Genomic DNA, 72089 nt, shown 5'->3' with positions numbered 1-72089 from the left:
GCTCTTTTTCTGTTGCTGAATAATTTTTTTTCATGTTCGTTTAATGTTCTACTAGAAAATTAAATTGAATGACCATTTTGTTGCAACACTGCTCTTATAGCTTTTGAGCTAGCATCTGTTATAAGCTTAAGTACCGGAGCTTCTGTTATAATTAACTTAAGTTTTTCGAAAGCATTCCTAAAATTTAGATCGCAAATATTTTACTTAACAGTAAAGCTTAGACGTACAGGTTTTTACGGGGACCATCAAACATTTATTGAAACCTCATAATTTCAAATTTTGATCCATATAAATATGGTCGATAATATGCAGTAGCCCAAACAATCGCTAGAAGCTCTTTTTCTGCTGCTGAATAATGTTAATGTTCTACTAATAATTTTAACATCTTTCTTTAAATACCTAATAATCGGATATGCTACACGGGAATAGTTCCTTATTAATTTTGCGATAATATCCAGTCACTCCTAAAAAGGACTTAATTCCTTTAATAGTATGGCGAAGCTAAATATTTTGGATCGTCGCTACTTTCGCATTCGGATTCGGTTTGACGCCTTCAGATGTTAAAACGTGACCTAGGTATAACGATTTTTTAAAGAAAATTTTACATTTATTTATTTGAATTTTGAGGTCAGCTTTTCTAAATGTATTTAAACCCTTTTTAATGTTAGAAATATGTTCTTGCAGACTTGTGGAAAATATCAATATGTCATCTAAATAAACAAGACAAATTTTATTTACAAATTTTCGCTAAACTGCTTTGATGAACCTTTGAAAGGTGGCAGGAGCGTTTTTTTTTAAGCCAAATGTCATTCTAAGATATTAGTAGGGGGTAGAAAAAGCTGTTTTCGGAAGGGGTTGTAAAGCCAATCTTCTTCCTTGAGAAGTATCTGGTGAAACTCTTTAGCCAGTTCTATAGTGGTAAAATATTGGGCTCGTCCTAACATATCTAATATGTTTTCAATATTAGCGATAGGAAACTTATCTTCTACTGTGATTTCATTTAACTTTCGGCAATCTTCTACAATTCGCCATTTTCCCCCCGAATTTGTTTAGTTACAATCCATAAGGGACTGTTGTATGGTGAATTGCTTTCTTTTATGATGCCCTGTCTTAATTTTATTTATAAATTCTCGCAAAACTGCGTTGATGAACCTTTGAGAGGTGGCAGGGGAGTTTTTAAGCCAAATGGCATTCTAAGATATTCGTAGTGCTCATAAGGGGTGAAAAAACTGTTTTTGACCGATCTTCTTCCTTGAGAAGTATCTGGTGAAACCGTTTGGCGAGTTCTATAGTGGTAAAATATTGGGCTCGTCCTAACTTATCTAATATGTCTTCAGTATTAGGGATAGGAAACATATCTTCTACTGTGATATCAGTTAACTTTCGGTAATCTTTTACACTTCGTCATTTTTGTTCCCCCGAATGATAAATTTTTTAAGGTAAAAGCCATAAGGGACTGTTGTATGGTGAATTGCTTTCTTTTATGATGCCCTGTCTTAATTTTATTTATAAATTCTCACAAAACTGCGTTGATGAACCTTTGAAAGGTGGCAGGAGCGTTTTTCTAAACCAAATGGCATTCTAAGATATTCGTAGCGCTCATAAGGGCGAAAAAAGCTGTTTTGGACAGATCTTCTTCCATGAGAAGTATCTGGTGAAACCCTTTGGCTCATTCTATAGTGGTAAAATATTGGGCTCGTACTAACTTATCTAATATGTTTTTAATATTAGCGATAGGAAACATATCTTATACTGTGATTTCATTTAACTTTCGGCTGTGTTTGTTAAAATTTGACCCTCTGTAAATATTAAATCATTACAGTAGATATCAGATATAAGAAACTCAAAAAAAGCCGGAGATTTCTTTCTTATATGCGTTTTTTTCTTATATAGAATTATCGGATATAAGAAAGTACATGCTCGGTGTTCTTGATAATCTTTCTTATATGCGATTTTTTCTTATATGAGATGTACTTATATCCGATATCTACTGTATATGTTTCCAATAAACGTTCAAGTTGCAAAGACTCCTCCTTATTTAAACCATTATATAGTTGATCTAATATTTTACTTTCGATTTCTGTTATTTCTAATTGATGAATCTTGTGATCCTTCCTTCGAAAAGGCGACGTCTGTTACGATATATATGTAGAATATACCCAAAGTGGTGAAGGGTATCATATGGTCGGCCCAGTTCGGCTTTACTACTTTCTTTACTGGTTTACTTATGCGTCTTATTTTAAGCTTATCACCTAACACAAGTCTGTATTATAAATAAGGCTCTACGACGAAAGTATTTCATTTCAATTTCAAACAAAAATGGTTAAGCATTTGTTCGGAGCCCTAAGTTCTATCTGTCTAGCAGTTTTTATAACAGAAGCTATCGTCTACGACAAACGGATTAATGTGAAAGGTTTTGGTGCAATTTTTATTGAAAAACAACAAAAGGTAAAGGGGAATGGTTTTCCCAAAAAAAGCAAATATTCGAACTTCCGTCTAAATCCAATAATACCATATAATAACTTACAGTACAATTGGTTTGGGGCCAGGGATGAATGTGCAAGAAGGAATATGACATTAGTAGTCATCGATACAGCGAAAAAGAATGGAATTATTGGCAACGTATTACGTGAAAAATTTGGTAAGTAATTCATTTCCTAAATACTTTTTCAAGGTCCATATAGAGGCGTGGATTTTTTTTTTAATATTTTTCGATGTCCATAAGTAGACCAGTATTTTTAAAAATATTTCTTCGAAGTCAATTTTTCTATATTTAATCTATATTAAAAAAATAAATTTTGTTGTCCACAGAAAAAGGTCCCGATTTTTGGTTGGATGGCAACAATCTTGGACTGGAGGGTAAATTTAGATGGTCTTCAACTGGCAAGCCTTTTGAGTTCTTCAATTGGGCGGTTGGTCAACCGGACAAATATGAAATCAACGAACATTGTGTCCATTATCAAGAGGATTTTAAATGGAACGATGCAGAGTGCACAAGGAAAATGGGATTCATTTGCGAAGAAAATAGTTTTTGGCGCTATGCTCGACACGACATGGAAGCGAAGAAAATTGCCATCGATAAATTATTTGCGAAGCATTAGTTGTACGATTGTAATTAATCTAAAAATAAAAATGATTAGAAATTAATTAACTTATATATACTCTACTGCATGAGTTGATCCTGTTGGGATCTTAATAGGTATGCCATGACTTTGTAAATCGTAAGTAAAGAGGTATTTTAATCCGTGAAAAATATGAAATAACAAATTATAGATTCTCAGATTGGAAAATTCAGCTAAGATCCTTAGCATAACGATAATGGGGCGGTTCGTGAATGATTTTTATTTTTCAAAGAGTTTAAAACCGTAATTATAGCAACTTCGGTACGATATACATTCAAAAAGTTCTGTTCAATTTTTTTTACAATCTATAACCTCGTTATCATAAAATAATGTCATTAAACCCCACAATCCTCAAATACTATAAATAAAGAATAGTCCATCCGAAATTTCCTAAGTTCTTGGTCCGTTTCAGGATTTCTCATTGCCTCCGCTCTATGTTAAAAGAAATAAGCTTCTAACCACTCAATACTTTTTTTACCCACCAACACACTTACCTTTTTTACCACAAACCTTATTCTTCTCAGAAGTTGTTTATCCACAATCTTCAAAAACTACAGGAATACAAACATCTGATTGATTTTGGTGATTTTTGAAGTATTGCTATCAAATTTTTGCATATTTACTATATTTGCGTTCCTGAACTTTTCAAATTATTTTGTACACTGAGAGCGATTTTGAAGTGTTTCCCTTTTACTGCTGTAAAAGCATCATCTCAAAATAATTATCAATAAATTATTTGTTCTGTTATCAATAAATTATTTGTAGTTCGGTTGCGTCATTGGTTTTTCCTGTTCGAACAATGCGCTTTTTGCCTCTAATCGGTGTTTCAATCTAGCGTGACACATCTTCATTTGTTGACTTATCAGATTGTTATTAAATTTCTTCACTATTTTCCTCAATATGCAAATCTCTCGAATCTTCATGAGTCAAACTTATATCTACTAAATTCTTTTCTGCCATTTCTCCATAGAAATCAATCGATTAATCTTACGTCTCGACTTATATTACATGGCGTTTACTTAGAGACCACATTCGATAAGCTTTCGATGCTTCAGAATATTCAACTCTAATACATTCTTCTGAACGAGAATCGAATTTTCCATTTGACTTATCCTTAATTAACACATATCATCGTAGCCCGAAAGGTTTGATTGAAGGAGTCTTTCCTGTCCGAAATTTTATTGGCAACTCAACTTTAGTAGATGTAGAAGAACGTCGATTGCGTATGTAGCATGCAGTGTTGATTGCTTCCGCCTAAAATACATTTGGAACCCCTGCTTGCTTCATCATAATTTTAGACATTTTTTAAAGTGTTCTTTCTTTCTACTACCTCATTCTGTTTGCGGAGTGTGGGTGCAGTTAGCCACCTTTTAATGCTCATTTCTTCCAAATACTGATTAAATTCTATATTTATGTACTCGGTTCCATTGTCCGTTTTCTAAAATTTAATCTTCTTTCCAGTAAATAGTTCAGCTGATTTCTTATACTCCGTTAACACGTTAAATACAATCGATTTCTTTTGCAAAAAAATGTACCTCGCAATGTCTTGAATAATCGTCAATGAATGTGACAAATTTATTTTGCATTTGAATGGGAATTCACTCGCATCGGACCACATATGTCACTGTGAACCACCTCCGGCAGTTCCGTTGCTACTTATGTGTTCATAAATGTTTATGTGTCCTAAACATTTATGCCACATATCCACATCATTCAACTTCAGTCGAATTCGCTGATTGAACCGATTGTCGCAAAAAATATAGATTACCTCTACTATCCGCTTTACATGCAACTTTTATTCCATCCAAAATTCTAGCTTCATTTTTATCGAAAATTACCTTGTCGGTTAACTTACGGATACGGATAACAAATTTGTTCTCAAATTTTCGATATGCATAACGTCTCTCACAATAAAGCTTTGCTCCGTTGTGCATCCGGCCGTCCTTATTCGTATGTCCCCTATACCCGTAATGTTGCTTAACTCAACATTTGCTAGACATAAATTTTTGTCGATCTTCTTGTTTTGCTCAATAATTTCTTTATTCGCTGACATGTGTGACGAGCATCATCGAGTTTTTTGATGATGCTCGTCACACATTTACGTGATCTCGAGCAAAATCAACATCCTTCATGCGAGCTGGAGCAACTCATTTTAATAAAGTTGCCTTCCTGGCAGGACCCTTTGATCTCTTGGTGTTCTGTATTCGGATATTAACCCCAATTTTGAAGGCGTAATTGTTAACAGTAAATCAGCACATACCTTCTGGCCCATGATCCTCTATTTCGATGCAGCTTCACCTTCTGGACATCTTGTTGAACTATCCACATAAATCATTCTTGATCAAAATTGTTTAAAATTTCCTATAATTTTTTTCTAATCATATTGGATTGATTATAGCGTACCTTTTAAAGGGGGCAGTAAAGCTTGCTGGGCCGGTTTTCTACTGGGACCATAAAAAATTTTTGGAACCTCATTCAACACCACCAAAATCCTTCTCCTAACCTTGAAACGGATATCCGCCTTAACTCGTGCATAGATCGATGCATCATTCATGATGTCATTCACGATTTATGTTCGACGGACGAACTTAAAATAAAAAATTTCTGTATCGATCTAAATCTCCTTCATTATGTTAGGCAATACACCTTCTCTCATGACTTGGCTTCAAGCAAATTGAATTGAAATTGAGGAGTGCGGGTTTGCCGAAAACAAATTCCTTTTCTAATGGATCTTTTGACATCACATTCGACGCGCCTTTTTCGCGACCCTATACACTTTTATTGATCCTTAAAAAACATCAAGCTATGAAAAAGGATATCAAGACATGAACTATTTACATACAGACTTATCAATCTTCTTTTTTTATTGCCTGGCCCACAAATTCCCCTGCAACGTGGGATGTGTTAGGACGCTACTCAGTCACAATTCAAATAATGTATTTATGTATGTGCGATAATTTTCGAAACATATTAACGTCTGCTGTAACGTTTCCAACATTTGTTGAGCAATTAAAATCAATCATTTAAACAATAAACAAATATTATCAAATAAAACGTACAAATTGATTCAGATGTTAGTATGATTAATAGAAATTTATTTTTAATTAATAATTACTAGGTGACCCGGCTAACCTTATTTAAATTGCATCAACAATGGGTTGAAAAAAAAATAACACAATCATTGACGACATATTTAAGAAAATAACGTGAGATTTTATGTCCACTTTTTGCAATAATAGTATCAATAATATTTTTCACGTGATTGTAAACCTTAATTTACTGGTAACACATTATGTAACACAAGATTGTTACAATAGGGTCACATTTAATGCCGAATCAAGTACCAAAATAATTTTTAAAACCGAAATATAAAGTCATATATGTATGGGTGGAATTTATCCATTGGTAGAACTTATTCAAATAACAAAATTAATTCAGCTGAGCACGGCTAGGGCTTGAACATCGGTCCTCGGAGCAACACAAATGTTGTCAGACCACTTAACGTTCTGAACCATCAACACACTTCCAAAACGGTTGCGCAAAAACATGTGTAAACCATGAAAGCAATTGTAGATGTGTGGATTAATTATCCATCTCTAAAACAAAAATCTGCTTTGAAAAGGATTGTTCCTAGAATGGAGGCAAATGTCGAACTTTGACAAATTTGAATTTAATTCGCATATGCAAGTTTCGCATCAGGGCGGAATAAATAGAAGTTATCAACATACGACCTTTGTAAAGCCACATAGAAGGCTATGTTCTGATATTGCTCAACATAAGAACCGCCGGAAACTTCTAAATCGTGATGAAATGTTATTGTGTAATCGCATTTGGAATATCCTGACATTTTTGAGCGAATTGATTTGCAATTAGTAGGAAATAGTTGAATAAATTACCGCTAAAAGTTAAATATGTCCATACTTTTGTGTAGCCCCGGAGTGTCGCCCACACATCAGATGTCGAACAGATAATTGTTCAAAAAATATTACACATTTTTTTTACAAATTTGAAAATGAGATATATTTTCCAACAGCTTGAAAATAAGACAAAACGTCGAGTATCTGATGTAAATACTAATAATGCGATTCATGGCATAACTATACAAGGAAGGCAGTCTCATTTCAGAAATTGATAATGGCAACCCTTGTTAATTTCATATATCAATTTCAATAAAATGAAAAAAAGAAGAATGCATGTCCAATGATTGGAACCTCAGCATCGTGTGTCCCGTGCACAAAAAAGGTGACAAAACGAAATGTGCCAACTATAGAGGAAGAAGTCTCCTTCAAATCGCATATAAAGTGCTATCCAGCGTACTGTGTGAACGACTGAAGCCAATCGTCAATGAAATTATTGGACCATACCAATGTGGCTTCAGACCTGGCAAATCCACCATTGACAAGATTTTCACTCTGCACCAAATCCTGGAAAAAACCCACGAAAAACACATCGACACATTCCACCTATTCATCGACTATAAAGCCGCATTCGACAGGCCTATCCATTAAGAGGTGTTTAAAGCCATGTCTGCGTTTGGCATTCCTGCAAAATTAATTCGGCTATGCAGCATAACTTTAACAGGCACAACATCAGCAGTTAAAGTCGGAAAGGACCTCTCGGAGCCCATTAATACCGAACAAGGATTCAGACCAGGTGATAGTTTGTCGTGTGACCTTCCTGCTGGAAAAGGTCATACTAGAGGCAAAAGTAAACAGAAATGACACTCTGTACACCAAACAACACATGTTACTCGCCTACGCCGATGACATCGAACACTGAGAACTGTAACAGCCACCTTTGAACAAATTGAGAAGGAGTCTGCAAAGTGGGTCTGGCGAGAAGACGAAGCTGATGGTATCAACGCGCAAGACGTCCAGTAGATTCGGACAAACTGTGGAGGTAGTTAAACATTTTATATACATTGCTGCCGCCATAAATAAAACCAAAGAAGCTTGTCGATTTTGCAAATGATTATAAAAACAAGACAAATAAGTTCTGGGAAAAAGTTATTTTCTCGGACGAATCGAAATTTAACATATTTGGGTCGGATGAACGCTCTTTGGTGTGTCGGAATAAAAGGCGAAGAACTCAATCCAAAGAATACTCGGAAATCAGTAAAGCACGGAGGGGGTGGAGTAATGGTATGGGGATGCATGTCAGCAACTGGTGTTGGCAATTTGGTATTCATTGAGGAAATAATGAATAAAACAGTTTACATAAATATTTTCAAAAAAAATTTAATTCAAAGTGCTGAAAAAACTCAACATTCGTGATAATTATTACTTCCAAAAGGACAATGATCCAAAACACACTGCTATTGACGTTAAGAATTGGATCGTATACACATGCTGATAACACCTCCACAAAGCCCCGATTTAAATCCGATTAAGCACCTATGGTATCGGATAATCGAATCCGAAATCATAAAATTTCCAGTAAGGAACAACTCAAAGAAATACTTCTAACAGAATGGGGTAAAATATCGTGGGACTACACTAAAAACTTGTATACTCAATGCCCGAACAATTGAATGAATGCCCCAGATATAGTATGAGATATATGCCATGTGTTGTTTTAATAAGTTAAAAAAAATTGACTAACCGTTTTTGAGTACTTTTAGTCTCCTTATCCTCGGTCCATATTTTGGCATAGTCCAATTTTAGGTACTTTGAATTTCAAGGAGACTTATACCTTCTTTACGAGCATCTGCTCGTAAATATTTCAAAAAATTGCAGTATTGAACGAAAATGTATCAATTACGTTTTTGTTGTTTCAATACTGTTGTAGTTTTTACTTATTCGTCATATTTTAAGCTTATCACCTAACACAAGTCTGTATTATAAATACGGCTCTACGGCGAAAGTATTTCATTTCACTTTTAAAATTCAAACAAAAATGTTCAGGCTTTTTTTCACAGCTCTAAGTTCTATCTGCTTAGCAGTTTTTATAACTGAAGCCAGCGTCTACGACAAAAGGATTAAAGTGCCTAATTTTGGTGTAATTTTTATTGAAGAAGAACAAAAGGTAAAGGGGGATGGTTTTCTGAAAAAAAACCAACCAAATATTCAAAATTCCGTCTAAATCCAATAATACCATATAATTACTTTCAGTACAATTGGTTTGAGGCCTTGGATGAATGTGCAATAATGAATATGACACTAATAACCATCGATACACCGGAAAGGAATGAAATTATTGGCAAAGAATTACGTGCAAAATTTGGTATGTAATTAATTTTGCTATATTTAAACTATATTAAAAACTAAATCTTATTGTCCACAGCAAAATCTCCCAATTTCTGGTTGGGTGGCAACGATCTTGGAGTGGAGGGTAAATTTACCTGGTCTTCAACGGGCAAACGTTTTGAATTCTCAAATTGGTCGAATCATCAACCGGATAATTATAAAAGCTACGAACATTGTGTCCATTTTTATTGGAAAACGGATTTAGAATGGAACGATGCTCTGTGTGCAACAAAAATGGGGTTCATTTGCGAAGAAAATCGTTTTTTGCGCTCTGCTCGACACGACATGCAAGTGAAGAAAAATGTCATTGATGAATTATTTGCATTGTAGAATACGAAGCACATGCGAAGTATTAACATATATTATTTTTACGATTGTAATTAATCAAAAAAATATAAAATATCGGAAATAATGTTAGAAATAGATGCACTTTTATAAACCCTACTGCATGAGTTGATCCTGTTGGGATCTTTTTAAATATGCCATGACATTGTGAATCGTGTGTTAAGAGGTATTTTATTACGTGAAAAAGAAATATGAAATAATAAATTATAGATTCTCAGATTGGAAAATTCAGCTAAGATCTTCAGCAGAATGATAATGGGGGTTTAATATGCACCAGGAACATTGAAATCGAAATTACAGCAACTTCACTTTTACCCACTACATAGAATAAGGTTATTAAACCGCAATCCCCAAATACTGTAAAGAAAGAATACCCCATCCGGATTTTCCCAAGTTATTGCTGAATTGCAGGATTTCTCATTGCCCGGCTTTCTACGGAGACCATCAAGCATTTATTGGAACCTAGTTAACATATTCCATTTCGACTAAGGGATCTAGTCTTGGGAAATCTCGTTCAGTTCAGTGATCAAACGAACTAGATCATTTTTTAAAAGTGAACTAGGTCGTTCAACTTTTTCAGTTGCTTACATCGCATCGTTCAAATGGTTACTCAGTTCAATTGGCATGGTAGGGCATTCCAATTAAGTTCTGGCAGTTCAAGCAACCGTAAAGAATTATGACCTTTCGCAATCATTCGAAGGATTTTCCTATCTATTTTCTCCACTTTGTTAATGGGTGGTGGTCGATGGCAAAACTCCGTTATATTCGGCAGTAGACTTGTTTGCTCTGCAGTTGTTGCTCCGGACACCTTTGACTCTTTTGTGTGGTTTCCAGTTCCACGGTTGTCTACGGGGGTGCTTTGCTTTTTACTGACCCTCCAGCTACACGTGAAAACACTACTGCATCATTTGATCTTTTAAGCACCGCATTCCATGAAATCGGAAAACAATACATTACACGTACCTTTTCATTCCATTTAACAGATTTTATATGAAATTGTTCTTATTTGACGCCGTTCAGTTGGTCAAAATCACTGAGCCTGTGAACTACACTGAAGGTGTGGAAGAAAATACAATGTCGTTCAGTGACCGACGGCGTTCTTTGAGCAAAATCGTTCAGTGAGCAGCGTCGTTCAGAGACCGACTGCGTTTGGTAAGCAAAATCGTTCAGTGAACGGCAATAATAAAAACTGAACAATGTCGATCAGTGGACTGACTCGTTCAATTGATCCACTATTATTTCCCCCAACTCCATTTTATGGATTAAGGAGCCTTTAGACTATAACATTTATCGTGAGAAAGTTCATTATCGTTTACTTTTAAAATGTCCATACATACATGACTTCTATTTTTAGAATATAAAATATATTTATTTGCACAGTCTTATCTACGTCCTTCTGCTATTTTGTACTGAAGTTCTTTGTTATTTTCATTCAAATCGAATGTTCTTCAGCTGGTTTAACGCACAAAGAAAAATTGCGATATCACAAAGATAACACAAATTCTAAAATAAAAAAAAATATATTGGTCAAATATTCAGTTCAATTTTTAAACATTTTTTTTCTATTTAAAAGTCCAACATTCGTTGAAAAATTAGCTCAGTTTTCTTTGTAAATTGATTGTAAACAGAATGAAAATCGCTACTGTAATCGTTTTTACTTTCTGCACGATGGCAGGACTCCTGTCTCCAGCTAATGCCGATCTAACGCTGCAACGTGGAATTCAGGGCGGTGAATTTTATATTGAAATTAATCAGAAGGTAGGATTTCATTTCGAGTGTACAGCTCGGATTTAAGTGTCTGTTCTGTAGGTCATATGTCGGCGATAATCTCACTTCCCACTTCTCTTCCCCATTTATCTTCTCTTTCTTTAGTACAATTGGTTTCAAGCATCCCACGAATGTGCCCGCAAAGGCTTGAGACTCGTTGAAATACCAGACGCCGTCAAGAATGCCGAATTAATCAGTGCACTGAGGACATATATTGGTATGTAAAACGAGACTTGGTCACACCATTTTCGAATTAAATTTTTTTCATTTTCACACTATTTCAATTCAGGAAATGCCAAAGATTTTTGGATAGGAGCAAATGATGAATATAATACAGCCAACGATTTGCAACGTCCTTTCTATTGGTCGTCGTCGGGCGAGCGTGTAACATTTTCAAATTGGGCGATAAATCAACCGGACAATTTGGAAAACAATGAACACTGTGTACAGTTATGGTCAATAGCAGTAAATTTCGAATGGAACGATATTGCTTGTACTAACGAAATGGGTTTTATATGTGAAAAATCGAATTAAATGTTCATAGGCATTAATATGGCGAATTTGTGTAATAATATTTAATAAAATTAATTCATATTTGCGCACACTAAAACTTCGTTATTTTTTCGGCTTCCCGAAAAACTTGAGAGGTGATGGATTGTCTGACACTATGGTTGAAATAGCGATCTATGTAAGGATAGGGAGTTGACTGAAGCAACTTTTGTAAAGATGATCTTATTATTCAGATTAGGGATACGTCGAGCGCAAAGGTCGACTTTTAGACATTTCGATTTTTGGCTTTGACTATACAGTCGTCTTTTCGATTTATTGATTTTCGACATTTAATTTTTTTAAATTAATTGTTGTTTTAGAATGTGTAATTTTTGAGCAATTTGGGCTGTGAGATAATAAATCAAGTTTTTATAAAGAAGATTTCCTTAAAGATCAAAAGCCGACTTCGACTTTCAGACTTTTCAATACAAAAAGTCGATTGGTCGATTTACTTATCCCTACTTCAGATCATTCAGGAACCACATCAAATACATCAGCCCTGTAATCGTTGTGGATATTAGTGAAACATACCCTCCATGGCACAATAAAAAGGTAGTTCATTTAGCGCAGCTGATGACTCGATTAACTGTCAAAGTGCGTAATTTCTACTTGAATTCGATGTGCAATTTTGCCAACCATGTGAAATATTATAAGGAAAGTTTTGACAGATGGTCGAGGCAAAAACAAAGGTTTTTGTTTTGATACATCACCTAATTATTGCATTATGATACCCTCTAAGAAAAACGGCACGAAAAGGAATCGCTGGCTCGTCTACAAAAGACTTCCTTCAGTTCGTCTATGAAAGACACCTTTCAAATCGTCCATGAAGGAGAAGTCGGTCTGGTGTACAGCTCTTCCAATTTGAAAGACAATCTTTTGAAATGTTGTCTTCTACTTGATCTTTCTATCGAATTCTGGCCTTAACCTTCTGCGTGGACCATCTATTGGCTCACTTTTATATGCCTTTTAAGCTGCGACATCCTCATCCATTCTCACAACATGACCTAGACACCTTTGTCGCTGCAGCTTTATACGTCTGACTATGTCGATGTCTGCGCATAGATGGTACAACTCATGGTTCATTCGACGGCGATATTCACTGTCAATGCAGATCGGACGTCTTGCGCGTTGATACCATCAGCTTGGTCTTCCCGCCGTTTGCTGTCAGACCCAATTTGGAAGACTCCCTCTCAACTCGTTCAAAGGTGACTATTACCGCTCGCAATGTTCGACCCATTAACATGTGTTGTTTGTTGTACATAGTGTAATTTCTGTTCACATTTACATCTCATATGACATCTTCTAGCAGGATGTTAAAAAGATCACACGACAAAATGTCACTTTGTCTGAATCCTCGTTCGGTATTGAAGGGCTCCAAAAAGCTCTTTCCGACATTAACTGCTGACCTTGTGGCTGTTAATGTTATCTTGCGGCTATACGACTACATTAATTTTGCAGGAATGCCGAACACAGACATGGCTGGTATGTAATCATTCTTCTGCTGATTTAGAAATCTGTTATTTTTAAAATTTTCCACTCCAAGTCCAACATTGCGTGAATAATTGCAACATATCCTGAATTGTTTTTGTATACAACAGAAAACAATTCGATATTGTTTGTTTGTTTTTTTTATCAAGATAAGAAAAAAATATTTGATTTAATTTTACCGTAGGAGGCAAATGCCTTTAAAAGGCAAATGACCGTCATAAAATTATGTCAGTTGTCTGGGTGAATCGATCCTAAACAGAATGAAAATCACAACTATAATCGTCCTGACATTTTGCATAATGGCAGTAACTTTGCCATCAGCTGAGGCTGATCCAAGGCTGCAACGAGGATTGCAAGGTAGTGAATTTTACATCGAAGTAGATCAGAAGGTAGGTTTTGATTTCAAGCTGTTTATCCGTGAGATATTTCATGTTGGTGATCCAACCCGGAATATAATTTTTTTCCTAGGGGTATACTAATTTTCTCAACTCTCTCCCCCGCTTTCTTTAGTACAATTGGTTTCAAGCATCCTACGAATGTGTTCGTAAAGGTTTGAGACTTCTTGAAATACCAGATAATGTTAAGAATGCCAAAGTGCTGAGTGTACTAAGAATCTATGCTGGTATGTAGAGCCTTGGTTCGACTATATTTGAATAAAATAACATTTGACAATATTTTTTTTTAATTTAGGAAATGCCAATAATTTTTGGTTAGGAGCTATTGATGAATATAATACAGCTAAAGATTTTCGACGTCCTTTCTATTGGTCTTCGTCTGGTGAGCGTGTAACATTTATAAATTGGGCGAAAGGTGAACCGAACAATCTTCACAACAATGAACACTGTGTAGAGTTATGGGCAAGAACAAAAAAAACTAGAATGGAACGATATTTCTTGTACTAAGAAAATGGGATTTATATGTGAAAAATTAAATTAAATGTTCATAAGCATTAATATGACCAATTTTTTTCAAACTTATTAATTATATTTAATAAAATAAATTCCTGGTGAAGTTAACAACTTCGTTATTTTTTCGACATCTTGAAAAAATGTGATGATTATTTTAAATTTAAATAAATAATTTAGTTTATTAATGTGAAAATGATCCAACACCTCCCACGGTAATAGAAAAACTGCAACATTGGAACCTTTTAGTACGTTTACATCTAACCGGAATTCGTTAACCCAGTGGGTTTCAGCTATCAATTCCTTTGCATATATGTCAAATAAATCCTCATAAAGTAGTTTAAACCGGTAAAAAGTTCTAATGTATATGCCGTTTTAGCCCGGGTGAAAGGGAAATTAGTTCTTAAGTTACCCAAAGGAAATGGATGCCTGTGGCGGAAAATAATAAATGTATTTGAAACCCTTTTCCGAATTAAATGTATTGTCTAAGGAGCAATGCAATTCTCCGGTGCTGAAGGAAATTATTATCCATTAGAAAAAGGTAACTTTATTCGACACTTCACACTTGTCAATTTATCATGAGGTAGTCGTCTTGGGCAATCTCGTTCAATTCTGCGATCGAACGAACTAGATCTTTTTTTTTTCAAAAGTGAACTAGGTCGTTCACCTCGTTCAGTTGCCTATATCGTTCGAATGGTTACTCAGTTCAATTGGCATGACAGCGCATTCCAATTAAGTTCTGGCAGTTCAAGCAATCGTAAAGAATAATGACATTTCACAATCATTCAAAGGCCGATGCCATAACTCCGTTATGGCAGCACGGTTGTCTATGAGCTTTGCTCCTAAATGTCGCTTCGTATTATTTACTGAACCTGCAGCTATACAGTGAGTAGCAAAAGTCATGGTACCCCATACAAATCAAAAAATATTCAGTAATTCCTCAAAAAGTAATTCACAAAATTTCAAATATATATTTTTATTTCATGTATTCAATCCTATACTACAACAAATTAAAGTAATATTTCATTTTTTTTTTTTATTAACACAAAATCGACATAGTGCCAAGTCCATATTTTTGCACAGCATAAGTCTTGGTACCCAAGGAGAAAAATAATGAATTATTTAATATTACTTAATTTTTACAATTAAATTGACTTGCCTAATATTTGGTCGGATATCCCTTGAGTTTTAAAACTTCATTCAATAGTTCGGGCATTGAGTATATAAGTTTTTTAGTATAGTCCGACGATATTTTAACCCCATTCTGTCAGAAGTATTTATTTGAGTTGGTCCTTACTGGAAATTGTATGATTTCGGATAAGTTTATCTAGATGATGCTCAATGGGATTTAAATCGGGGCTTTGCGGAGGTGTTATCAGCATCCAATTCTTAACGTCAATAGCAGTGTGTTTTGGATCATTGTCCTGTTGGAAGTAATAATTATAACGAATATTGAGTTTTTCAGCACTTTGATTCAAATTTGTTTCAAATTTGTGCACTGTTTTATTCATTATTTCCTCAATGAATACCAAATTGCCAACACCAGTTGCTGACATGCATCCCCATACCATTACTACCACCCCCTCCGTGCTTTACTGTTTTCCGAGTATTCTTTGGATTGTGCTCTTCGCCTTTTTTCCGCCACACCAAAGAGCGTCCATCCTATCCAAATTGTTATGATTCGATTCGTCCGAGAAAATAACCTTTTCCCAGAACTCATTTAACTTGTTTTTTTAATCATTTGCAAAATCGGATCTCTTCTTTCTGTTTGTTCTGTTAGGAAGTGTTTTTTTCCGGCAGTGCAAGCATTGAATCCACACTTCTTGATGCACCTACGTACCATGTCTGCTGAAACTGCTTTCCCAAATGATTCTTTTAAGTCTGCAGCGATTTTAGGAGCGCTGGTAAATGGATATTTAATTTTTCGTTCTTCTCTGATGTTGAGCTTACTGGGACGGCCCGATCGCGGTTTTTTTATGTTATTTTATATGTTATTTTTTGTATCGATTAACCACTTTTTGGACATAGGATTTTTCCATTTCATGGTTATTAATTATTTTTTTTTTCGCTCTTCGATAGTTAGTTCTTTTCTTGGCATTTAAAAAAATACTTGCTTTCGCACTGTTGCACTAAGCAAATGCTTTTGGAAATTTGGAAAGTATCGTTAGTGTTTTAAAAGAGAATTTGACAAAACTCTAAATAGTTGCCACCTATTTTACTAAACGACTTTATCCCATAAATGATGTGTAATATCAGCTCTGACCAGGGGTACCATGACTTATGTTGTGCAAAAATTTGGAGTTGACACGATCTCGATTTTTTTATGGTTTGTTGGAACAAATAAATGAAATATTACTTTCTTGTTTTTAAAAAATTGTTTTAAATTTTGTTAATTATTTTTTTAGTAATTACTGAATATTTTTTTTATTTGATGACCTTTTAAGCACCTCATTCCATGTAATGGGACAACAAGGTACGTTTAATACCTTCATTCAATTTAACCGATTTTGTATGTGAAATTGTTCTTTTTTCGCGCCGTTCAGTTGGTCAAAGTCAGTACACGATTAAACTACACTGAAGATATAGAAGAAAATACAATATCGTTCAGTGACCCAAGGCGTTCATTGAGCAACGTCGTTCAGAGACCGACTGCGTTTGATAAACCAAATCGTTCAGTGAACGACAATAATAAAAACTGAACTATGTCGTTCATTCGCTCTGTAGACTGACTCGTTCAATTGCATTTCCTTCATCCCCGGAAACTCTGATTGTTCCCTTAGAAAATGCATTAGATTCGGAAAAAAAATTTCAATTCCTTTGGAAATGTTACGAACTAATTCACCTTATAACGGTGCCAGTGTTGCAGTTTGTATATACCATAATTTAAGATATTTTAGCCGAATATAATCCTTTCAAAATAATTGTCTAGTATTTTCTAAAAGTTCTAATATAAAAAAATGAATTAAAAATTGTAGAATATATTGAACATTTATTTTCATTTTTCACATATAAATCCCATTAAATTAGTACAAGAATTATCATTCCATTCGAAATTTTTTGTTTTATGCCATAAATGTAAACAGTGTTCATTGTAATTAACATTATCGGGTTGACCTTTTTCCCAATTAGTATATATTGCACGCTTACCAGACGACGACCAGTAATATGCATGTTGGGAACTTCTGTCCATATTATATTCATCATTAGCTCCTAACCAAAAATCTTTGGAATTTCCTATAATGAAATATTGTCTGAATATTATATTAACAAAAAAAAAATGGAACTGAGGCAATACATACCAACGTAGATTTTCAGTACACTTAATACTTCAGCATTCTTGATGGCGTCTGTTATTTCAACGAGTCTCAACCCATTACGAGCACATTCGTGAGAGGCTTGGAACCAATTATACTAAGAAATATACAAAATGATAGAAAGTTATTATTCCAATAGAAATAAATCTGTTAGGATGGCTTCCTACAGTACACACACTTAGGACAATTTTTCGATTCAAATAAAATCGTACCTTTTGATCTACTTCAATGTAAAATTCAGCACCATGTAATCCACGCTGTCGCGTTAGAACAGCCCCTGCTTGTGGCAAAAGTCCTGCCACTGCGCTGAATGTAAGAACGATTACAGTAGCGATTTTCATTCTGTTCACGATTAGTTTACAACGAAAACTGAGTTGGTTTTGCAACAGATGTTTGTCTTTTAAATACAAACGATTTTTTGTTAATACACACCACATACAAAAACTGAATTAAAAATGTGCGTTATCTGTTCAAAAAACATAGATATCGCAAATATTTTTTGCGTGTTGAAACAATTTAGGGAATGTTCCAATGATTAACGCAACATCATCGAACAATGCGTATTAGATTAAAAAGACAAGAAACTCCATTCTCAATTAGAAAATGATATACATTATCTTCAAGTCGTTTTCGCATTCGTATTACCGAAGTATACAGTGGTACATATTACGATGCGGTTCGGGAACTTCTTAGTCTATCAATGAAAGAGAATAGTTAGTTTTTCAAAAATATTATTTTTTTGCCTTGTAAGTTCAAGTCGAGCTTAATGATCTAAGTTTTGCAATGAAAAGGAAAGCCATGAGAAGAACCTACGTACCCACCATTATGCGACGCGCTTTGCCGTTGGTTAAGCGGCTCATCAGGCATATTGGGCTATGTGTGGCTTTACAAAGGTCGTATGTTGATAACTTGTATTTATTCCGCCCTGAAGCGAAACATGCATATGCGAATTAAATTCAAATTTGTCAAAGTTCGACATTTGTTTTCATTCTAGGAACAGTCCTTTTCAAAGCAGATTTTTGTTGTAGCGATGAATAATTTAATCCCCACACCTACAATTGCGTCCTTGGTATGCAGATGTTTTTTGCGCAACCGTTTTTGGAGGGTATTGATGGTTCAGAACGTTATGTGGTCTGACAACATTTGTGTTACTCTGAGGACCGAAGTTCGAGCCCTAGCCGTGCTCAGCTGAATTAATTTGTGTTATTTGAATTTTGCCTTGTAAGGGCAGTGATCATTTGAAAGTAATCTTTAAGTGAGTTATTTCGAGTCGAGCTTAATGATCTAAGTTTTGCAATGAAAAGGAAAGCCAGGAGAAGAACCTACGTACCCACCATTATGCGACGCCCTTTGCCATTGGTTAAGCGGCTCATCATGCATATTGGGCTATGTGGCTTTACAAAAATATTTTTATTTTTCAATCATGGGCATCTCAAATGATCGTGTCCATTTAAACTTGCATGAAGAATTACAGATTAGAGTTGGGCGATCTAGTTCACTTAGCGGATCGATCTTTCTCGTTCCTTTTGCAAAAAGGAACTAGTTCCTTAATGTAGTTCCTTTGCTCCACACAGTTCCTTTGCTCCATATAATTCCGACTCCTACATAGTCAAAGGAACTATATTGTTTTTTTCCATATAGTTCTTTTGATCCATATAGTACCTCTGCTCCATATAATTCCCGTACTCCATACAGCTCCTTTGCTCCATATAGTTCCGACTCCTACATAGTTCTTTTGAATCTCCCTTTCATCGTTCTTTTTTTCGTTTTTTTCCATATATAGTTCCTTTGATCCATATAGTTCCTTTACTCAATACAATTCCTTTGCTCTTTATAATTCCTTTGTTCCATATAGTTCCTTTGCTCCATACAGTTCATTTGCTCTTTATAATTCCTTTGCTCCATATAGTTTCGTTGCTCTTTATAGTTCCTTTGCTCCATATAGTTCCCTTGCTCTTTATAGTTCCTTTGCTCCTATAGTTCCTTTGCTCTTTATAGTTCTTTTGCTCCATATAGTTCCGTTGCTCTTTATAGTTCCTTTGCTCCTATAGTTCATTTGCTCCATATAGTTCCTTTGCTCCTTTGCTCCATATAGTTCCGACTCCTACATAGTTCCTTTGAATCTCTCTCTTTCATCGTTCTTTTTGTTTTTTTTTTGCTCACAAAAAACGAGATCAGAAAAAAGAAAGGGAAAAAAGGAAAAGAAAAAAGAACGAGATCAGAAAAAGGAACTATATTAATTAGAGAGCTGGAACTAGTTCCGATCGTTCCTTTCTCGGAATAGTTCCAATGAACTAGTTCGTTCCGGAACTACCCAACTCTATTACAGATGAATAAACATTCTGCATGATGGATGCTGCATTTGTTAAGTGGATCAAAAACGCATAAGAAAGAACATTTCTCAAAATTGTTTGGATCGTTTTAAGCGAAATAAAATAGATTTTATGCGTCGTTTCATAACTGTTGAGACAAAAGAACACCCCAAACAATGGACTGAAGCTGGAGGAAGTGTCCCAAAGAAGGCAAAAACAATTCAATCGGCCGGTAAGGTTATGACAACGATTTTTTTGGAACTTCGAAGGTGTTTTATTAATTGAAAATCTGCATAACGGAAAAACAATAAATTCAGAGTACTATTGCCAACTAACTATTCTCTTTCATTGATAGGCTAAGAAGTTTCCGAACCGCCCTGGTAATATGTACCACTGTATACTTCGGTAGTAAGAATGCGAAAACGACTTAAAGATAATGGACATCATTTTCTAATTGGGAATAGAGTTATTTTTCGTTTTAATCTCAGAGGCTTTGTTCGATGATGTTGCGTTAATCTTTGAAACATTTCCTGATTTGTTCCAACACGCAAAGAATATTTGCGATATCTATGTTTTTTGAAAAGATAACGCACTTTTTTAATTCAGTTTTTTTTATGTAGTGTGTATTGGCAAAAAAAACTCAATCGTTTGTATTTAAAAGACAAACGTCCGTTGCAAAACCAACTCAGTTTTCGTTGTAAACTAATCGTGAACAGAATGAAAATCGCTACTGTACTCGTACTTACTTTCTACACCGTGGCAGTACTTTTGCCACAAGGCGGGGCTGTTCTAACTCGACAGCGTGGATCGAATGGTGCTGAATTTTACATTGAAGTAGATCAGAAGGTACGATTTTATTTGAATCGAAAACGCTTCCTGGGCGTCCAATTGTCCCAAGCATGTGTGTGTCCTGTAGAGCACTAAGCAATCCCAATAGGACATATTTATTTCTACTGGAATAATAATATTTTTGTTTATATTCTTAGTACAATTGGTTCCAAGCCTCCCATGAATGTGCTCGTAAAGGTTTGAGACTCGTTGAAATTGCAGATGCCATCAAGAATTCTGAAGTATTAAGTGCACTAAAATTCTACGTTGGTACGTATGGCCTCAGTTCCATTTTTTTGTTAATATAATATTCTGACAATATTTCTTTGTAGGTAATTCCAAAAATTTTTGGTTAGGAGCTAATGATGAATATAATATGGACAGAAGTTCTCAACATGCATATTACTGGTCGTCGTCTGGTAAGCGTGCAATATATACTAATTGGGAAAAAGGTCAACCGGACAATCTTAATTACAATGAACACTGTGTACATTTATGGCATAAAACAAAAAATTTCGAATGGAATGATAATTCTTGCACTAATTTAATGGGATTTATATGTGAATAAATGAAATTAAATGTTCAATGTATTCTACAATTTTTAATTCATTTTTTTATATTAGAACTTTTAGAAAATACTAGACAATTATTTTGAAAGGAATATTTAAAGCTAAAAAATGATTCTAAAATTATGGCAAAAAACTACAAAACTGGAACCTTATACCGGTGAAAGGGAAATTAGTTCGTAACATTTCCAAAGGAATTGAAAATTGTTCCGAATCTAATGTATTTTCAAAGGGCACAATCAAAGTCTCCGGGGATGAAGGAAATGCAAATGTGATAGTCTTGTGCTGATCGTGAACGACCTAGTTCAATTGAACGAGTCAGTCCACTGAACGAGTGAACGATATAGTTCAGTTTTTATTATTGTCGTTCACTGAATAATTTTGTTTACCAAATGCAGTCGGCCTCTAAAAAGTGGTGCAAATAGATAGGAAAATCCTTTGAGTGATTGTGAAAGGTCATCATTCTTTATGGTTGGTTGAACTGTCAGAACTTTACTGGAATGCGCTGCCATGCCAATTGGACTGAGTAACCACTGCAACATTGGCGTCTTATTCCGATGAAAGGGAAATTAGTTCTTAAGTTATGCTAAGGAAATGGATGTGGAGGAAAATAATAAATATATTTGAAACTTTTTTCCGAATTAAATGTGTTTTCTAGGGAGCAATAAAATTCTCCGGGGTTAAAGGAAATTATTATGCATTAGAAATGTCACACTTGTCAATTTATCATGAGATCGTCGTCTTGGGCAATCTCGTTCAGTTCAGTGATCGAACGAACCAGATCATTTTTTTTTTCAAAAGTGAATTAGGTCGTTCACCTCGTTCAGTTGTATATATCGTTCAAACGGTTACTTAGTTCAATTGGCATAGCAGCGCATCCAAATTAAGTTCTGGCAGTTCAAACAATTGTAAAGAATGATGACATTTCACAACCATTCGAAAGACTTTCCTATCTATGTTCTCTCTATGTATGTTATTGGGTGGTGGTCGATGCCATAATTCCGTTATATTCGGTGGCACACATGGTTGCGCTGCAGTTGTTGTTCCGGACACCTTTGCCTCTTTTCTGTGGTTTCCAGATCCACGGTTGTCTACGTCGGTGTTATACTCCAGAGAACGGCAAAAATAAAAACTGAACTATGTCGCTCACTCGTCCAGTGGACTGACCCGTTCAATTGAACTACGTCGCTTTCGAACGACACAAGATCAATTCTAAACAATTATACTGAAGAAGGCTGGGCGCAGTTAGGAATATTACCATTTCAATAGAAATTTATCTTATCTACGTCCTACTGCAACTGTTGTACTGGAGTTCTTTGTTATTTAACGCACAAAGAAAAATTTCGATATCACAATGATAACACGAAATCTAAAATAAAAAAAATATATTGGCCAAATATTCAATTCAATTTTTAAACTTTATTTCTATTTAAAAGCCCAACATTCGTTGAAAAATTAGCTCAGTTTCCTTTGTAAATTGATCGTAAACGGAATGAAAATCGCTACTGTTATCATTCTTACATTCTGCACGGTAGCAGGACTTTTGTCTCCAGCTAAAGCCGATCTAACGCTGCAACGTGGAATTCAGGGAGGTGAATTTTATATTGAAATTAATCAGAAGGTAGGATTTCGAGTGTACAACTCGGAATTATGTGTCTGTTCTGTAGGTTATATGTGGGCGATAATCTTACTTCCCACTTTTCTTCCCTTTCTTTATTACAATTGGTTTCAAGCATCCCACGAATGTGCTCGCAAAGGCTTAAGACTCGTTGAAATACCAGACGCTGTCAAGAATGCCGAATTATTGAGTGCACTGAGGACATATGTTGGTATGTAGAGCGAGCCTTGGTCCTACCATTTTTATTAAATTAATCTTTTTTACAATATTTCACCTCAGGAAATGCCAAAGATTTTTGGATAGGAGCAAATGATGAATATAATACAGCCAAGGATTTGCAACGTCCTTTCTATTGGTCGTCATCTGGTGAGCGCGTAACATTTACAAATTGGGCGAAAGGCGAACCGAACAATCATCAAAACAATGAACACTGTGTACACTTATGGTCAAAAGGAAGCAACTTCGAATGGAACGATTTTTCTTGTACTAGTAAAAAGGGATTTATATGTGAAAAATCACATTAAATATGCATAAGCAAATATATGACCAATTTCTTCCATAATTTGTAATTACTTGTTTACTTAATTAGCTAGCTTATGACAGAACGGTTATTCCATAAGTTAAGCTTAAAAAAGATTACCAGGCGCGTCGGTCTTGTGCGCATCTCATCCAATTTTTAAAGACTATTTTCCGAGATGTTGTCTTCTACTTGATCTTTTCATCGGATTCTTGGCTATACCCTTTTGCGTGAACCATCACTTGGCTCGTTTTTATATGCCTTTGGAGCTGGCGCATCTTCATCCATTTTCACAACATGACCTAACCAACGTAGTCGCTGCAGCTCGATCCGTCTGATTCATTCGACGCCGATATTCACCATTGACACAGATCGATTCATAGATCTTCCGCAGAATTTTTCTGTCAAACACTTCTAAAGCTGCCTCATCTGCTTGCGCAAGTACCTATGCTTCAGATCCATACAACACGGATAATATTAACGTCTTGTAGAGTCTGAGTTTGATCTGGCGAAAGGTGACCTTGCTTTTGAGTTGCTTACTCAGACCATAGTAGCATCTGTTGTCCAACTCCGGATTTTACAGCTAATGGTATTAGTTTTATTTATGGCGGTACCGAGCTATACATATATTTAACTACCTCGAAGCTGTAGTTCTCAAGTTCCACAGTTGGTCCGAGTCTACTGGACGTCTTGCGCGTTGATACCATCAGCTTGGTCTTCTCGCCGTTTGCTGTCAGACCCAATTTGGCAGACTCCTTCTTAATTCCTTCTAAGGTTGCTGTCACCGCTCGCAATGTTCGACCCATTATGTCGATGTCGTCGGCGTACGCGATTAACATGTGTTGTTTGGTGCACATAGTGTCATTTCTGTTCACATTTACATCTCGTATGACCTCTTCCAGCAGGATGTTAAAAAGGTCACACGACAAAATGTCACTTTGTCTGAATCCTCGTTCGGTATTGAAGGGCTCCGGGAAGTTTTTTCCGAATTTTACTGCTGACCCTATGCCAATTAAGGTTATCTTGCAGACATGGCTTTAAATACCTCTTTTAAGTAGTAGTAGTATAGCGATATTTAAATTAAACGTGTTGGGTACGCAAGAATACTGGTATGTAATCATTCTTCTGCTGATTTGGAAATAAGTTATTTTTAAAATGTTCCCCTCCAAGTCCAACAAAGCATTACATGAATAATTGCAACATATCTTGAATTGTTTTAGCATATAAAGAAAACATTTCAATATTGTTTGTTTTTTACCAAGATAAGAAAAAAATATTTGATTTAATTTTACCGCAGGAGGCAAGCAAGTACAGTTAAAAGGCTAATGTCCGATACAAAATTAACTCAGTTTTCTTTGAAAATCAATCGGAAACAGAATGAAAATCGCTACTGTAATCGTTTTGACATTCTGCATAATGACAATATCTTTGCCACCTGCTGGAGCTGTTCTAAGACTGCAGCCTGGATTTCAAGGTAGTGAATTTTACATCGAAGTAGATCAGAAGGTAGGTTTACTTTTTGAGGAGGACATATTTCTATGGTAATAATAATTTTCTCAATTCTACCCCCGCTTTCTTTAGTACAATTGGTTTCGTGCATCTCACGAATGTGCTCGTAAAGGTTTGAGACTCGTTGAAATACCAGACGGTGTCAAATATGCAGAATTATTGAGTGTCATAAAATTCTACGTTGGTAATTAAAACCTTCAGTCGCTTAGTACATTAAATAATCGATCAATATTCCAATTTAGGAAATCCCAAGAGCTTTTGGTTAGGAGCTAATGACGGATATAATACAACCAAAGATTTCAAACGTCCCTTTTACTGGTCATCGTCGGGTAAGCGTGCAACATTTCTATATTGGGAGAATGACGAACCGAACAATTTGAATAACAATGAACACTGTGTACACATATTGACATATGCAAAAAATGTCGGATGGAATGATATGCCATGTACTGCGAATATAGGATTTATATGTGAAAAAATTATTAATTGAGTATGAATTAATATAATATTGTTTTAAAAAAATTATCATGAAAAAATTATCCAATTCTAGTTACTCGTTAGATTTTGCTACTACCTTTTGCCTTAAGTACGTATTCAAAACACTTTGAACAGTATTTTGTGTTACATAAGATTTTATCGTTGGAGGGTTTTAAGATAAGAGTCGGAGTCACTGCAGCTCAATACCTCTGACTATGTCGATGTCCGAGAATAGATGGTATAGCTCATGGTTCATCCGAAGGCAATATTCACCGTAGACACAGATCGGAATTTTTCTCTCAAACACTCCAAGAGCTGTCTCATCTGCTTGCTCTCAAGTACCCATACAACAGCAGGGGTAATATCAGCGTCTTGTAAAGTGTGAGTTTGGTCTGGCGGGAGGTGGCCTTGTTTCTAAACTGCTACCATAGTAGCATCTGTTGGCCATCACAATCCTTCTCCGAATTTCAAAACTGATGTCATTCGTTTTATTTATGGCGGTACCAATGAATATAAAATCTTTAACTTCCTCGAAGCCGTTCCACAGTTTTTCCGAGTCTACTGAACGCCTTGTGCGTTGATACCATCAGCTTGGTCTTCTCGCCGTTTACTGCCAGACCCACTTTGGCAGATTCCTTCTCAATTTGTTCAAAGGTAGCTGTTACTACTCGCAATTTTCGACCCATTCTGTCGATGTCGCGGGCGTAGGCGAGTACCATATGCCGTTTGGTGTACATAGTGCCATTTATGTTCACATTTGCATCTCGTATGACCTTTTCCAACATGATGTTGAACAGGTCACACGATAAAATGTCACCTTGTCTGAATCCTCGTTCGGTATTGAATGGCTCCGAGAGGTGCTTTCCTACTTTAACAGCTGACATTGTGCCACTTAAAGTTATCCTGCTTGGCCGAGTATAAATAGTTTACTGATAGTTATTTTGTGTTTGAGATTAGACTAAACAAGAGTAGTACCAAAGGATCATTAATTTACCATAAAATCAGTGCCTTACAACCACTCAACAAGAACGGTCAGGAGCCACGTGTCTTAATTTCTTGCACATACGAGCTGCGGCTGTCTGTATATTTTATAGTACGAAATACTCAAAGACGTATATAAAGGTAGTGAACAAGACATAACGATGGGGTACAATTTACTTTAATTCAAATGGAATTAAAAAAAAATTAATCACTTAGTTTCAGTCGAAATTTTATACCGGAAATGTGGAATAGATCACCGAATAAGCATGACTGTTTTGCTTATGATCGATCAATATTTTGCCTAGAACCTAGAATTTTGTTTTAAAATGGGAAAAATTTGCATTTTATGGAGAAAATATTTTCTCGGGAAAAACATAATCCGGAGAAGTTGTCGATATGTTTTAGGGGACTGGTTGACCTTTGAATTGATATCAATTATATTGAAGTATATAGTCGTATATATGGCAGTTATTCTAGCATATTTTCAGGGATAATGAAAATTAGTAAGGCTATGCAGGAAAACTTTAATTGGCAAAATGTCAGCAGCTAAAGTCGGAAAGGACCTATCGTAGCCCCTTAATATCGAACGAAGATTCAGACAAGGTGACAGCCTCTCATGTGACCTTTTTGGCATCATGCTGGAAAAGGTCATACGAGTGAACAGAAATATCACTCTGTACACCAAAAAAAAAAAACATGTTACTCGCCTACGTCGTTGACATAGACATAATGGGTCGAACATTGCGAGCGGTAACATTCACCTTTGAACAAATTGAGGAGTCTACCAAAGTGGGTCTGCCAGTAAATGGCGAGAAGACCATGCTGATGGTATCAACGAGCTGCGGCTGTCGGTATATTTTATAGTACGAAATACTCGAAGACGTATATAAAGGTAATGAAAAAGATCTAAGGATGTGGTATAATTTACTTGAATTCGAATAGAGTTACATTTCAAATTAATCACTAAGTTTCAGTTGTAATTTTATACCAGAAATGATCGCTCAACATTTTGCCTACAACCTAGAATTTTGTGCTAAAATGGCAGATTTTGGATTTTATGGGGAAAATAATTTTTTAAATATTTTTCTGGAAAACATAATCCGCAGAAGTTGGTGAAGTTGGTACTAAAGGAATGGTTGACCTTTAAATTGATAGCAGTTATATTGATGTATGTAGTCGTATATATGGGAGTTTTTCTAGCATATTTTCAGGAGTATACAAAGACTAATAATATTTAGTATTACCAGTATACAACTAGATGTCGTAAACGCGACATTTTTTCAGATTATAGACTTATCATACATACTCTTCTTTTCGGGGAAAGTAATTTCCCTTTTTATTTTAAATTGACCGTGTATCGAAACAGTTGGATGCTATGGACAAGATAGCAAAAAACATGTATTTGCCGCCGTCGTGAATATTTTCCTCTCCACCCGTCGGGAAATTCGTAAGGTGACTATGTTATTGCATTATCTTGTAGGAGTGTTTTCATACTGGAAAACTAGCTTAGGAGCATGGACGTATCGAAAATAAATAAATATTTTGGAAGAATAAAGGAAAACAATGTTTGGCATTACAAAAAGGTAAAAGAATCAAGAATGAAGGGTAGATGCAGATGTAAAAAAAAATGGGACCATGAAATGTGCGGAGATTAATAACGATGAAAGAAGAAATATTTTTAAAGAAATGGGAACAAAAAATGGTGTTGTGTAAACACTTTAATTGAAAGAATTCCAATTAAAAGACCGTGAAATAGAAAATTAATATCAGACTCAAAAAGAAGTCTAACTTTAAAATATTACCTTAAGGTACATGGCAAAAATATGCGAGTGTGCAAAAACTATTTTGTAAACACATTGGATGTTGGTGCTAAGGCTGTGTGTAATTGGTTGAATAAGCCATCAAGTTAAAGGAAAAATACTTCAAAGAAATACTCAAATGAAAGACAATGTCTTAATTCATAGTAACAATTGAGCAAAAAATTTTGGAAATTGCTTATACACAAATATAGAAAAATATGTCCCAGACAACTGCTTCTTCCTGGTTGTGAGTTTATGCGATATCCTTACTCACCTCCTCTATCATCTTGTCGGCCTCTTCTCTCTTCTGGCTCTCCAAGACGGTTATATTTATCTGATTATCATGTTCAGACTCTAAAGGCTGGGTCGAGATTGCTCTTCCCCTGTGGTTCCTCAACTCTGAATCGGTGTTGCCCAATGGCTGAGTTCTTGTAGCTGTACCTTCGACTACAAATGCCAAGCCACCCACATTTGTAGAAAAGACGATCGCAGAATGACGACGGGGAGTGGCTCGTGGGCAGATCAACGACACCCCCGGTACTAAGTTATTTAGGCTCTTCGTCATATTGAAATCCATATTGCAGCGTTAGCTGGCGATACATTTCGCCAACGTGCATTACTGCTGCGATTTCTATTCTGTGTACAATGGATTTACAATAAAAAATTGAATATTTTGAACTCACTCGATTATTTGGATTCTCTTCTGGCGTTAACTATCAAAATGCCAATACATGTATCTTCTATTTTTCGCCTAATTCATTTAATACACTCAGTGTTATCTACGTTATTTCTGATAATCTAAAAAGATAACACGAAATCTAAAATAATAAAATTATAACCGTCATATATTCAATACAAATTTCAAATATTATTTTTTTATTTAAAAGACAAATATTCGTCGCAAAACTGGTTCAGTTTCCTTTGTATACCGATCGTATAAAGAATGAAAGTGGCTACTGCAATATTTCTTACTTTCTGCACGGTGGCAGTCCTTTTGTCACCAACTAAGCCGATCTAACGCTGCAACGTGGATTTCAAGGTGGTGAATATTACATTGAAATCGATCAGAAGGTAGGATTTCACTTGGAAGTGTTGGTCCTGTAGGGCGTATGGCGGCGATATCCCTACTTCTCTTCACGATATTCTATTGAAATAAAAATTTTCTCTATTATCGGTACTTTCTTTAGTATAATTGGTTTCAAGCATCCCACGAATGTGCCCGTCGAGGTTTGAGACTTGTTGAAATACCAGACGCCAGAAAGAATGCCGATTTATTGAGTGCACTAAGAAATTACGTTGGTATGTAGAAGCCTACTTCAGAGCAATATTTTGTTTTGAAATATAATACTCTCACAATATGTATTTCATTTTAGGAAATCCTAAAAATTTTTGGATAGGAGCAAATGATGAATATAATACTGCCAAAGATTTCCATCGTCCTTTCTACTGGTCGTCGTCTGGTGAGCGTGTAACATTTACAAATTGGGAAAACAATCAACCGGATAATCATCAAAGCAATGAACACTGTGTACAGTTATGGTCAATAACAAAAAATTACGAATGGAATGATGCACTTTGTACTAGCGAAAATGGATTTATATGTGAAAATCCAATTAAATGTTCGTATTAATGGTCAATTTGTTTAATAATTATTTTAATTATATTTAATAAAATAAATTTATATTTGGGCAAAGTAAAAGTTAATTATTGTATTGTTACAACTTATCGGAAATACTACATAATTATTTTGAAGGTATCATTGAAAGCTTAAAAAGGATTCCAAAATTATCGTAACCACCATAATTGAAAAACTGCAACATTGACGCCGAATGCCGGAAATTAGTTAATGAGTTAACTAGTCTTGGGCAATCTCGTTCAGTTGAGTGATCGAACAAACTAGAACATTCTTTAAAAGTGAACTAGGTCGTTCACCTCCTTCAGTTGGTTATATCATTCAAATGGTTACTCAGTTCAATTGGCATGACAGCGTATTCCAATTAAGTTCTGGCACAATCATTCATTTGTGCCCCAGACAACTGCTTCTTCCTGGTTGTGAGTTTATGCGATATCCTTACTCACCTCCTCTACCATCTTGTCGGCATCTTCTCTCTTCCGGGTCTTCCAGGCGCTTATGTTTGTCTGATTATCATGTTCAGACTCAAAATTCGAAGTTGAGTCCCCGTCCTGTCTCTGAAGGCTGGGTCGAGATTTCTCTTTCCCTGTGGTTCCTCAACTCTGAATCGTTGTTGCCCGATGGCTGAGTGTTTGTAGCTGGAGGAAAGGTCAGGCTTATCCTTTTGAGCCTCTGTCAGCATGTCGCACTTTTTGTTCATCCGGTTCATTCTGGCCAACTTCCGCCTTTGTACCCCAGACAACTGCTTCTTTCTGGTTGTGAGATTATGCGATATCCTTACTCACCTCTTCAACCATCTTGTCGGCCTCTTCTCTCTTCCGGCTCTCCAAGACTGTTATATTTGTCTGATTATAATGTTCAGAATCAAAATTCGAAGTTGAATCCCCGCCTGTCTCTGAAGGCTGGGTCGAAGGACTTTCTTATCTATTTTCTCGTTATATTCGGCAGCACCCTTGTTTGCGCTGCAAACAAGGACATCTTTGCCTCTTTTCTGTGGTTTCCAGCTCAATGGGTATCTATGGGGGTGCTTTGCTTTTAAATGTCGCTTTATATTATTTACTGACCCTCCAGCTATACGTAAAACACTACTGCAGCATTTGATCTCTTAAGCACCGCATTCCATGAAATGTGACAACAATATATTACACGTACCTTCATTCAATTTAACAGATTTTATATGAAATTGTTATTTGGTTGGTCAACAACACTGAAGGTGTAGAAAAAAATACAAAGTCGTTCAGTGAGCAACGCCGTTCAGAGAGCGAGTGCGTTTGGTAAACGTAATCGTTCAGTGCACGACAATAATAAAAACTGAACTATGTCGTTCACTCGTGACGAACTATCTCGTTCAGTGTACTGACTCGTTCAATTGAACTAGGTAGTACACGAACGACACAAAACTATTTTTCAGGATTTTTCGAATAGCGTCAGGTCAGATGGCCTTACGAAATGGTTCTTTTATGCGTTCAGCAATTTGCGATTTCAAAAGTATGCGATTATAAGTCGACATCTGACAAACTATGTCGTTAAATCAATGTTTTTCTTTTCAGTTGAATGTCTGACCACATACACATATCATGTTTTAGGAGCAGATTATGGTTTATATATTGGGAAGATATTTAAAGAGACTCGAGCAGTTACAAATATTGTAAGGCCGTTTTCCTCGTTTTGCTGAAAATAACGCTGCTGAAAGTGAAAGTGCTGCCGAAGACCCGAATGCGTCAATTCATCGCCGTTTCAGGAATATTGGCTGTCTTACACATTATGGTGTATTTTGCATTTAGATCAGCCACAAAGAACCGTTTTTACACTCGTTTGCATGCTGCAGATTTAGATCTACCCTACATCATTACCAACGTTGTAGATACGTAGAATTGGTGCAACAGGTGGTTGACGGAAATTTTTCGAAAAAAAAAAACATTCTTCAGGGGTTAAGCACATTTTTTAATCGAGGGGTATGTTAATAACCAAAATTGCCATATTTGGGGTTCTGAGAATCTTCAAGCAAACGAAGAGCGGTCAGTATATCCAGATAAAGTCACAGTTCGGTGCGCTTTTTGTTTGGAAGTTGTGATCGAACTATACTCCTTCGAAAACGACGATGGATTGTCACTGTCAACTCGGAGTGTTATGGTCGTCTTTTTTATCTGCTATTTAGGAATACGACATGGAGAATATATGGTTTCAACAACAGGACGGTGACATATGCCCCTTGCGACAATAGCAGACAGTGGTCCAAAACGCCAAACTAGCTGGAAAAAAGTCGTAACTTCTCTTCGGAAGCAGCAATTTTCATAACCGGAGACTTTGTTTGTCTAGTAACTTTCGATACTTGAGAATTAACGCATTCCTTCGACCAAACATTAATTTCCTTACATATCATTCGGCGGGTAGCTCTAACACCTTCCGATTTTTGCATTAAAATCTCCTAGCAGAATTTTAATATCATGGCCAGGGCAGCAGTCTTCTATTCTCCTATTAACCAAAAATCTGCACCCAAATGCATGTCTCGTTTTATATCAGCTATAATAAAGGACGTAATCATCTGATTTACTTACGTCACTCCCTTCCATAGAATTTCCTGTAAGCAATAATATCGGCTTTACACTTCTTGAATACATCCACCAAAGCGAAAACTGTGCCAGTTCTGTACAACGTGCGCACATTCATAGTATTGGGATTTTCCGAATGTGAGCAACTAACACGGCGGCTCAACCCAATTTTTTATAGTTCTTATTGGTGAACTCGCGGCGCATATCAGCTCCCTATTTCAAACGGATGATGAAAGTAGCTACCCCAGTTGACACGGCGGGGACGTCAGTGTCCACAATTGAATTGAAAGAGGGGCCAAGATACTCCTGGGCTTTGCATTTTTTAAGGCAATCAGAGCCGTTGCTTGGTATCTATCATCCCCTACACCGTCCTCCGTAGGGTAGAGTAATAATTTGGCCCTTAGAACGATATATGTGATGATTATGCCATTTTTGTCCTGTGTACTTTTATGAAAAGTACACCAACTCACTTTACTTGCTTGTATTTTTGAGGTGTGCATCGAAGACCTTGAAGTGGTCTGTAAATTACTTTCTTCCTTGTAGGATAATAAATTTACTGATGTCTACTTTTAAGGATGGAATGACGATCAGATGTAAATTCTCTACAGATGTCAACTACTGATACATGATTATCAAAAAATTCCATTGTCGTTATTCCAAGGCTGCGGGAAAAAATATCCATTCAAACATCAGATTGACGAATGTCCAGCATATGGTCTTGATTGTTGTCCTGTATGAATTTTATGTGAAGTCCATCACCTCACTTTACTTGTCCATATATTTGGGGGTTTTCATCAAACACCTTGAAGTGGTCTGTATATTGCTTTCTTTCGTCTAGGATAATATTTGATTTGAATTTTGCCTACCGGTCATAAGCTCAGGATTTATGTGCGCTACAATAGTCCACAGGTGATACATGTTTACCAAATAATACCACTGCCATTTTGCCATGACTGAAGAAAGGCAATTTCAGATTGATAGATGTCCTGCATAGGGTGGGCTAATATCTTGGTTGTTATCCTGTATGAAATTTATCAATATACTTGCCCTTATTTTTGGGAATCTGCATCGAAGATCTTGAAGTGGTCTGTAAGAAATATTCTTTCCTGTAGGTTAATAAATTTACTGATGTCTGCTTTATCGGTCATTTTCTTGTAATTATTCGAAATATTCGTATGTATCTCTAACGCTTTAAAACCCTCTCAGAACACCGCTAATTCCTGACCCACCTCCAGATTTTATTTAGTGTTTATCTTCGTATTTATTTGTAAATTGTTTTATAATACTGTATTCAACGCCCAGTCACACGTGTTTCACAACGGGTCACTCTAGGGCCAATAATGCTAGTTTGTAAGGCTTACTGACTACCTTCTTAGCTCAGTTCAACTCAAAACGTCTAGTAAATCACTGCACCTTTAGCGACGGCATATCGATTGACATTATTTTCCCATTTATAAGTATATAATATAAATTATAATTATGACAATTTATTGGCATATATTATATATTTTTGCAATTATTTTGCTATATGCAAATTGTAAGTTTTGAATTTTAAGTAAGAAAAATTCCACAAACAAATTTAATAAGCAATTTCTATTGGTATAGTTGGCACAAGGGTCGAGGGCTATTCTCGAACACATCGTAACGTTATATATCCACAAGATAATTGGGATAATTGTTATGTCGACAATGAATCCCATGTTGCGGGATTGTGTAAAAATGTCAACGATTGTCCGGTGGTTCTAAAAAAGTGGCAGGAGGATAAAATATATCCAAAAACATGTTATTTTATAAAAACGGAACAATTTGTATGCTGTCCCATATCAATGGATGATGACAGGAATGTGAACTCAACCACGTCCACCACTACTACAACGGAAAGTACTAACTTAAAATCGTCTCACATCACTACTTCATCGGATGAGATTGAAGTGGATATAAATCGATACTTACGAAGTCAATTAGGTAATTATAAAAAATTTAAGCCTGAGCTTAAATTGAGGGAATAACTAATACCGCAATCATTTTTTTAATTCAATAGAATGTAATCCTAAGACCAGAATTCGAACACTTGTTATTCATGGTACTGCAACCAAGCCAGATGAATTTCCATTTATGGTAAGAATGCGACGCCTTATGGGAAGCTATAGAAAAATTATTTTAAGTGATTATTTATACTCTTTCGAGTCGAGCTTGATGATCTAAATTTTGCAATGAAAAGGAAAGCCAGGAGAAGAACCTACGTACCCACCATTATGCGACGCGTTTCGCCGTTGGTTAAGCGGCTCATCAGGCATATTGGGCTATGTAGCTTTACAAAGGTCGTACGTTGATAACTTGTATTTATTCCGCCCTGATGCGAAACTTGCATATGCGAATTAAATTCAAATTTGTCAAAGTTCGAAATTTGTCTTCATTCTAGGAACAGTCCTTTTCAAAGCAGATTTTTTTTTGTTGTAGCGATGGATAATTAATCCACACACCTACAATTGCTTCCTGGTATACACATGTTTTTGCGCAACCGTTTTTGGAAGTGTTGATGGCTCAGAACGTTAAGCGGTCTTGGCAACATCTTGTGTTGCTCTGAGGACCTAGGTTCGAGCCCTAGCCGTGCTCGGCTGAAATTAATTTTTGTTATTTGAATTTTTGTGATCATTTGAAAAGTGATTTTAAGTGATTATTTATACTCTTTCGAGTCGAGCTTGATGATCTAAATTTTGCAATGAAAAGGAAAGCCAGGAGAAGAACCTACGTACCCACCATTATGCGACGCGTTTCGCCGTTGGTTAAGCGGCTCATCAGGCATATTGGGCTATGTAGCTTTACAAAGGTCGTACGTTGATAACTTGTATTTATTCCGCCCTGATGCGAAACTTGCATATGCGAATTAAATTCAAATTTGTCAAAGTTCGACATTTGTCTTCATTCTAGGAACAGTCCTTTTCAAAGCAGATTTTTTGTTGTAGCGATGGATAATTAATCCACACACCTACAATTGCTTCCTGGTATACACATGTTTTTGCGCAACCGTTTTTGGAAGTGTTGATGGCTCAGAACGTTAAGCGGTCTTGGCAACATCTTGTGTTGCTCTGAGGACCTAGGTTCGAGCCCTAGCCGTGCTCGGCTGAAATTAATTTTTGTTATTTGAATTTTTGTGATCATTTGAAAAGTGATTTTAAGTGATTATTTATACTCTTTCGAGTCGAGCTTGATGATCTAAATTTTGCAATGAAAAGGAAAGCCACAAAAATTCAAATAACAAAAATTAATTTCAGCCGAGCACGGCTAGGGCTCGAACCTAGGTCCTCAGAGCAACACAAGATGTTGCCAAGACCGCTTAACGTTCTGAGCCATCAACACTTCCAAAAACGGTTGCGCAAAAACATGTGTATACCAGGAAGCAATTGTAGGTGTGTGGATTAATTATCCATCGCTACAACAAAAAATCTGCTTTGAAAAGGACTGTTCCTAGAATGAAGACAAATGTCGAACTTTGACAAATTTGAATTTAATTCGCATATGCAAGTTTCGCATCAGGGCGGAATAAATACAAGTTATCAACGTACGACCTTTGTAAAGCTACATAGCCCAATATGCCTGATGAGCCGCTTAACCAACGGCGAAACGCGTCGCATAATGGTGGGTACGTAGGTTCTTCTCCTGGCTTTCCTTTTCATTGCAAAATTTAGATCATCAAGCTCGACTCGAAAGAGTATAAATAATCACTTAAAATCACTTTTCAAATGATCACAAAAATTCAAATAACAAAAAAAAAATATAGAAAAATTATTTAAAAAAAAAGTGACGCCTTATGGGAAGCTAAAGTAAAATTATTTAAAAAATGCTACGCCTTATGGGAAGGTATAGAAAAAATAATTTAATAGAAAAATTATTTCAAAATCTACGCCTTATGGGAAGCTAAGAACAATTATTTAAAACATCTTCACCTTATGGGAAGCTATAGAAAAAGTATTTAAAAAATCTAAGACTTATGTGAAAACTATCAGCAGTTGTCGTCAAAAAGTTATATAGAAATGCTCTTGAACAATATTTAACCAAAATTATTCGTCTTCATATATTTTTTTAGGCCGCTTTAGGATGGAACTCAAACTTCGATGACAAACCATGGTATCGATGTGGAGGTGCGGTTATTTCACCTAAGTTTGTACTAACGGCGGCCCATTGTGCAGACATTGGGGGGTGAGGAATCAATTCCAAATATCGCTTTTATTATTCAATAACAATCCTTTTTGTGGAGAATTTCCTAGTGTGGTTCGTGTGGGTGGTTCAAATCTGACAGATCCCTCAGTTCGTGATGTGAAAATAAAACGATTTATCAAACATCCTCAGTATCAGGCTAAACAAGTGCGAAATGATATAGATTTGGTGGAGCTTGACGAAGAAGTGAAAGGGTAAGTACATAATATGTAACAACCTTTTACCAAAGTTAAGGAATAATAAAATAAACTTTTTCAGCATTCAAGCTGTATGTATATGGCCCAATGCAAACATAAGTACAAATAATGTAACTGCTATGGGTTACGGTCACATCCATTTCGGTGGCATGGGTTCATCACAATTACTTAAGGTACAGCTACAAATTGTTCCGCACAGTATTTGCCAAGAATATTATATGAACATGAATGATACAAATTCACTTGATCCTGAAGTGCATTTATGTGCCGGTGATCCAGAACGTTTACGTGACACTTGTCAAGGTGATTCCGGCGGTCCATTGATTATGGAAGAATTTAATGAGAATTTTAAAAATCAATATATTGTTGGTGTTACATCATTTGGACTGGGTTGTGCTGGCGAACCGCCATCGATTTATACCCGTGTATCGAACTATTTAGAATGGATTAAAGATACGTTATATCCATTAAATTTTGATTAAGTGTTGTCGGGCGAAATATACATACACCTTGTTGATATATTAAATTATGAATAAAAATATGTAAAACTATTATAATCTAAAAATAAAAATATATACAAATAGGTGTGATAGAACATGAAAAAAAATAACGAAATTCGTAGGCAAATATGATTTATAGCGAAGGTGGAGCGAAGAGTTCTTTTATGGGAAGCTATAGAAAAATTATTTAAAAAATCTACGCCCTTTGGGAAGCCATAAAAAATCTACTCTTTATTGGAGGCTATGGAAAACTTATTAAAAAATAAATACCCTTCAGCAGCTGTCCATAAAATGAGATATTGAAATGCTCTTGAACAATATTTAACCCTTTTCCAAATGCTATTTCTAGGCCGCTTTGGGGTGGAACTCAAACTGCAATGACAAACGATGGTATCGATGTGGAAGTGCGGTTATTTCACCCAAGTTTGTACTAATTTCAATAATATAGGTAAATCGAAAGCGATATGATATTTAATGCATCCTCTTCTGAAATACCCGCCATTCATGTAGGTAGCATTGAAATCGAGCATTTCGACCACATGAAAACATTAGGCATTTATATTGACTACAAGTTGAACTTTCATGTTCACAGTCACTATGTTGTTTGTGGTATCACATTTGCATTGCGCCGACTTTATAGAATTCCTTGCGATCTGAGTTTCAATATGAGAAAAATTCTTGCACGAACCTTATTCATGCCTATTATTTTGTATGGACTGGAGGTATATACGGGAACAACAGCCTCAAATATTCTGTGTTTAAAGCAGTGTTGGGCAAAATTAAATTGAGAGCAAGTGTGTGCGAGCATAACTGAGAATTCTCCATTAAAAAAAGACTGACGTAAGGAGAAAGAAAGAGAACATGTGTTTACCAGGGTTAAAAATGCAGCATCAAAAAATATTAGCATTAGTCTTACAGAGCTACTGCTAAAAAATATTGACATTATGACTAAATCAGCAAACGGCTAGCTTTTTCAGTTCGTAGCATCCGTGCTAAGCACGTATTGCACATGCGAGCTTTTTTTGTTATGACTAATCGGCAGTACGACTACATATTCATATTTCGCTGCCGACGAATAATCATCCGAGGGTTGTTTTTATGTTTGTGTGTTGCCAACGCAGATATTAGAAAAATGAATTTCATTTTGTGCGTTTTTATTTAATTTAAACTTGTCAAATCGCAATTAAAAACTGTCAATAATAGTACTAAAAACTAAATAATATATTAAATTAAACTCTTTAGCAAGTATTACTAATTGTCTTTGTTCGAAAAAATGAAATTATCATAATCGCGATTTTTAATTCTCTCATATAATTTATAAAATTTCAATGGGCAACACTGAACTCGAAAAATGCTCGGGTTTTGTTTGCTAAAAATCTTGCTAAGCAGCCACAGTCAAGGTGCTTAGTCTTCATTGTAAGCTTTGGTTGTTAGTCGCGTTGACAATTATGTTGTAGTTGTTCATTGCTATTTTGTAGCTGCTGACAAAATCAAGAAGCTTTAGTTTTGCTTGCTAAAATTATTCGTATGTATTGCTATTTGTTGCAGTTGTGCTTGGCTGTGCTTCATATTTTGAGGATGAATTTAGTTAGCAGTGTGGCATTTTTCTGTTCTTTTGCTATTTTGCCGTTAGCATTTTAAACCCTGGTGTTTACCCATCGACTATCATTTACGGTAGCGTATATGGGAAAGCATGCCTGATTTAAAGCGATGTTTCAATAGAATAATTCGATATGTGTATAGACTGCGTTCATGTGAACATGTTACACAGTATGTTTTAGATTTTTTAGGATGTTCGTTTGATAGTTTCATCCAAATCAGATTGCTATTATTATTATATAAAGCCTTTAAATATGGATCTCCGAAATATATTTTGACAATGCGATTGAACACATTGACATGTCCGAGGTTTAATTCCCTTATAATGCAGCACTCTTTTGAGGTTCGAATTTGTAGACTTTGGAATACATTTATGCCATATGCAGAAATAAACTTTTCTCACGCTATACCATAGCAAATCCGTTATTTGCAATAGGCAAAAATATCTCTATTAACCCTTTGTGGCCCAATGTTGCCCACTGGCAACAAAATGTTGTAGAGTTTATATTTATTATATAAGACCTGATAATGGACGACACATCACAAGAAAATTCTAAAAAATTTAAATTTTTGGTAAAGTTATTAACCTCTTTAAACAGAGAAGAGGGCAAAAATCTGTGTGTACGAAATGTACGAATTCTGCCGTCAGAATTATTTTTGATTCTTGTAAAACAGAATATAGAGGATAATTTAAAATGATTTTTTGGTCGATTTTGCATTTAGTTCTCTTGATACTGGGCTTTTATTTTTCAGAAAGAATGTACTATATCTCCCGAATGCAAGGATATAGCGATGTCAAATTTTGTTCATATCCTATCTAGGATAGTTGCATTGAATCAGTGAACTGAAAATTGTTCTATGATTAAGAAAAAATTCGGGGCTCAAAGGGTTAATAATGGTCTAATTTATATTTGTAAATACATGTATAAGCATAAATCCCATTCCCATGATACATTGCAATAATTTAAATTGTTTTATATACAAATATATATAAGATATATTACAGTAGCGTGCAAATTAATAGCAGTTCAGTTCTGCTTCTAAATATATGTGCTATATTCTTTAAAATAATCTTAAAAATTCGTTTCTTTCTACATTTGTTTATCCCTATTTTGTTGCATACTTTATGCCATTTATATGTAAATAATGAAAATAATCAGAAAAATTTTACCGATAATTTTTGTTTGCCTTTCTCTTTTGTTCTCTTGCATAATAATAGCAGTGGAGTAAGATAATGTGTAAAATCGCATTAATATTAAAATTTTTAGTTTATTATTGCGATCAGAATATTTTTGGCTTATAATTTTTTTTTTTTTTTTTGGAAAAATGGGCCGCGGAAAACATTGTACAAATGAAAAACGAGAACTCATACAAAAATTGATTTCTGAAGGAAAGGCTTACAAATGTATACAAGATGGTGTTGGATGGTCTGCGAAAATGATCTCTAACGCCATAAAATAGTCTCCCAAACCAGAAACGCGTGGACGAAATAGAAAAATCTCTCAATTTGATGAAAAAAGGATCATAAGAGTCCGAGATGAGCCCAAATCATCTGCTACGGAATTGAAACAAAAATTTAACCTTGAGTTCATGCATGTACAATCAGGAGACTCATGCTGCATTACAATTTTTTGGCTGGATCTTCAAAAAGGACCTCTACTTAAAAAAATACATACTATCAAAAGATTAAAATTTGCAAAAGAACACCTAGATTGGCCTCATTTTATGGTCTGACGAGACCAAAGTTGTTTATAATTTAATTTAAAAAGAGCAAAGCGTCTAATAAATAAGTGAAAAAAAAAATTAAAATTCTTTTGTTTATAAATCAAGAACACCAAAATTGTATGTTCAATATAATAACTGCTATTATAATTCACGCTACTGTATATGCCATCAGAAATTGAATTAACCTTGTAATGAAATTGGCACTAGGGCTTTATAATTATTACCTTATGTTGGAGGGTATAATAAATTATCAAAGAGTGATTTTTTAATAAAAAAAAAATAATTTTTGACAAAGAAAAGGAAAATGAACTTACCCCTTTCAAAAGTTACAGCATTTTGCCTAGGAAAAAAAAACGATTCTGAACCACTGTGCGACGATAATTAACGGCAACAACTACTCCGAATTTGCAACAAGTTAATACGCACAATCACTGCACTACAGCAAAAAACGTCATCAATAAATATACTGGCACTGGAGTGTTGAACAAAAACAACAACAAGATTATCAAAAAGAGAATAGAGGAGTGCTTACGACTCGATTAAATCACGCCACCACATTTGATGTAAATATTTTAAACACACTTTTCAAACGATTTTCATTAGGAATTTTTTACATTTCACAAACACTATACATAGATAAATTTTCATACACTTTTCCATTATTATAATTGAAAATATCCCTTTCAAACATGCCTCGAAACGAGCACGATTTATTTACCATTTTTTCTCGATCTTAATACACGCACGGACAAATCATCACCGACTAATTGTCAAAAAGCACAATGAAGTTGAGACAATGATTACTGAGAGTGTGTCAGATTCTTTTCAAATGCATACGAACGAAATAAAACAACAACAACACTACGAAAGAGGTAAGAGTGCAGTGAGACTCCATTAAATGACGCCATATTTGATGGTTGGGGCAGAAATTCACACTTTTTAAACACAATTTTCACAGGGAATTTTAAATATTTTTGTATATTTTTTTTAAGAAAATTGTTTAATAATAACTCAAGAACCGTTTTATATAATTTTTCTATAAGAAATTCGACAATATCACGTTTAAAAATGCATTGAAAAGGACACCACTTTTGTTATCGATCTTAACGCACGCACAATTAATTTCAGACTAATTGTCATGAAAGAGCAGAATGAAGATGAGACAATAATAATGATTACTGTTATTCCTCTCTATGTGTATGTGTGTGGATGTGTTGTTGTTGTATGCAATGAGTGGGGAGAGCTCCAGTGATTTGAAAGGTGTTTTTATACCCTTTGGCATAAGGTGTTTGTTGAAATCAACGCAGAGCTCGCAATTTTGAAGGTAGAGCTTTAACCCTTTCAGTGTTTTTGTCGAATATAATCGACATTTAAAATTACTCTCTTTCTTTGCGATTTTTCGATCATTTTATGTACCGTTACTATTGATGGCTTTATTTTTGCTGAAAGTCAGACGAAACTGTCCGAGGGTTAAAATGAAAATTCCTATTTTTTCTAAACTCTATACCTTTATATGATTTTCATTGTGCAAAATTTTAGATTTTTATTCCGACAACATTTTTTCTTGACACTGAAAGGGTTAAAATTTTGCAAAGATATTGGTAGTACTTCTAGGATGTTTGGTAATGAAAATGATATATCGGTCTACGTTTTGGTATAGACCCCATTTAAATTTACACTTAAAAAAGTGTTTTTTGGGAGATCTGGACTTAATTTCACAACCGAATTGACGGTAATTTAGTATATTGGCTTCACATTGGGTATCAAATCGTCGTACTAAATATGTTCTAAATCTATCCACTTTTTAGGGTAGTTACCTTATAGGGTGATGGACACATTTTTCAACCGAATTGACTGCGATTTGATATTTTTAACTGTTATTCTTCCTAACAAAAATTATGTAAATCGATCCACCTCAACCGATTTTGGATGTAATTTGATATTCTGTGTTCAACAAATGCCACAAAAGGGTCTTCAACTCAATTTCCTACCAAAAATTATTTTCGTAGGTACAATTTTTAGGGTGGCCCCCACAGAATGCCCCATTCTAAATTTAGGAGTTTTGAAAATTTTGATACGTTTTTGCTCCAACTTCCTACTAAATATGTTCTAAATGAGGGAAGCTTCCTTATAGGACCCCTCTCAAGAATGTTTTTCATCAAAATCGATATCGATCCACTTTAAACTCTATATAACGGTATTCCCCATTTTTCTATATTTTAGGGAGTTTGAAGACGTTTACAACCGAATTGGTTCCAATTTGATTCTCATTTGGGGTTCAGATTTTCCTACCAGCATGTACTGTTGGACATTTTCATGGTCTTTCTCCAGATCTTTTAATTTTGACTATATGTTGGATATCTAGTAAGAGAGAATCTAGGCATTTCAGTTGTCGTGAGAGACTCCGCTTCTTCTTTGAGAGTAGAGAGGTATCCTTATTTTACTTCCGCGTTCGTGCAAAACGGATGGCTTATGTTCCCGTTCTGAAGAACTGGATGTTCTGCATCCTCGTACTTCGCTCTTATTATTCGAATTATATTTGGTGAACTCTCTTTTTGTCCAATGCTTCCCATATGGCATTTCGTCTAATGATGTCGAAAGTTTTCTTGAAGAAGAACAGTAGACACTGGGGGTATGGCATTCTATATATTCCACACATCTTCAATTTGGTCTGAAACCATAAATTTTAGGTTTTCCAATTGCCTTTTACTTATTTCCTTATGATTGCTAGAATTTTGTATATGGTGTTGAGGATTATTCCTCTCCAGTTGTTCTTTTAAATCGTCATTTTTGATCAATTTCACAACGATGGATTTCTTCCATGTTCATGGAGGCAATAATTCAGCTGGAGGGTTACATATTTCGTTTCTGACGTTACTGATTTCTTCGAAATGTTCTCTCCTCTCTATATGAAGTGCAATGATCATGACAAACACATCGACACATTCCATCTATTCGTCGACTATAAAACCGCATTCGACAGCCCATCCCCTCAGATGTGTTTAAAGACTGCGTTCGGCATTCCTGCAAAATTAATACGGCTATGCAGGATAACTTTAATTGGCACATGATCAGCAGTTAAAGTCGAAAAGGCTTCTCGGAGCCCTTTAATACCGAACAAGGATTCAGACAAGGTGACTGTTTGTCGTGTGACCTGTTTAACATCCTACAGGAAAACGTCACTCTGTACCCCAAACAACACATGTTGCTCACCTACGTTGATGACATCGACATAATGGGTCAAACATTGCAAGCGATAACAGCCACCTTTCAATGAATTGAGATGGAGTCGGTCAAAGTGGGACTGGCAGTAAATGCCGAAAAGACCAAGCACCCCTGAACGAATAAGGCTATCGAATGCGGCTTTATAGTCGACGAATAGGTGGAATGTGTCGATGTGTTTTTCGTAGGTTTTTTCCAGGATTTGGCGCAAAGTGAAGATCTGGTCAATGGTGGATTTGTCAGGTCTGAAGCCGCATTGGTATGGTCCAATAATGCCATTGACCATTGGCTTCAGTCGTTCACACAGTGCGCTGGATAGCACTTTATATGCTATAGACTAATTCCTTCATAGTTGGCACATATCGTCTTGTCTCCTTTTTTGTGCACGGGACAACAGGATGCAGAGGTTCCAATTATTGGGCATGCATTCCTCTAGCCAAATCGTACCAATCAGCAGATGCATGCTCCTGATCAGCATCTGACCACCAGTCTTGAATATTTCGGCTGGTAACCCGTCGGCTCTTGCTGCTTTATTGTTCTTGAGCGGATTAATTGCTTTTATGACCTCATCATGACTAGGTGGTATACACTCTAAACCGTCATCTATTATTGGTTCTGGGGTATACTCTTCACCGCTACTATTTGATACCAGAAGTTTTTCAAAATGCTAACCAGAATGAAAATCGCTATCGTACTTGTTCTGTTCACATTCTGCACAGTGTCGGTGCTTTTCATACCTGCTGAGGCTGTTTTAACTCTGCAGCGTGGATTTCATGGTGGTGAATTTTACATTGAAGTCGATCAGAATGTAAGATTTTTAACCAGCCGAACAAATTGCTTGTGGCCAACATGGACTTTAGGGCTTGCATGTGAATTTAACATTTCATTATTTCAAAGGATAAACGTCTTCGTGGGCGAACATTTTTTTTCAAATACAAGTCCAAGTTTATAAAAAATTGGGACACAGTAGCTTCTCCACTATCCAGCGCATAAGGAAGGCAGTAATATCAGCAAATATCAACCAACAATTGTGTTATAGATCCATTAGTCACCCTATGTCCTTGAATACATTTCTATTTCCCGTATGTTTTGGTGTTTACATCGATGATCTTCAAGTAGTTTGTAGATTACTTCATTTGGTGTAGGACATACAATCAATTGCCTGCTTATCACACTAAGGTTCCGATTTAAGGATGGAATGATCTAAACATTGAACTTTGGGTGTTAACATCAATTCTCCTCAAGAAGCCTGTAAAAAGCTTCCATTGGAGTAGGATAATAAAATGTCTGTTTATCTCACTTAGGTTCGTGATGACTGATTTAAGGATGAAAAAATGTGAACATATTTTACCGGTCATTTGTTTATATATCAAATTATTTGTTATTTGTCCTCACTCTCCTTAATAAATGAGGTCAATTTCCTGTTAAATTTTTATCACCGAATAACAGTCTCGTTAGTGGAACATTAAAAAACTACGCCACCAAGACAAGGAATCCTGCCTCAGGTTATTGAAACTGATTGAATTACCTCCACACCTATCGTAGTCTTCGGATTTAGAAACCAGTAGCTTCTTACAATTTTTTTATGTTTACAACATTAAAATTTTTCTATTAAAATAATAATTCTTTAACATGTCCTCTCCATTATTTTTTCCAGTACAATTGGTTTGAAGCATCCCATGAATGTGCCCGAAAAAATCTTACTTTACTTGAAATATTAGACAACGACAAGAATCAAGAAGTATTGAGCGCATTGCAATTCTACATTGGTATTATAGTGTGTTTGTAGTCCCAATAAAATATATACTGATATATTTTCAAATTTTTAGGAAATTCTAATAACTTTTGGCTAGGAGCCAATGATGAATATAGCGAAGCTAATCCACGCCCATTTTACTGGTCATCTGGCAAACTTGTAACATTTACATATTGGAGCAGTGGTCAACCGGACAATTTAGACAAAGCTGAACATTGTTTACACTTATGGTCGGCAACAACAGATTTCCAGTGGAACGACGAACGCTGTACTCTGAAAATGGGATTTATATGTGAAAAACCTGAATAAATTGCAGCGAAAATAATTGACAAAATATTGTCATTATTTCAAAGTGATGAAAATATAAAATTCAATAAAATTAATTAATATTTGTGCATACTAAAATAGTAAAGTTTTATTTATATGGAATCTCGCAAAGGAAGGAAAAGTGATCTGTAGCTCTCACGAAGGCTAACATTGTTTCAGTTTTTTTGGAGCAGATGATATCAATAGTGAGGGTCCCCCTTAGTCCTCTCCCTTCAATTTAAACTTTCGGAGACGTATTTTTAGAAAGCTGGTAGTGTTGACAATATATATTAGTCCTCCTCCTTCAAAATGAAACCTTCGGACACATAAGTTGAGAAAGCAAGGCCTCATTCCCCCAATGACAGGATTGATGCTTCTCAAAGGGCAGTAGGGTAGGGAAGTTAATATATAGCTTCTATGTAGACTAGTATTTGATCCAATTTGGGATTGGTATTACCAGTGGTGTGTTTTAGAATGTCAGTAAATAGCCACAGTGGTGACAGTGGTTAAATAGTATTATAAACAATTTTGACGGTGCTGTATGATTTCGGATCAACATGCTTTTGGTAGACCTGACAATGTCTAAGTCTGTCTTGACCATTAGATTCATTTTCGATTATAGTTTGAGTTCGCCACAAGTGTCAACCACAAATTATTACCAATATCAGACACAATGGACCATTTCTTCCAACATCATATTCGATGGACAGCCCAAAACAGCAGCTTTCTTCATTTTCCGTAGCCCGTAAATCAAATATTTTTCGTACAGACTGTCGGAAAGTTTGAGGAAGTGATAAAAAAGATCCATTTTCGATTATAGTTTGAGTTCGCCACATGTGTCAACCACAAATTATTACCAATATCAGACACAATGGAGCATTTCTTCCAACATCATATTCGATGGACAGCCCAAAACAGCAACTCTCTTCATTTTCCGAAGCCCGTAAATAACATATTTTTCGTAAAGGCTTTCGAAAAGTTTGAGGCAGTGATAAAAAAAATCCTACCGAAAGCAAATGGTAATATCTTCTACTGTGTCACTTCTGATCGTTATGCTATAGTAGATCCCACCATGTCTACGTTTACAAAATCTTAGTCTTCACAACTAGATTCGCCATAATGAATGATTACCAATGAATTCCACTGTTGCTTTGCATAGGCAGAGAAAAAAATTTCCATTGAAACATGAGATTGATGAAAGTCGTCCTCTGTAGGATGGAACCTTAGAAAGTTATACTTAGGTAGGCTTCTGCCATCTGTTGTGTTTGCAGCTTTTCGACGTCGAGTTTCCGTATTGTGTTAGATCGCACCTTTGCTGCTACATTACGTTACGAACCTTGGCTGCTAAAAGGTAATGGTCCGAATCGATATTCGCATTGGATATGAAGTTCATTTCTCGTTGCTTCATCAGGAGAAATCCAGTTGGCCTTATGTATATCGAGATGCTTGAATCCGGTGCTGCTAACTACCATGATTTTTGCTGCCGCATATGCAATCAACCTCATGCCGTTGTCAGATGTTTCTTCATAGATACTGAATTTTTCGACGGTGGGACCAAAACTATTTTCCCTTCCGATTTTTGCATTAAAATCTCCTAGCAGAATTTTAATATCCAAATAACCAAAAATCATCTGATTTACTTACTTTACTTACAGTACGTTTACATTAAAATTTCGGAATTTTCCGAATGTGAGCAACTAACCCGGCGCCTCAACACATTTTTTTTTTATAGTTCTTAATAGTGAACTTGCGGCACATATCAGCTCCCTATTTTAACGGATGATGAAAGTAGCTACACCAAGTGACACGGCGGGGACGTCAGTGTCCACAATTGAATTGAAAGAGGGACCAAGATACTCCTGGGCTTTGCCATGTTAAAGCCAATCAGAGTCGTTGATTGGTATCTATCATCCCCTACACCGTCCTCCGTAGGGTAGAGTAATAATTTGACCCTTAGAAAGTTATATACGATGACTAGCAAAGTGCCCGCTACTTCGTATGCGAAAAGGGAATACAAAAACATATTTCATATGGAAATCGTGAATACTGTATAATTTGTTGTACTATAGTTCCGAATTCCACCTCTATTTCTACATCTAATATCATGTTTATTACCATTTAGTACTCTTCACATACATAAGCACTATTTTCCGAAATCCATTTTTTTTATTTTATTACACAGATTAAAACCAAAAAAAAAATACATATGGGAGCTATATCTAAATCTGAACCGATTTCCACGAAACTTGACACACATCATTTAGAACAAAAAATTAAGTTTTCGGTCCACTTCATGCCAAAATGGTTATCTGATCATCACCGAAAATTAAAGGCATTGTCCATGACCATAACTGGAACCTCATGGAAAATTTCAAAGCTATCAGGGTGATATTTCCGCCCTAGAAGCGTTTAAAGACCTTAAAATGCCTTTTTAGACCACAGAAAATTAAAATGCGTTTTCTAGGCGTTAGAAGCGTTTAAAGGCCTTAAAATACCTTTTTAGACCACAGAAAATTAAAATGCGTTTTTAGGCGTTAGAAGCGTTTAAAGGCCTTAAAATGCCTTTTTAGACCACAGAAAATTAAAATGCGTTTTCTAGGCGTTAGAAGCGTTTAAAGGCCTTAAAATGCCTTTTTAGACCACAGAAAATTAAAATGCGTTTTCTAGGCGTTAGAAGCGTTTAAAGGCCTTAAAATGCCTTTTTAGACGACAGAAAATTAAAATGCGTTTTCTAGGCGTTAGAAGCGTTTAAAGGCCTTAAAATGCCTTTTTAGACCACAGAAAATTAAAATGCGTTTTCTAGGCGTTAGAAGCGTTTAAATGCCTTAAAATGCCTTTTTAGACCACAGAAAATTAAAATGCGTTTTCTAGGCGTTAGAAGCGTTTAAATGCCTTAAAATGCCTTTTTAAACCACAGAAAATTAAAATGCGTTTTCTAGGCGTTAGAAGCGTTTAAATGCCTTAAAATGCCTTTTTAGACCACAGAAAATTAAAATGCGTTTTCTAGGCGTTAGAAGCGTTTAAAGGCCTTAAAATGCCTTTTAGACCACAGAAAATTAAAATGCGTTTTCTAGGCGTTAGAAGCGTTTAAAGGCCTTAACATGCCTTTTTAGACCACAGAAAACTAAAATGCGTTTTGACAACATGAAGTTGGTCTAATTGACGCGTATTTCTTGCAGTTCTCTCAAAATTACCGGCAAACTCTATTGATCTTACACCTGTGTTCCTGGTAGACTTGAAAACATACGTTAATATTTGCTGCATATATAATCCTCTTATCGGCAGAATAGTTTTGAGTTTGCGTCTAAAAAGTTGCAGGGAAGAATAACGCCGTGGTAGATTTAAAACAATTTTTAATGCAGTGTTCTGTGCTCGTTGCAGTTCTTTTATCGATCTATTGTTTTTATAGGCATATATTCCTGGTAGATACGTAAGATGAGAGTGAATCAATGCTTGATATATCAATAGCTTGCTATCTGTACTCAACAAACGATTAAACTTCCGCAGAATCCCTGTTGCAGAAGAAACTTTAGCTTTAACATTTTCAATGTGAGAATTCCACATCAAATTATTGCTCATAGTTATACCCAGATATCTAATCGAGCTTGATTCATTAACAGGAACTCCATCTATGTACACGGACATAACATCTCCACCTATGTGAGGTCTAAAACGAATAAATTTAGTTTTTGACGAATTTAGCACCAACTTATTTAGCCTGGCATACTCGGCCAATAAGCATGAGTCGTATGCAACTTGCACCTGCAGCACTTTCTCATCCATGTACTTGTAAAATAGGCTCACATCATCAGCATACATCACAAGTTTACCAAAAAACTGCATATTCTTTAAATCATTTATATAAAGTTTGAACAATAATGGACCGAGAACACTTCCTTGTGGAACACCATTTCTCACGCTTACCCAGCTACTTTCTGCGTTGCCGACTTCAACAAACTGAAAACGATTGTCCAAAAAGTTTTTGAAAAACAACAAAGTATCCGGTGCAAATCCAATACGTTCCAATTTATTAATTAATATCGTATGATCTACAAGATCAAACGCCTTGGTGAAATCATAAAATACTCCAGCAACTCCTTTGAATCCGGAATCTAGTTCCTTACAAATATGCTCAACAATATGAAATACAGCTTCATCAGTCCCACAGGCTTTTCTAAAACCAAATTGATTGGCAAATAAAATGTTGTTTTCCTCGATATATGTTGTTATCTGCTCAGAAATGATTCTTTCGAAAACTTTGTCAAGCACTGATAAAACAGCAACAGGTCTAAAATTCGTGATACTATTCGAACTTGTTTTCTTGGGTATTGGTATCACTTTATGAACCTTCAATATGTCAGGATATTTTCCGGTCGCAATCATACTATTGAAGATTCTGTGCAATACATCTGTTACCTCGGATTTCCTTACCAACAACATCCATGGCCGTATATTGTCAAATCCGCAGCTTTTCCTTGGATTTAACGCCTCAATTTCATTCAGTATACGAGTTCTATCAACTGACTGTAAAGAAAATCGACCGGTTTCCGTTGGAAGTGTCCTGAAAACATTAATATTGTCGTCATTATGGTGTTGCATGCCTTCCCTTAATTCTTCAACCGAATGATCAAAATACATGTTCAGTTTGTTGGCTTTTTCAATATCTTCTGTTACAGTATTTCCATTCCCATCGACAATGTCTCCAAGTGGTTTTTTTCTTCTACCTAATTCATTGTTTAGAAATTGCCAGATTTTCCTTACGTCACCGTTGCATGAGCTTATATTGCTTCTATAGAACTCGTTCCTTAGGCTTCTGCTGCAAAATTTGATAACATTGCTTATCCGCTTCAACTGATTTCTAATACTTGGATCATTTTTCCTTCTGCGTCTCAAATAAAGCAACTTTGTTTTATGTTCAATCAAAGAGGCCAGTTTATCTGTCAACCAAGGAGCAATACTTTGTCGTCTATTAACAAATTTCGTTGTAACTTCTGTACTTTTACAAACACCAGTTTGTATTATGTCAACAAACTTTTTACAAAGTTCAGACGAATCATCAATTGCCGTTAACATGCTCAAGTTGGTGTCCAAATATTCTGTAAACTTAGCATGGTTCACTTTTTTAATAATTTCGGGCAAATCCTCTTGGTATACGTTACTTCTTATAAAACAACTTAAAATGTTATGATCCGACAATTTGTTTTCTATACTGTGAACCACAATATTGCTGCTATAGTTGCTAAATATCCAATCTATGCTCTTCTTAGAAATAGGACGCGTAATATGATTATGACAAGAATACATATTATAAGCACTCAAAAGATAAATCAGGGATTTTTGATGTTTTATTGTAGTGAAGAAATCAACATTCATATCACCGCAAATAATTATAAAACCTGAATTCAAACGTTGCAACACAGTATCCATTTTCTTAATAAAATCACCCACACTGCACTTTGGGGATCGATAACACGATGCTAATATTAATTTCGAGTTGTATAGAATAGTTCCAGGAAATTCAACGGCTATAACATCAACGTTGTTCTCACTTTCATTAAATAATAATTTGTAATTTAGAGATGATTTCATAAAAATCGACGTACCTCCATATCCATCTGATCTGTCACAATTGACGACATTGTAACCATCAATTCGGTAAATATTTAAAAATTGGCTGCTGAACCAAGTTTCCTGGACTGCAATTACTTCAGGTAATTTCTGAAGATTATATATCTCATTTTTAAATTTATTAAATTTTTCTATTGATGACACACTTCTAGCGTTTACAGATATAATATTAAGACAGTTCTCATATTTATTTTCAACAACATATTCATTATAAAAATCTACATTTTGAAAATATTTGGAACCCATATTAAATTAAGTGGAATTTTAAATGTATTACTAAGTATATAAAATCAATTTGGTGAGTGAAACCCATCTTCATCATCATTTTCTTCATCATCAGAATCTTCCTCCTCCTCATCATCATCGCTTAACTCAACCTCAATTAATTTGCGCTCATGTTTGCCTTTCGATACCACTTGCTTTAAAAGATCATCAACGTCACCCATCGATTTCAACCGTATCTGTTTTGATTTTTCATCCTTCTTTGCAAAAACTTTCCCTCCATGTGTATAAATAAACTTGTACCCAACAGCTTTTAAGGATTTTGCGTGGTGAAAAACTTCCATTGTATCTTTAGATACAAAATCATTAATGTATACTGACTTTGTTTCTAGTTGTTCTCTCAATTTCTTCTTCTCCTGCATAAATTTCAACTTGGTTTTGTTGTTAACAAATTTAACAACAACAGTTTTTGGGCTTGCTTGGTTTTTCTTTTTCAAAAAATATGCATCTTCTACATCATCTTCGACAATCTTTGCTCCAATGGTATTTGCTACGGCAATAACAACATCAATGGGCTTAGTTTTATCATCAACTGTAATACCATTGATAACACAGTCATTTTGCAAACGTACTTCGTTTAAAAACGTTACCGTCGATTGCAACTTTTTCACGTCCTCTTTGAGAGTTGCATTCTCTTTTTTTAAGCATTTGATTGTTTTTGTATTTTTCTTCACACCTTTTAAAATGTCATCATACTGAGATGACATAAAACTCATTGTTTTTTTCAAGTCTCTCATCTCCATAAGAATAGCTTTTATATCTGCATTATCATTGTTACTCGGAGCGCAGTATTGACACTTGAAAGGGAGAGAGTCGTCTTTCCACAGTTTCTCCATTTCCACTTTATTCAGTTGAGTGCACTGAGAGTGGAGAGTTTTTTGCATATATCGCATTCTAAGAAGTCGTCGTTTTCCAACACTTCAGTTTTACAATGCGAACACATAACTTTTTTCTTTTTATTTGCAAGACTTTTGCGTTGTTTTCCAGCCATACTTCAACACACACAAATAAAAACACAGCCTCTGAAGATATTTCTTTATGTTTAAATTAACCGCACAATGTTTTTGTATACAAAAATTATTTTTTTAAGGAGAGCACAATCAAATCACTGAAATGACGTCTATTCCGTATCAGGGTTGCCAACTATTATCGTGAATTTCATCAACTCGACGTAAGGTCGGAATCTCTTTACGGCTAACACTGCAGCTAAACATTCTTTCTCCGTTACGGAATAGTTTCGTTGGCAAGAATTGAATTTTTGTGAATAAAATGCAATTGGATTTCCTCCTCCGTCGCTATCTCTCTGAAATAAAACTGCACCAATTCCATATTCCGATGCATTACATTGGATAAAAAATTCGCGTTGGAAATTCGGGTGTCGGAGTACTGGTGCTGACGTTAAAGCTTTCTTCAGAGCATTAAAGGATTCCATTGCCGCAGGTGTTATCGTGAACTTTTGTCCTTTCTTTAAAGTGTCTGTAAGTGCTGCCGATATCGAAGCGAAGTTCTTGATGAACCGTCGATACCATCCGGCGGTTCCCAAAAAACTTCTTACTTCTCTTGGACTTTTCGGTACCGGTATCTTTTGTATGGCACTTACTTTATCAATGTCGGCAATAATCAAAAGGTATAACCAGGTATAACCTTGTCCATTAAGCGGCATAATCGTTGCACCGCGTTACAAAGACCAAAAGGCATTTCGCGGAATTGATAAAGCGGTCGACCTGGTACTGTAAATGCAGTATATGGTTTGGCATCCTTCTCTAGCTCGATTTGCCAGAATGCATATTTCAGGTCGACGCTGCTTATATAATGCGCTTGATCAATTCTGCTTAGTATTCCATCTATATTCTGTATACTATATGCACCCTTTACAGTCAATGCATTTAATTTTCGCGCATATAGACAAAATCTGTTCTTTCCTGGTTTTCTAACAACTGTCGTCCTGTTGCTCCAAGGAGAATCACTCTCTTCAATCACATTCAGAGCGAGCATGTTGTCGATCTCCTGGTATACGATGTCTTGAACGGCGGGCTATAAAGGATAATGTCTATCTTTCACAGGATTTGAGCCATCTATTAACTTTATAGCAGGTTTCTCCAACTTAGTGCAACCCAATCCCTTTTCTTCGAATGTCGGAAACTTTTTTACAAATTAAGCTAGTTTTTTCTCTTGCTCTTCAGTCAAATCATGCATCTTCTTATCTTTATTTATGGAATTTCCATGGATTTTTATTTCAAGGTCAACGTCTATTTCCTCGGTTGGAAAAATATTTAGGGTATTGAAAATATTTTCCAGAAATCTACTCCGAGATATAAATCTTGTTGTAGATCTGGGCATAAATATAAATTAATTTCCTTAATAGTACCTTCATATCCCACGTTTACCTTAACCTGTCCTAAAATTCTGAACTTTTGTCCTGACGCGGTACTTATGTTTGAAGTGTAGGGTACAATATCTAAATTTAATTCCCCTACAATTTCTCTGCAATTTTTACCCTAAAAGGCTTACAGTTGCCTCTGAATCCAACAGCCCCCTGACTTCTATTCCCTCAATCTTAATTGTTACATAAGGCCTTGGATCTTTCATATCCTGACAACGTCCAAATGCTTCAAATAAGATTTTCTTTTGCTTTTTATTTCCCTATTGGGCGTGGTTCTGAGGAACGATGGTTTCCCGCAGCAACCACGCTCTTCCGCACGTTTCCCGAGGCACAATTCGAACATTTGGGGGTGATTGTGTTCTGTTTTCCACATTTAAAACAGAACAAATTCCTTTGGGTGGATGGAAGTCCCTAAATCCGTGCCCTGGATTTTGACAATTCCAACATAACATTGGGAGGTTTATAGCGGATACATCCACAATTTCCTCTGGTTGTACAAATCGGTCATAATTCATTATTTCCTCTTCTTCCTCTTGTAGGGCATTGACTCGAATTGGTGTATTTGGGGGGTGGAGGAAGCTGTGGTACTATTTGGTCACGTCGGAAAAATGTTTTTCGATCTCCAAGCACTCTAGTCTTAATTGTTCCACTGAAGACACAGGCATGGCGTAGACTATGCTGGAGAGATTTTTACAAAGATTTTTCTTCACTAACGAGAACATTTCATACTCGGAAACAGGCTTTTCCAGCTTGGACCGGATAAGATTGATGTCGTGGAAGAAAGCATCTATGGATTTCTTGGATTGTGGGCATTAATTGTACCAGACAAATCCCTAATTGTGGTATCCCCATTCTCCATGGCTTCTTCTATACTTTTCTTCTTATTTTTTGGTTTGGGAGTTTGGACTAGGATCCTACTACTATCAAATGCTAACACTCTATTTATTTTACTATACCTTTTGACTGCAGTGTATTCACTCATTTGAAAGCGAATCGTAGGTCAGAAAAAATTGAATATATTGCGTTGTTGTGAATAAATAATAAAAAAATTAATGTCAAAATTTAAAACAATAATAATAAAATATCTAAATATAATAATAAATAACTAAATATGACAAAACAAAGTAAATAAGTACATAAAAAAATAAACACAAGTGATTGAACAAAACATATGAGGTGCTAGGATGTCTTTTCAGCTGCTTGGTATGGAAAAGTGTGTGGATTTACAAACAAAAAAAATATTTAAATAATTTATTTTTCAAAATTTAAAATTAGTGCCCTTTCGGTTGTCACGGTGTATTGATTGACAGGGAATTACATTAAGGAACGACACAACACAATTTAGAGCTAATTTATACGGCATTTTTCTAAAAAAATTGTTTAGAAAAAAGATCTCGCATCAGAGAATTCTGCCCAACGCATTCTATGATCCACTTGATCATGAAGCTATTGCACATTATCCTCTTATTTTAACTCTAAAGCTTTTTATTCTACTTTACATAAACATAAACACATACGGTACAGGTCATAAACACAATACATCATTTGTTACAGTAGACGAACAAGAGCTATTGCACATGACCCATTTGAGTTTGAAACGTATATCCTAATTTTCTAATCTTTAAGCTAATACTGCAAATTTAACACAATTTCGACATGAAAATTGTGGTTGCTTTATTTGCACGATAAGAAAATTCGATATGCGTTTTTAACCTAATTCATCTTTGGTCTATATCTCGGTGCCTGGGTGTTATTGCACTGATTTAAGTTTTATGGTTTTAGAAAATTGGGCGCCATATTGTTACTCTCCAACCGGCTCAGGGTGGCATTTTTGGCCTCAGGTCGGTTCCAACCCTGTAACCACCAGCCCAAGGAGGCGAAATTAAAGGGAATTTTGACATATCAAAACAAAGAAACAAAACGACATAACAAACACTACATACACCGGTGACAAGGGTACTTGGTGAAATCGTACCCACACATAGCCCTCCCAGCCTTGACTCTTTGATCCGAATTTTTATAAATGTTTTTAAAGAGCCCCGTACACACACACTTACCTCACAACTTACATCCTCTTTCTAGACAATACAGAACATGGTATATATTAAATTCAAACACAGAACAAATTTATTAAAATATTGATCAAAATTAAACCTAACATTATTTAACTTAAAAAATTAACTCCAAAGTAGATTTTTAAATTGTGATCAATAAACCACGAACAAATAGATTACCCTTTCTTTACGTCGATAGGACTTTTGCCAAATTCAGGCTACACTTTAACAAAACTAATACCTTCCTAAAAGAGCTCTGTTAGATTATCATTGCTTGCTTCACTTGGAAGACTCTAATATAAAAAGGTTTCTACCAATTATAGAAAGGTAACCCTACAATTTCATAGAAATAGCTTGGTGTTCATTTTCCTTACACATTACTTAACTTCACACTTAGGACAACACAGTTAACCTAATTTAACCTATATTCATTCGTTATATATTATCTTTAAAATTTTTCTTATTTCTTTTCAATTTAATTTTTAAATATTAATGCATTATTTTGTATTTTCTTTTCTTTTGGTTTCAGGTGTAGGTTAGGTACAAAAAACCGAACAGATAGGTAATTAGAAGTCAACTGTTACCTTGTTAATTCCTTTTTTCAAACTCTTGTATATTTTCTTCTTCTTTTTCTTTGCAGACAAGGCTTACGGTTTGCTGTTGAATTTGCAGCTTTCTTGTAGCATATTTCCGGCTTGGTGGCACAGCCTTTGTTCCAATTGGAATTTAAATACAGGCTGACCTCCTCCAATGTTTGCTGCTGAGAAGGCCAGAGATGTTTTATTTGATGTACTCTTCAAATAAATGGACACAAAACAAAATTATTATTAAATTACACATACACTCAACATAATAGTTTTCTGTATGGTTGTTGTGAATAAATAATAAAAAAATTAATGTCAAAATTTAAAACAATAATAATAAAATATCTAAATATAATAATAAATAACTAAATATGACAAAACAAAGTAAATAAGTACATAAAAAAAATAAACACAAGTAATTCAACAAAACATATGAGGTGCTAGGATGTCTTTTCAGCTGCTTGGTATGGAAAAGTGTGTGGATTTACAAACAAAAAAATATTTAAATAATTTATTTTTCAAAATTTAAAATTAGTGTCCTTTCGGTTTCACGGTGTATTGTTTGACAGGGAATTACATTAAGGAACGACACAACACAATTTAGAGCTAATTTATACGGCATTTTTCTAAAAAAATTGTTTAGAAAAAAGATCTCGCATCAGAGAATTCTGCCCAACGCATTCTATGATCCATTTGATCATGAAGCTATTGCACATTATCCTCTTATTTTAACTCTAAAGCTTTTTATTCTACTTTACATAAACATAAACACATACGGTACAGGTCATAAACACAATACATCATTTGTTACAGTAGACGAACAAGAGCTATTGCACATGACCCATTTGAGTTTGAAACGTATATCCTAATTTTCTAATCTTTAAGCTAATACTGCAAATTTAACACAATTTCGACATGAAAATTGTGGTTGCTTTATTTGCACGATAAGAAAATTCGATATGCGTTTTTAACCTAATTCATCTTTGGTCTATATCTCGGTGCCTGGGTGTTATTGCACTGATTTAAGTTTTATGGTTTTAGAAAATTGGGCGCCATATTGTTACTCTCCAACCGGCTCAGGGTGGCACTTTTGGCCTCAGGTCGGTTCCAACCCTGTAACCACCAGCCCAAGGAGGCGAAATTAAAGGGAATTTTGACATATCAAAACAAAGAAACAAAACGACATAACAAACACTACATACACCGGTGACAAGGGTACTTGGTGAAATCGTACCCACACATAGCCCTCCCAGCCTTGACTCTTTGATCCGAATTTTTATAAATGTTTTTAAAGAGCCCCGTACACACACACTTACCTCACAACTTACATCCTCTTTCTAGACAATACAGAACATGGTATATATTAAATTCAAACACAGAACAAATTTATTAGAATATTGATCAAAATTAAACCTAACATTATTTAACTTAAAAAATTAACTGCAAAGTAGATTTTTAAATTGTGATCAATAAACCACGAACAAATAGATTACCCTTTCTTTACGTCGATAGGACTTTTGCCAAATTCAGGCTACACTTTAACAAAACTAATACCTTCCTAAAAGAGCTCTGTTAGATTATCATTGCTTGCTTCACTTGGAAGACTCTAATATAAAAAGGTTTCTACCAATTATAGACAGGTAACCCTACAATTTCATAGAAATAGCTTGGTGTTCATTTTCCTTACACATTACTTAACTTCACACTTAGGACAACACAGTTAACCTAATTTAACCTATATTCATTCGTTATATATTATCTTTAAAATTTTTCTTATTTCTTTTCAATTTAATTTTTAAATATTAATGCATTATTTTGTATTTTCTTTTCTTTTGGTTAATTCCTTTTTTCAATCTCTTGTATATTTTCTTCTTCTTTTTCTTTGCAGACAAGGCTTACGGTTTGCTGTTGAATTTGCAGCTTTCTTGTAGCATATTTCCGGCTTGGTGGCACAGCCTTTGTTCCAATTGGAATTTAAATACAGGCTGACCTCCTCCAATGTTTGCTGCTGAGAAGGCCAGAGATGTTTTATTTGATGTACTCTTCAAATAAATGGACACAAAACAAAATTATTATTAAATTACACATACACTCAACAGAATAGTTGAGAATTATTTAATAAAGTTAAATAATATAGACGTTCACGTCTGCAACCAAATACGCTGTTTTATTTAACTAATTTTTATTGTTTTTTTTCGTTGGTATATTGTGCACCCTATTACAGTCAATTGAATTTTGAACTTTTCACTTTATACCCGGAAAATGACGCCGGTTTTCCCTCTTTTCATGTATTTTCTTTTTGTGTGTCGTTTATTTTCATTTTGCTTAGTGCTCTCTAGTTCTTCGCCGAGTTGCATTTTGCCATCCGTCAAACCTAATGGGTTGACGTAAAAATACCACCCTGCGATTGGCATCACTTCTTTGCGAAGTTGTCTGCACAACAACCTGGTTCCGCTTCATTTTTTTTTTTTTTTGTGGTTGGCTGCAACCATGATGCAATAATAAGGTGATGTATCAAAACAAAAACATTTTTTGTCTCGATCATGATCCAATAATAAGGTGATGTATCAAAACAAAAACATTTTTTTGTCTCGATTATCTGTCAAATTTTTCCTTATAATATTTCAAAAATTTGGCAGCATTGCACATCGAATTCAAGTAAAATTTACCACTTTGACAGTTAATCAAGACATCAGCTGCTCTAAATGGACTACCTATCCATTGTGCCATGGCTGCAACATTCGGTTGGCGGTGAAAATGCCGTCCGACTACTTTTTCTTTAAAAGACATTTAAGTATTTATTTGGGACACCCAACAAGTTCATACGAGAGCTATACACTCCCAGAGAAACGTGTCAAAATTTGAAAACGATTGGATTATTAGTTTTTGAGTTATCGTGCCCGCGATTTATAAAAAACTATTTCGAGAGTTAAAGTTTGAGAATCACTCTTGTCGTCACTTGATGCTGACACAATAAATCGGCTATATCTTCAAGAGTTGTTGAGATTTTCACTTAAAATTTTGTAGGGACATTCTAGAATTAGAGTAAATAAAAAATTGACACCCAGAATGGGGGTGTCCTTAAGAGAAAAACAGTAAGTTCATCTTCTTAGAAGTAAACAATTTAAATTAAATAAATATGGCAATTTATTTCAAGCACCAGCTGACTTTCATTTAAAAATGATTTTAAAGCCGGTGTAATAGTTCGTTTACATTTAACCGGATTTCGTTAATCTAGTGGGTTTCAATTATCAATTATTTTGCGTATATGTCAAATAAATTCTCATAAAGTGGATTAACCCGGTAAAAAGTTCTAATGTATATTCTAATGGTAATGCTTTTGGAAATACTCTAATCTATAAATAAAATCTTCCACCGATAACGTGTTTGGTCTCCCAGAGAAATTTAACCCAAATCGCTCTACTTTTATACCCTGACCATTTCCGTTACTGCTGAAAGAAGGGGTTACCATGTTTCAGCGGGGAACATTGTTATTATTTTCTTGAGCGGATGGATGCTGAGGTCTAAGGTTAGTCGGCGGGTGCGGTCTATTTGTCTGCACTGGGTCTTGGATTGGGGGCATTAATTGTACCAGACAAATCCCTAATTGTGGTATCCCCATTCTCCATGGCTTCTTCTATACTTTTCTTCTTATTTTTTGGTTTGGGAGTTTGGACTAGGATCCTACTACTATCAAATGCTAACACTCTATTTCTTTTACTATACCTTTTGCCTGCAGTGTATTCACTCATTTGAAAGCGAATCGTAGGTCAGAAAAAATAGAATATATTGCGTTGTTGTGAATAAATAATAAAAAAATTAATGTCAAAATTTAAAACAATAATAATAAAATATCTAAATATAATAATAAATAACTAAATATGACAAAACAAAGTAAATAAGTACATAAAAAAAAATAAACACAAGTTATTGAACAAAACATATGAGGTGCTAGGATGTCTTTTCAGCTGCTTGGTATGGAAAAGTGTGTGGATTTACAAACAAAAAATATTTAAATAATTTATTTTTCAAAATTTAAAATTAGTGCCCTTTCGGTTGTCACGGTGTATTGATTGACAGGGAATTACATTAAGGAACGACACAACACAATTTAGAGCTAATTTATACGGCATTTTTCTAAAAAAATTGTTTAGAAAAAAGATCTCGCATCAGAGAATTCTGCCCAACGCATTCTATGATCCACTTGATCATGAAGCTATTGCACATTATCCTCTTATTTTAACTCTAAAGCTTTTTATTCTACTTTACATAAACATAAACACATACGGTACAGGTCATAAACACAATACATCATTTGTTACAGTAGACGAACAAGAGCTATTGCACATGACCCATTTGAGTTTGAAACGTATATCCTAATTTTCTAATCTTTAAGCTAATACTGCAAATTTAACACAATTTCGACATGAAAATTGTGGTTGCTTTATTTGCACGATAAGAAAATTCGATATGCGTTTTTAACCTAATTCATCTTTGGTCTATATCTCGGTGCCTGGGTGTTATTGCACTGATTTAAGTTTTATGGTTTTAGAAAATTGGGCGCCATATTGTTACTCTCCAACCGGCTCAGGGTGGCATTTTTGGCCTCAGGTCGGTTCCAACCCTGTAACCACCAGCCCAAGGAGGCGAAATTAAAGGGAATTTTGACATATCAAAACAAAGAAACAAAACGACATAACAAACACTACATACACCGGTGACAAGGGTACTTGGTGAAATCGTACCCACACATAGCCCTCCCAGCCTTGACTCTTTGATCCGAATTTTTATAAATGTTTTTAAAGAGCCCCGTACACACACACTTACCTCACAACTTACATCCTCTTTCTAGACAATACAGAACATGGTATATATTAAATTCAAACACAGAACAAATTTATTAAAATATTGATCAAAATTAAACCTAACATTATTTAACTTAAAAAATTAACTCCAAAGTAGATTTTTAAATTGTGATCAATAAACCACGAACAAATAGATTACCCTTTCTTTACGTCGATAGGACTTTTGCCAAATTCAGGCTACACTTTAACAAAACTAATACCTTCCTAAAAGAGCTCTGTTAGATTATCATTGCTTGCTTCACTTGGAAGACTCTAATATAAAAAGGTTTCTACCAATTATAGAAAGGTAACCCTACAATTTCATAGAAATAGCTTGGTGTTCATTTTCCTTACACATTACTTAACTTCACACTTAGGACAACACAGTTAACCTAATTTAACCTATATTCATTCGTTATATATTATCTTTAAAATTTTTCTTATTTCTTTTCAATTTAATTTTTAAATATTAATGCATTATTTTGTATTTTCTTTTCTTTTGGTTTCAGGTGTAGGTTAGGTACAAAAAACCGAACAGATAGGTAATTAGAAGTCAACTGTTACCTTGTTAATTCCTTTTTTCAAACTCTTGTATATTTTCTTCTTCTTTTTCTTTGCAGACAAGGCTTACGGTTTGCTGTTGAATTTGCAGCTTTCTTGTAGCATATTTCCGGCTTGGTGGCACAGCCTTTGTTCCAATTGGAATTTAAATACAGGCTGACCTCCTCCAATGTTTGCTGCTGAGAAGGCCAGAGATGTTTTATTTGATGTACTCTTCAAATAAATGGACACAAAACAAAATTATTATTAAATTACACATACACTCAACATAATAGTTTTCTGTATGGTTGTTGTGAATAAATAATAAAAAAATTAATGTCAAAATTTAAAACAATAATAATAAAATATCTAAATATAATAATAAATAACTAAATATGACAAAACAAAGTAAATAAGTACATAAAAAAAATAAACACAAGTAATTCAACAAAACATATGAGGTGCTAGGATGTCTTTTCAGCTGCTTGGTATGGAAAAGTGTGTGGATTTACAAACAAAAAAATATTTAAATAATTTATTTTTCAAAATTTAAAATTAGTGTCCTTTCGGTTTCACGGTGTATTGTTTGACAGGGAATTACATTAAGGAACGACACAACACAATTTAGAGCTAATTTATACGGCATTTTTCTAAAAAAATTGTTTAGAAAAAAGATCTCGCATCAGAGAATTCTGCCCAACGCATTCTATGATCCATTTGATCATGAAGCTATTGCACATTATCCTCTTATTTTAACTCTAAAGCTTTTTATTCTACTTTACATAAACATAAACACATACGGTACAGGTCATAAACACAATACATCATTTGTTACAGTAGACGAACAAGAGCTATTGCACATGACCCATTTGAGTTTGAAACGTATATCCTAATTTTCTAATCTTTAAGCTAATACTGCAAATTTAACACAATTTCGACATGAAAATTGTGGTTGCTTTATTTGCACGATAAGAAAATTCGATATGCGTTTTTAACCTAATTCATCTTTGGTCTATATCTCGGTGCCTGGGTGTTATTGCACTGATTTAAGTTTTATGGTTTTAGAAAATTGGGCGCCATATTGTTACTCTCCAACCGGCTCAGGGTGGCATTTTTAGCCTCAGGTCGGTTCCAACCCTGTAACCACCAGCCCAAGGAGGCGAACAATTAAAGGGAATTTTGGCATATCAAAACAAACAACCAAAACAACATAATAAACACTACATACACCGGTGACAAGGGTACTTGGTGGAAATCGTACCCACACATAGCCCTCCCAGCCTTGACTCTTTGATCCGAATTTTTATAAATGTTTTAAAGAGCCCCGTACCCACACACACTTACCTCACAACTTACATCATAACTCTCCTCTTTCTAGACAATACAGAACATGGTTTATATTACATTCAAACTAAGAACAAATTTATTAAATTAATAATCACAATTAAACCTAACATTATTTATCTTGAAAAATTAACTCCAAATATATTTTAAATTATTATCAATAGAACACGAACAAATAGATTACCCTTTCTTTATGTCGATAGGACTTTTGCCAAATTCAGGCACTTTAATAAAACTAATACCATCCTAAAAGAGCTCTGTTAGATGGTCATTGCTTCCTTCACTTGGAAGACTTTCAATATTAAAAGGTTTCTACCAATTACAGAAAGGTAACCCTACAATTTTCATATAAAAAGCTTGGTGTTAATTTCCCTTACACTTTTCTTAACTTAACACTTAGGACAACACTCTTAACCTAAATTAACCTACTATTTATTCGTTATATATTTTCTTTAATTATTTTCTTATTTCTTTTCAATTTAATTTTTAAATATTAATTCATTATTTTTGTATTTTTTTCTTTTGGTTTCAGGTGCAGATTAGGTGCAAACCAACGGACAGATAGGTAATTACATTTCAACATTTACCTTGTTAATTCCTTTTTTTTCAATCTCTTATATATTTTCTTCTTCTTTTTATTTGCAGAAAAGGCTTACGTTTTGCTGTTGAATTTGCAGCTTTCTTGAAGCATATTTCCGGCTTGTGGGCAAAGCTTTTGTTCCAATTGGAATTTAAAAACAGGCTGACCTCCTCCAATGTTTGCTGCTGAGGAGGCCAGAGATTTTGTATTTGATGTAATCTTCAAATAAATGGACACAAAACATAATTATTACTAAACTACATATACACTCAACAAAATACTTTTACTTACAATTTGTACGAACACCAAAAACATAAAAATAAATATCAAAATAAAAGACGTCCACGTCTGCTTCTAAACACGCTGTTTTATTTAAATTATTTTTATTGTTTTTCGTTGGTATATTGTGCACCCTGTCACAGTCAATTAAATTTTGAACTTTGCACTACGCTAACCAAGAAGATTGAAACCTTGGTTAGAAGGAATTTTCCCTTTTATACCCGGAAAAATGACGCCGGTTTTCCCTCTTTTCCTGTGTTTTCTTTTTTTGTGGCGTTTATTTTCATTTTGCTTGGTGCTCTCTAGTCCTTCGCCGAGTTGCATTTTGCCATCCGTCAAACCTAATGGTTTGACGTACAAATGCCACCCTATGATTGGCATCACTTTTTTGCGAAGTTGTCTGCACAACAAACTGGTTCCGGTTCATTTTTTTGTGGTTGGCTGCAACATTCGGTTGGCGGTGAAAATGCCGTCCGACTACTTTTTCTTTAAAATAAATTTAAGTATTTATTTCGGACACGCAACCAAGTAGAACCAATTTTAACTTTAATTATATCTAACTTCGAATGATGTAATTTTATAAAGTAAATATCTTTTATTACGCCGAAAAAATGCTATTAATCTATTCTAAGATTTCTCAATATTTTTAGTACCTGACTAAAACTCCTTGTACATTAGAACTTTTTACTGGGTTAACCTACTTTATGAGGATTTATTTGACATATATGCAAAGGAAATGACAATTGAAACCCACTGATCCGGTTAAATGTAAACGTACTATAAATGAGCTCGTTTAGGTATTATAGGGACATCATAATTCTTCCGGAAAGAAACAACAGAAATAAACAAAATCACAACATAATTTTGTGTCATGAAAAGTAACTATTACTGTATCTTTTTTCCTTTCACATGTTAAAACATATGTATAATAATAATTTACCTGAACAATTAAAGTTTCTGGAAGTATATTGATATTCTGCATCACAAAACCTAACTGCAAGCAAGTGTTCCAGGAGTATCGCCTTCCGCTTCTAGGGTTTCTTTATCTGTAATAAGAATTTACATTTATTACTGTCTTGCTAATTTAAATTTTTTTAAATAACGAGAAAGTAATTAAGCAGGCTTTCCTAAAAAATGAGCACACATCCCTACAAACAAATGCCACACTGAATATATGTACATCAATTTCTTTCGAGAGCCGGACATACTAGGGCCAGAGACAGTAATGTGTTCGTTGCTTATTTTGTAAGCTTTTGTCATGTCACTTCAAGAGGATACTTTCAGCAAGTCATCAATACTTCTTGATCATCATTGGTAATGAATCCCGTGTATAAATTGTGATTATAAATTAATTTAACAAGTTTGGAAACATCGGTAAATACAAATAATATTTCATTAATTTTTATTGGATTTAAAAAAATGTTTTTGGGTTATAAAAATTGGTAATATAAAAAAATATCAGAAGAGCATACCCATTTTCATACCTGATTGGTTCCATATCGGAAACAATATATATCCATCGTTCTTCATTTCCTTAGTTGTCGTACTCGATATTGTGGTACTCGTATGTCTCTAATACATTTATTTCATCAACCACGAGAATACACAAATACATACAATACATATATATATATACAATATATATGTATTGTATTTATATATCAGAAAAAAAAATACAAACAAAAATATTCGAAAATTAAAAAGTTCTGATCAAAATTTATTAAAACATAAAATGACATAAAAACAAAAATTTAGGTGGTGAAAAATACAGCTAATTTCGTAATCTTCTTAGACCATTTGAAATTTTTGAGAAATCAAAGCCAAAAGTAAAAAAACTCCGTTTTTACTGGGTATGTTCAAAGGTTTTTTTGTAGTAAATATATATGAAAGAAAATACATTAGATATGTTTGAAATGATGTTGGAATACAAAATAATTGTTTATCGAAAGAAAACTATCACTGAATTCTTCCTGCGCCCTTAAAACCAAAAAATTAAAAGTTTACAATTACAGTGCGAAAACATAGTCACTCATGTAAATTTTGTCGGCAACTGAAAAAGCTAGCCAAAATGGTTTACGCAGATAAAGAACAAGATTGGCACATAAAAAAATTTGGTTGCGGGTCGGAAAAATTTTAAACTGAAATTTTATGAGCGCTGTTCAAAACTGCCCCTATATAATATATTTGAATTTTTCTCTTGAATTATTAGGACAGTATATACTGTGAAAATCTCTGTGTGTATAGGAGGAATGTATCAAACCCGCACAATTAAGGCAGGTATTATTACTAAGGCCAATCATAAGAAGGAAAATCTAACCGCTGCACTTGAGGTAATTTCTGAGACTCAATTAATAAATATTTGCAGTCTGAATTCAGGGAAATTATATGACAGCATTTTAAGAAGAACTGGGAAAATAACGATATTTACCCCAGATTAAGCATAAAAAACAATTTCTCGTAACAGCAATATTTGATATTTAAGGCGTGATTACAAAAGAAAACACTGTGACATTTATCCATTGTATCTAGCAGTAGTAGTATCTAAAGTTAATAGTAGACCCGTGGGTGTTGAAGTAAGTGCAACGCAATACATGGTGATGTTAATGCATACTGCAATGATGTTAATGCATACTGCAAGTCGAATAGTTGATATGCATAGTTAAATTATTACCTAATTAATGACCGAGAACAAAAATGAAATAAAAGTAATTTTAATATTAGTTATGGATTCGACTGCAGTACAGGCCATTCATTTTATAAAAAAAAAATAACAATGAAGGATCTGAAAATTATTGATTTGCTACATCAATGACTCCACTTAGTCTTATCGATTTAAATGGAAATGTTTTATGAAACAGAGTCTGTGTGATTTTGTCGTCCCCATAAAAATATACAAATATATATATATATATATATTTACGAATATAACTTTAGATTTAAGTTAATTTAGATGAATTCCGTTAATTTAAGAATTTGAATTGTAACGTAAATTTCTACCACGCAGTTTATTTGAATAACTTCACAACAACAACTACTGTATAGATTTTTCTACATCCTTCCATTTCCTCTTTCATGGTCTATTTTTTTGTTGACGTACAATTCTTGTTAAACGTCATCATTGATGATCGCTTAATTCCTCTTTCTTTGTTACCCCCTCGCCTGTATATGTGTTGTTATTGTTTACTCACTATAAGGTTGTGTGTGTTTGTTGCATTTGTAGATTGTTCGCAATCTAGGTGTTACCAGATCGTCTAGAAACTTCTGTAGCGACAGGCGAGGCTCATATAAATAGGGGAAATGGAAAGACAGTCAGGCAGTTGTGAATCAGATCGCGAATTGAAACCGTCGAGTAAAGTGAAGTGCAAAGTAAAGTTGTGTGAATAAAATGATTGTAATAATCGTAATCTGAAAGAACCCGCGTTTTATTTGGTACGAGCTGTATTGGGAAACAAGACAACGTCTACACGGGATTAAGTAAAATCCAAGAACGTAACAATATATACAACGGAAACAAAAGAAAAAAAATATAAGAAGACTTCGAGTTGAAAAAGGTGAATACCTTTAATAATATTACTATAGAAGTCGATATTGGAAAGTTTATAGAAATTTAATTTCATCTGCATCTCACTGTAATCGAGGGTAAGGTTTCGAACTTTGTAACAAAAACACGTTCCAGTCAATCATGCCCGGCATGTAAAGTAACTCCAAAGGATTAATTACTGACTATAAATGCGAAATTCCAACATCATGATGCTACCTTCAAGCATGGTCTAAGCATTTTTTTAATGTTTCTTCTTTTGAAAAAATTCGTCTGTGATATGTTCGTATCAAAGAGTGATTTTCATTAAAAATTTAACGCTGTATGAAACTAGTTTATATGAAATTGGGTGTGACAATTATTCTAGATCGCTAGAACTGCTTGGAGCAATTCACATGCTTCCGATAACTTTTTACAAATACAGTCGACGCCCGGTATAACGAATGATATATTGTCAGACTCATTCGTTATAGCGAAAAATTCGTTATATCGCGAAGTTTTTTATGGTACCATTTTATTTATAAACAAAAATGTTAATCCACTTTTCATTGGATTTCTAATAAAAATGAATTGATTAACGTAATAATAACGTGTTTTATATGTGTTTTTTAAGGCTACCCATTATTTTTTGCGCCATTCCTTATACAGAGTATATAAATTTGGAAAACTTTCGTTATATGCGATAGTCAGTGTAAAAAGTCGACTATTTTGCTCATTCGTTATATCCCGAATTCGATAACCTGAGTATTAGTTATATCGGGCGTCGTATTCGTATTCGAGTATTCGTTATACAACTTCCATCAAACTTATTTTTTTAAACAAAATGCAAGTATTCATTATTTAATTAGTAATTTTTAAAATTTTCAATATTCTCAATTTCAAATCAAAAATTTAAATCTAACACATTTTGACATATACATACAATAAGTTTAAAAAACGTTTTAATAATGAAATGTAAAAAGTGGCATTATTTGTGTAGCTGAACATCTCCCATCTATTTTTTGAATTCCTCCGGCCCTATCGCTACCGGAGGAATTCAAAAAGAATTTTTCCCATCTATTTTTGCAGATCCGAAGTTTTACCAATCAGACGGTGGGGCTATAATGCAACAGATCCGGCTCGAAGGACCAAGTAAAGACGTAACCAGGATCTACATGGGCTCAGATCGCCATGTTCGAAGGAGCCTAATTACGCGCCTTATTACCAAGCTTGTCGTCTTGTCCGATGACTAATTTCAGACTTTCCTACAGTCCTTATTCCTACAATATTCTTGCGTAAGTCCTATTCTGATCCGTCCTTACTTCCTGTAGTACAACCATGCCTCCAATGCCAACACCACTGGTTCTCGCTCAGCCCCATACAAGGCAAGTTTCGGTGCCGTCCCTGCCCATGAATTACGTAAGTGTTGCAATTTCCTGGACATGGAAATGTCCAGGAATTCGCAAAAAAAAAATGTTGAAATACATTATAATAAACAACTTCTTCCCGATCACAAAAAAATGAAGAGGAACCAGGTTGTGGTGCAGACAACTTCACAAAAAAGTGATGCCAATCGAAGGGTGGTATTTTCACGTCAACCCACTCGGCGAATAATTTTTATTTATGTTTTTGGTGTTCTCTAAAAATTGTATGTACAAAGTATTCTGTTGAGTGTGTATGTAGTTTAGCAACAATTTTGTTTTTCACTGACCTCCTCAGCAGCAAATATTGGAGGAGGTCAATCTGTGTTTTTTAAATTCCAATTGGAAAAGCTTTCCAAGCCGGAAAGAACCTTGATAGAGTAAGTCTTCTAATTGATGCGATTAATGACAATCTAACAGAGCTCTATTAGGAAGATGTTAGTGTTTGTTAAAGTATAGCATGTAATCTGTTTGATTTTTTATTGATTATAATTTAAAAATTGGAGTTAATTTTTAGACCTAAATAATGTTAGGTTTAATGTCAATTCATGTTTTAATAAATTTGTTCTTTGTTTAAATGTAATGTCAATCATGTTCTGAATTGTTTAGTAAAGAGGAGAGTTAGGGTGTAAGATGTGAGGTAAGTGTGTGTGGGTACGGGGCTCTTTAAACATGTTTAAAAATTAGGATCAAAGAGTCAAGGTTGGGAAGGCTATGTGTGGGTATATTCTCCACCAAGTACTCTTGTCACTGATGTATGTAGTGTTTGTTATGTTGCTTGCTTTGATCTGTCGAAATTCAATTTAATTGTTCTTCTCCTTAGGCTGGTGGTTACGGGCTTGGAACCGAACTCATGCAAAAATGCCACTTAGAAAATTATGATTTTCGTTCCACATACAAGGGTCAGCTGCAATAATCTTGTTCGTTCAGTGTAACAATGAATGTGTTATGTATTATGACCTGCGTTTTCTGTGTTTGAGTTTTTATTATTATTATGTTTTTAGTGTAAGCCATAGACGTAGGGTTAGCATGGGGGAAAGTGCAATAGCTATTGAGAAGACGTAATCTCAATGTGCATTGCTCAGAGTACTCTTTCACGAGATCTCTTTTCAGTAAATTTATTTGAAAACTGCCGTGGTGTTATTTCAAATATATATTTTGTCATTTTTATATATTTTTTTGCTAAGTTATCAATTGGAATTGGCATAGGATATAAGTATAATAGCGTTTGTGATGACATTCTCGCAAACAGCATTGTATGCAAATCTCCCCCTAGAGATCTTATTTCTATCTATGACGGAAGACTGCCTTGGTGTTAGTTTCTATATGTTTGTCTTTGTCAAAAATATCAAAAAGTCCACACACTAATCCCGATTGCAATGTCGTGTTTTAAAAACGGGTTCTGCCTTATCCCGAGATTGATGGTCATCTTAATGTGTGCTGAAAAAAGAAAGGGTCATTATTAATATGACTGAATGAATACACGCAACAAACTACTTACCTATTACTTGTAGCATGCAACGATCAGATCAGTAGGTCAGGTAATTAGATTTAACAGAGACGGAAAAGGAAAGCACACAAGCAAATAACATAATGTATAGAATTTACCATAGAGAAGAAGCGATTTTTTTCTAAATTCTGGAAAAAAATAATTTTCAAATAGAGAGAATGAGAGATGATATAAGCGGTAGACTTACAACACATCACACACACTGAAATATTAACATTGGCTATGCTGGTTACATTTGTAAAGAAACAACACTTAACAGAAATTGATAGCAGTAGGTTTCAACGAGCTAGCTAAATGATCATTAAGTGTCATAAAAATTCCACAAAAAATATGCTTCAATATGTATATATTATGTGTTTGTTTCTTTACAAAAATGCAACGGTAGTCAGCCAATTGTTTGTTTAAGAAATAGGCAAATTATTTGTATGTTATTTTTGTTGCAATTTTTCGATTTTTTTCCTTTTTTTGTTTTTTTTTTTTGTAAATAAAATTATGCAAATTAATGAAAAATTACACTCGATGATAATAGAAAAGTTCAATTTATATGAGTGTTTATAGTGTGTGATTATAGCAGTTAATGCAATGCGTTTCGGTTTCACTTGAAAATATTTCAAAATTCACTTAAAAACATTGAGAGGACATTTAATGATTTTAGGGCAATATTTAACAATTTTCAACAATTAATTTCACATTTTCTTGTTTGTATCTTTGCCCATTTTTATACTCCAATAAACTAATTTCATCCTCAATCATTTACCAATTATAAAATTTTTCCGTCTATGTTGTTATAATACCTGACTGGCAGAGACAATTTTTCTCAATTTTTTCTTCTTTTTGACGTTTTTTTCACTTCACTTTGCTGGCAAAATATGCGGCGGTCTAACACAAGGCGATTGCGTCGAACAAGAGATGCGCTTGTTGAGATGTTTAATGTGGACTGAATTTGGAGTTTGAAATCGCCACCAACAGAGCCTGTTTTAGGTTCCAACTTCTATTCTCTCTATTTTTGCCTGTGGTAATATATAAAGCCATTCAGCCTATAGAAGCAAAAATAAAGCAACGAGAAACACATT

General features: G+C 34.8%; 6 protein-coding genes across 6 annotated transcripts; 5 read left to right on the top strand and 1 right to left on the bottom strand.

Annotated features, from left to right (window-relative positions):
- The first annotated feature begins 2571 nt into the window (after window positions 1–2571).
- On the top strand, window positions 2572–3101 carry LOC133336732 (lectin subunit alpha-like). The gene is made up of 2 exons (XM_061545015.1): window positions 2572–2641; window positions 2812–3101. Exons 1-2 carry the CDS (start codon window positions 2572–2574, stop codon window positions 3099–3101), a joined length of 360 nt encoding a protein of 119 aa, XP_061400999.1.
- A 6167-nt stretch (window positions 3102–9268) lies between these two features.
- LOC133336722 (lectin subunit alpha-like) lies at window positions 9269–9697 on the top strand. The gene is made up of 2 exons (XM_061545005.1): window positions 9269–9344; window positions 9405–9697. The coding sequence occupies exons 1-2, from the start codon at window positions 9269–9271 to the stop codon at window positions 9695–9697; spliced, it is 369 nt and encodes a 122-aa protein (XP_061400989.1).
- Window positions 9698–11380: 1683 nt separating this feature from the next.
- LOC133336711 (lectin subunit alpha-like) lies at window positions 11381–12013 on the top strand. Its single transcript, XM_061544994.1, has 3 exons — window positions 11381–11470; window positions 11585–11696; window positions 11769–12013. The coding sequence occupies exons 1-3, from the start codon at window positions 11381–11383 to the stop codon at window positions 12011–12013; spliced, it is 447 nt and encodes a 148-aa protein (XP_061400978.1).
- A 22340-nt stretch (window positions 12014–34353) lies between these two features.
- On the top strand, window positions 34354–37424 carry LOC133336700 (serine protease snake-like). The gene is made up of 5 exons (XM_061544984.1): window positions 34354–34492; window positions 34569–34645; window positions 36615–36723; window positions 36780–36939; window positions 37004–37424. Exons 1-5 carry the CDS (start codon window positions 34354–34356, stop codon window positions 37422–37424), a joined length of 906 nt encoding a protein of 301 aa, XP_061400968.1.
- A 7240-nt stretch (window positions 37425–44664) lies between these two features.
- Window positions 44665–46053, top strand: LOC133336689 (lectin subunit alpha-like). The gene is made up of 3 exons (XM_061544973.1): window positions 44665–44796; window positions 45646–45757; window positions 45818–46053. The coding sequence occupies exons 1-3, from the start codon at window positions 44665–44667 to the stop codon at window positions 46051–46053; spliced, it is 480 nt and encodes a 159-aa protein (XP_061400957.1).
- A 5915-nt stretch (window positions 46054–51968) lies between these two features.
- LOC133336680 (uncharacterized) lies at window positions 51969–52676 on the bottom strand. Its single transcript, XM_061544962.1, has one exon. It carries the CDS (start codon window positions 52674–52676, stop codon window positions 51969–51971), a length of 708 nt encoding a protein of 235 aa, XP_061400946.1.
- Between the last annotated feature and the right edge of the window lie 19413 nt (window positions 52677–72089).

Source organism: Musca vetustissima, unplaced genomic scaffold (assembly GCF_032173495.1).
Source record: "Musca vetustissima isolate MV318-11 ecotype Yass unplaced genomic scaffold, APGP_CSIRO_Mvet_v1 utg45504, whole genome shotgun sequence".
In the NCBI taxonomy this organism is placed as follows: domain Eukaryota; kingdom Metazoa; phylum Arthropoda; class Insecta; order Diptera; family Muscidae; genus Musca; species Musca vetustissima.
The sequence above is the reverse complement of the archived record's forward strand: the minus strand, read 5'-3'. Positions and strand labels throughout refer to the sequence as shown.

What these genes read in the sequence shown, in the direction of transcription:
- LOC133336732 (XM_061545015.1), top strand. Translation starts at nt 2,572, where the DNA reads ATGACATTAGTAGTCATCGATACAGCGAAAAAGAATGGAATTATTGGC. An exon ending in CGTATTACGTGAAAAATTTG is followed by an intron (nt 2,642 to 2,811) that starts GTAAGTAATTCA and finishes TGTTGTCCACAG; the next exon opens with AAAAAGGTCCCGATTTTTGG.
- LOC133336711 (XM_061544994.1), top strand. Translation starts at nt 11,381, where the DNA reads ATGGCAGGACTCCTGTCTCCAGCTAATGCCGATCTAACGCTGCAACGT. An exon ending in ATATTGAAATTAATCAGAAG is followed by an intron (nt 11,471 to 11,584) that starts GTAGGATTTCAT and finishes CTCTTTCTTTAG; the next exon opens with TACAATTGGTTTCAAGCATC. An exon ending in TGCACTGAGGACATATATTG is followed by an intron (nt 11,697 to 11,768) that starts GTATGTAAAACG and finishes ATTTCAATTCAG; the next exon opens with GAAATGCCAAAGATTTTTGG.
- LOC133336722 (XM_061545005.1), top strand. Translation starts at nt 9,269, where the DNA reads ATGAATATGACACTAATAACCATCGATACACCGGAAAGGAATGAAATT. An exon ending in AGAATTACGTGCAAAATTTG is followed by an intron (nt 9,345 to 9,404) that starts GTATGTAATTAA and finishes TATTGTCCACAG; the next exon opens with CAAAATCTCCCAATTTCTGG.
- LOC133336680 (XM_061544962.1), bottom strand. Translation starts at nt 52,676, where the DNA reads ATGAGTTTTATGTCATCTCAGTATGATGACATTTTAAAAGGTGTGAAG.
- LOC133336700 (XM_061544984.1), top strand. Translation starts at nt 34,354, where the DNA reads ATGGATGATGACAGGAATGTGAACTCAACCACGTCCACCACTACTACA. An exon ending in ATACTTACGAAGTCAATTAG is followed by an intron (nt 34,493 to 34,568) that starts GTAATTATAAAA and finishes TTAATTCAATAG; the next exon opens with AATGTAATCCTAAGACCAGA. An exon ending in CTTGACGAAGAAGTGAAAGG is followed by an intron (nt 36,940 to 37,003) that starts GTAAGTACATAA and finishes AAACTTTTTCAG; the next exon opens with CATTCAAGCTGTATGTATAT.
- LOC133336689 (XM_061544973.1), top strand. Translation starts at nt 44,665, where the DNA reads ATGAAAATCGCTATCGTACTTGTTCTGTTCACATTCTGCACAGTGTCG. An exon ending in ACATTGAAGTCGATCAGAAT is followed by an intron (nt 44,797 to 45,645) that starts GTAAGATTTTTA and finishes TATTTTTTCCAG; the next exon opens with TACAATTGGTTTGAAGCATC. An exon ending in CGCATTGCAATTCTACATTG is followed by an intron (nt 45,758 to 45,817) that starts GTATTATAGTGT and finishes TCAAATTTTTAG; the next exon opens with GAAATTCTAATAACTTTTGG.